Consider the following 72,089-nt stretch of genomic DNA (forward strand, 5'->3'; position numbering starts at 1 on the left):
TTTCCCTTCTCCAGGGGATCTTCCGAACCCGAGGATGGAACCCAGGTCTCCTGCATTGCAGGCGATTCTTTAGCAGGTGAGCCACAAGGAAAGCCCACTCAATTTTGGAAACTCTTGAACATGGTCCCCTTGGCAGTGATTTTTTGAACCTGGCTGTGCATTAGTGTCACCTTGAAATTTTCCTAGACTTTGGATTCCTGGGACCCACCTGAATCTGAAAGTAGAATCTTTGAGATGAGGCTGCTCTATTCTAAAGTTCTTCAGACGATGCTGCTGGAGCTAGTCTACCACTGTTGTTTGGAATCAACCGTCCTGAGGGCACATTGTATGTGGAATAAAGTGTCACAGAGCCAAATTTATTTAAAGTGCAGAATGTTTTTGCTCTTACAACTTGGTTTTAGGAACATGCAGGTTGGTGCTACCTCTGTGTACCTCTGAAACTTAAATAGGCTTAGCATGGCTAGAGTTTACTCCACTACTAAATCCAAAGATACAGAACCAAAGAAGTTTATTAACTAAAAACTACTTAAATGCGGAAAATTCTTCAAGAGATGGGAAGACCACCTCACCTGCCTCCTGAGACACCTGTATGCAGGTCAAGAAACAACAGTTAGAACCGGACCTGGAACAATAGCCTGGTTCCAAATTGGGAAAGGAGTACGTCAAGGCTGTATACTGTCACCCTGCTTATTTAACTTATATGCAGAGTACATCATGAGAAATACTGGGCTGGATGAAGCACAAACTGGAATCGAGATTGCCAGGAGAAATATCAATAACCTCAGATATGCAGATGACACCACCCTTATGGCAGAAAGTGAAGAAGAACTAAAGAGCCTCTTGATGAAGGTGAAAAATGAGAGTGAGAAAGCTGACTTAAAACTCAGCATTCAAAAAGCTAAGATTATGGCATCTGGTCCCATCACTTCATGGCAAATAGATGGGGAAACAATGAAAACAGTGAGAGACTTTATTTTGGGGGGCTCCAAAATCACTGCAGATGGTGACTGCAGCCATGAAATTAAAAGACACTTGCTCCTTGGAAAAAAAGTTATGACCAATCTAGACAGCATATTAAAAAGCAGAAACATTGCTTTGGCAACAAAGGTCCATCTAGTTAAAGCTATGGACATGAGTTTGAGTAAGCGCTGGCAGTTGTTGATGGACAGGGAGGCCTGGCTTGCTGCAGTTCATGGGGTTGCAAAGAGTCAGACACGACTGAGCGACTGAACTGAACTGAACTGAATTTAAATGGCCATCAATAGACTTTGGTTAAAAATCACAGTAAATCCAAGCATTGAAATTCTATACAATCACTTAAAAAGAATGAGGTATTTCTCTATGTGCTGATACTCCAGATATATCATGTGCAGAAGGCAGGCTTACTTTTAGCAAAGAGCAGATTCTGATGCAGGTAGTCTGGAGTTCATCTCAGAGACACTGCATTAGTGAATCATAGAGTAATAGTTGTGCTTCAAGGCTATGAATTGGGTTCAGTGATTTTCATTTTTAAGAGGTTGCTCAGATAATTTTGCTACAAACCCAAAGTTTGAAATCACTAACATGAGTATCTCCCCAGGAACCCTCAAATCAGTCTCCTAGTTCTCTCCTAGGTCTGTAGACAGTCCAGATCTTCCTTTGTGTTCACCTGGCCCTGTGTGAATGCTTTCAGTCTATAACACAGAGATAGTTGCCTTCTGGATTGTTTCTATGAACAAATGAAAATATGACTTAAAGTAAATTTACAAGACAGCCTTCAAACAGGACCTTTAGACAGGCTCTTGCAAAACCTTTTCCCAGTATGTGGTGGGGCTTCCCCGATTTACCCAAGTGTGTACAGTAATCTGATGACTGTGGAGCTGTAGTGAGCCTCAAGGTCACGTAGAGTTTGGTTGTCCTAGCAGCACATGTCTCTGTAAGACAGAACAGAAAGTGCAACAAGGAAACAAAGAGCCGAGGGAGCAAGAGGTGAAAGCACCGAGAAGCAAAGCATCACAAAAGGCTGATTTGAGTGTGTGCTGCTTTAAAGGTGGTCTTCCCTGGTGGCTCAGACAGTAAAGAATCTCAGATGGTAAAGGTTCTAACCCTGAGTTGGGAAGATCCCCTGGAGAAGGGAATGGCTACCTGCTCCAGTATTCTTGCCTGGAGAGTTTCATGGACAGTAGAGACTGATGGGCTACAGTCCATGGGGTCGCAAAGAGTTGGACATGACTGAGTGACTAACACTTGCTGCTTTGTTTCCCAAAGGCTTGGGTTCTGGGAGATTGTCCCTTGTTTAATTTTCAGTTCAGTTCAGTTCAGTTGCTCAGTTGTGTCCGACTCTTTGCAATCCTATGAATTGCAGCACGCCAGGCCTCCCTGTCCATCACCAACTCCTGGAGTTCTCTCAAACTCACGTCTATCGAGTCAGTGATGCCATCCAGCCAGCTCATCCTCTGTCGTCCCCTTCTCCTCCTGCCCCCAATCCCTCCCAGCATCAGAGTCTTTTCCAATGAGTCAACTCTTCACATGAGGTGGCCAAAGTACTGGAGTTTCAGCTTTAGCATCATTCCTTCCAAAGAAATCCCAGGGCTGATCTCTGTCAGAATGGACTGGTTGGATCTCCTTGCAGTCCAAGGGACCCTCAAGAGTCTTCTCCAACACCACTGTTCAAAAGCATCAATTCTTTGGCATTCAGCTTTCTTCACAGTCCAACTCTCACATCCATACATGACCACTGGAAAAACCATAGCCTTGACTAGACGGACCTTTGTTGGCAAAGTAATGTGTCTGCTTTTCAATTAGTAGCATCTGTAAGCAGTAATCCATGAGTCCACAGTGTTCTCCTACGAAGTTGCCTTTCTAACCTGTCTAGTGTCAGGTTGGTGAAATGAAACAGCCTCTTACAGGGAAGGTCCCTCAGTTGGGCTCACATGTTTTATAACAAGAAGTGGGAGATTGGAGGGATTGATGAAGATGAAGAATATGGTGTGAAAGCCTCCTTGGACTCCCAAGCCTCCCAGCAGCCAATGAAAATGAGCCTTTGGTCTGACTCTCCAACACATGGTCTCACAGAGATTATTATATAGTTTTTGAAAATATTTATTTGACTGTACTGGATTTTAGTTGCAGTATGTGGGATCTTTAGTTGTAGCATGCAAACTCTGAGTTGCAAAATGTGGGATCTAGTTCACTGGCTGGGGATTGAACCCATGCCTTCTGTCTTGGGAGCACAGAATCTCAGCCAACTAGACCACCATGGACATCCCATTATATAGTTTTGTGTAAGTGAGGAGCCTCCATTATTTTAGTTCACTCTTGGTTGTTCACCTATCACTTACTCAAAGCATGTGAGAGTAAGCTGTGAATCAGTTTTTGTATATATTTCTTTTTCAAAATAGTATTTATGGTCTTTCTGATTATAAAAGAAAATAATTCCAGACATAAACTTACAAAGAATATAGAAAAATGTAAAGAAAAAAATCACTTAGAGATGCATCACATTTTCCCTTCCAGTCCTTAGTTTCTAAATATATATTCATATACATTTATAGGAAACTATAATTACAGTATTACATTCTGGCGAAGGTCATGGCAGCCTACTCCAGTATTCTTGCCTAGAGAATCCCATGGACAGAGGAGCCTGGTGAACTAAAGTCCATGGGGTCAGATAGAGTTGGACACAACTGAAGCAGCTTAACACTCATGCACAGTATTACATTTTATGTTCTGTTTGGTACCCTCTTCTATTAAACCAATATGTCATTTCACCGCGCTACTAATATTTTGCGGTGGTGTGGTTTAGTCACTAAGTTATATTCAACTCTGGTGACCCCATGGCTCCTCTGTCTTCATTATATATCTCTATCACAATTTGTTCAGTCTACTATTGATTGATATTAAGTGTTTTCTCAGTTTTTCTCCATTATAAACTCTTGGTTATTTTTTAAAAATTAAATCTTGACTGCCACTGACATTTTGCCATTACTCATAATATTAGCTGTTTTGAAATAGCTATTCTTTATCATAGTTAGGAGTATATTCTTTCCTGATATTCTGTGTTTACTAATAATTTGAAAATCAGAAAATGGATGTTGAGTGTTCAAAGATGACAATCTGTAGTCTTCCAGTGTCTCAGTCCAAATTTAAAATCATTTGTTCCCCTTTTCTTTCTTTTAAAACCTCCTATCCAAATCATCAGTAAATCTCATCAGCTCAGGCAGCATCATGCACACACAGGATCCAACCACTTCTCGCCATACCCCTCATCTAGATTATTAATCAGCCTCCAGACCTTACCCTGCTTCCACCTTTACCGTTCCACCTTTACTGTTCTCTGCCACCATAGCCAGAGTCATCCTTTTAAGGTGTCAGGTCATGCACTTTTTGTTCACAATGATCAGTTGGATTTCCATCTCACTCCTTCGTTTACAGGCTTGGTCTTCTATTCCTCCAGTGCTTGAGCTTAATCTCCTACCATGCCCCCTTGCACATCCACTCAAACCCCATTGGCTTTCCTGCTCTTCTCAGTACACCAGGCAGAGTGCTGCCTCGGGGCCTTTACACTTGCTATAAATTCTGCCCGGAACTCTTCTCTCCTTTAGGTCCACGTGGCTAGCTCCCTTACCTTCTTCAGGACTCTGCCCAAATGTTATCTCCATTCAGCCTTTTCTGACCATCCTATTTAAAATACCAATTTCTGTCACTTTTCTCTACTTAATTTTTTCCACAGCATTCAGCACCAACTAACGTATTCTATTATTCTTTTTTTGTTTACTGTCTCACTCCCGTTAAATATAAGCTCGAGAAAGGCATCTCCAGCATTTTTAGCAGTATCTGGCACACAGTAAACAATCAACTGAAGGGATTCAGCTCAACTCAAATATTTGTTGAATGAATTAAAAAAATTTTTTAATAAGAGAGGAACTTCTGATGTGCTGTGTTACAGGACCTGTGATATATTATAAGACTGGATTTGCTAATATTCTGGGATAAATTCTTTTGATCATACTGAATGACTCTTTGAAAGTACTTTTACACTTAAATTTGCTTCGATTTTTTTCACTTTTGTTCATAAATGATGTTTATCTTATGGTTTTCTTATTTTTCTCTGTATTTTTTAAGGGTTTGGTATTAAGGCCATCTTAGCTTCATAAAATGAAAGGAACAGCTTTCCATCTTTCCCACTATTTCCAAAACTGCGTGTATCATACCAATTATCTATTTGTCAAAAGTTTGAAAGGACATAACAGTAAAGCCATATGGCCCTGAGGATTTTTTGAGAGGTAATTGGAAAATAATATTTTCCAGCTTCTTTTATGGTTAGTGATAAATTCAAGTTTTAAGATTTTTCAGGAGTTGTATGTTTTCAGAGAAGACTACTTCATAAAAGTGTTCTACTTTTGTAATCCTAAAATAGTTTATCTTATATTTTGAATGTCTGTTTATGTGGTTATAATTATTTTCATTACCAGTTTACCATAGATTTCTTATTCTTTCTTTGTCTCTGTGAGATCTTTTGAAGGCTTCTCTTATTATTTTAAATTAAAAAATTGTCAAATTAAACTTATTTCAGATCTATTACTAATTTATTAACATAACAATGGTAATAATATTTTTTAAATAAAATAAATTTTTTTCTCTTTTTATAATTAAAATTTTTTTAAACCTATTATATTTTTTCTACATTTATTCCTTTGTTTGCCTTTCCTACTGTTCTTTTCCCCTTGCAATTAATCTTTAATTTATATAAATCCTCTTCATCTACCTCTATTTAACTTTGCATATCTATTCTTCCTTTCTTTTCTTTCTTTCCTTTCCTCTCAACATTTTGTTAGTTTTGTTTTCATTGCTTTATTCCCCAGTTGGCACCCTGCTTTAGTTTTGTTTTTGAGTTTGTGCTTTAGTTAGTTTTGTTCTTAACTGGTAAATATAATTTTTGATTTCCTTTGTTCACCAGGTCAGTCTACTGTACTTTATTTTTATTGGATTGCTTTTACTTTGCTCATGGGTGTATATGTATATGTGTATATTCCATTATTTTAATTATTATTTGCATTATTTTGTACCTGCCATTTGTCTGGGGTTCATCTTTGGCTTCTCACTTTTGGATATTTGTTTTAGTCTCACTTAATGCCATAACAAACCACTTGTGGAATCTTTGTTCCTTACCAGAGATCAAGCCCAAGTCTTTGGAGTGGGGGCACTGACTCCAAGACCCTAGACTACGAGAGAATTAACCCTAGGGAGTATCAAATAGTGAGAACTCACACAAAGGAAACCACCTGAATACAAGACTTGGCATCACCCAACCACCAGCAGTACCCTGTGCAGAACGCCTCACCTAACAACAAGCAAAACAAAAATACAAAGCCAGTCATCAGCAGACAGGATTACCACCTCACTCAGCCTTGCCCATCAGAGGAAAAACAAACAAATAAAGAAAAAGTCAGCACAAATCTCACCCTATACAAAGCTTACACAAACCACTGGACCAACCTTAGGAGGGCAGAAACCAAAAGGAAGAAAGATTCAACCTTGAAGCCTGGGAAAAGGAGACCTCAAACACAATAAGTTAAAAAAAAAATAGTGAAAAGGCAGAGAAATACTACACAAACGAAGGAATAAACTGGAAACACAGAAGTCCAAATAAATGAAGAGGAAATAGGCAAACTACCTGAAAAAGAATTCCGAATAATGATAGTAAAGATGATCAAAAACCTTGAAAACAAAATGGAGAAAATTCAAGAATACATTAACAAAGGCCTAGAAGAATTAAAGAATAAACATACAGAGACAAACAATTATTGAAATTAAAAATACTCTAGAAGGAATCAAGAGCAGAATATCTGAAGCAAAAGAACAAATCAGTGAGCTGGAATATAAAATGGTGGAAATAACTTCTGAAGAGCAGAATAAAGTAAAAAGAATGAAAAGAACTAAGGATCATCTCAGAGACTTCTGGGACAATATCAAACACACCAACATTTGAATTATAGGGGTCCCATAAGAAGAGAGAAAAAGAAAGGGTATGAGAAAAATTTTGAAGAGATTATAGTTGAAAATTTCCCCAACATGGAAATGGAAATAGTTGATCAAGTCCAAGAGGCACAAAAAGTCCCATACAGGATAAACCCAAGGAGAAACATGCCAAGACACATACTAATCAAACTAACAAAGACTAAACACAAAGAAGAAAAGCATCAAGGGAGAAGCAACAAGTAACATACAAGGGAAACACCATACGCTTAACAGCTGATCTTTCAGCAGAAACTCTGCAGGCCAGAAGGAAATATGGCAGGATATATTTAAAGTACTGAAAGGGAAAACTACAACCAAGATTACTATACCCAGCAAGGATCTCCTTCAAAATTGATCGAGAAATAAAAAGCTTTTCAGACAAGCAAAAGTTAAGAGAATTCAGTACCACCAAACCAGCTTTACAACAAATGTTAAAGGGACTTTTTTAGTCAAGAAATACAAAAGAAGAAAAAAGATCTACAAAATCAACCCCATTTAAGAAAATGGCAATAGGAACATATATCTCAATAATTATTTTAAATGTAAATGGATTAAGTGCTCCAACCAAAAGACACAGACTGGCTGAATGGATACAGAAGCAAGACCCATATATGCTGTCTACAAAAAACCCACTTTAGACCTCAAGACACATATAGACTGAAAGTGAGAGGATGGAAAACTATATTCCATGCAAATGGGAAGTAAAAGAAAGCTGGAGTAACAATCTTCATATCAGACAAAATAGAGCTTAAAATAAAGATTTCAAGAGATAAGGAAGTACACTACATAATGATCAAGGGATCAATCCAAGAGGAAGACATAACAATTGTAAATACCTATGTACACAACAGAGGAGCACCTCAATACATAAGACAAACACTAACAGACATAAAAGGAGAAATTGACAGTAACATAATAATAGTAGGAGACTTTAACACCCCACTCACACCAATGGACAGATCATCAAAACAGAAAAGTAATAAGGAAACACAAGTCTTAAATGATACATTAGATGACATGGATCTCACTGATATCTTCAGGACATTCCATCCAAATGCAGAAGGATACACCTCCTTCTGAAGCACACATGGAACATTCTCCAGGATAGACCATATCTATCCTGGGTCACACATCAAATGTCAGTAAATGTAAGAAAATTGAAATCATATCAAGCATCTTCTCTGACCACAGTGCCATGAGACTAGATATCAGTTACAAGAAAAAAAGTGTAATAAACACAAACACATGGAGATTTAACAACACGTTTCTAAATAACCAACAGGTTACTGAAGAAATCAAAAGGGAAATCAAAAAATTTCTAGAAACAAATGACAATGAAAACACAACAACTCAAAACCTGTGGGATGAAGCAAAAGCAGTTCTAAGAGGGAAGTTTATATAGTAATACAATCCTACCTCAAGAAACAAGAAAAACATCAAATAGATAACCTAACTTGACACAAAACAACTGGAAAAAGAAGAACAAAAAATTCCCAAAATTAGTAGAAGGAAGGAAATCATAAAGATCCAAGCAGAAATAAATGAAAAAGAAATGAAAGAAACAATAGTAAAGATTAATAAAACTAAAAGCTGGTTCTTTGAGAAGATAAACAAAATTGACAAGCCTTTAGCCAGACTCATAAAGAAAAAGAGAGAGTAGAATCAAATCAACAAAATTAGAAATGAAAAAGGAGAGGTTACAACAGACAATACAGAAATACTAAGGATTTAAAGAGACTATTATGAACAACTATATGGCAATAAAATAGATAACCTGGAAGAAATGGACAGATTCTTAGAAAGGTTCAGTCTCCCAAGACTGAACCAGGAAGAAATACAAATTATGAACAACCCAATCACAAGCACTGAAACTGAAGCTGTGATCAAAAATCTCCCCAAAAAACAAAGCCCAGGACCAGATGACTTCACAGGAGAATTCTGTCAAACATTTAGAGAAGAGTTAATGTCTATCTTTCTAAAACTCTTTCAAAAAATTGCAGAGGAAGGAACACTCCCAAACTCATTCTACAAGGCCACCATCACCCTGCTACCAAAACCAGACAAAAACAACACAAAGAAAGAAAACTACAAGCCAAAATCACTGATGAGCATAGATGCAAAAATACTTAACAAAAATTTAGCAAACAGAATTTTGAAACACATCAAAAAGTTCATACACCATGATCAAGTTGGGTTTATTCCAGGGATGCAAGAATTCTTCAATATATGCAAATCAATCAGTGTGATACACCATATTAACAAACTGAAAGATAAAAACCATATGATCATCTCAATAGATGCAGAAAAAGTCTTTGACAAAATTCAGCACCCATTTATGATTAAAACTCTTCAAAAAATGGGCATAGAAGGGATCTACTTCAACATAGTAAAGGCCATATATGATAAGCCTATGGCAAACATTATTCTCAGTGGTGAAAAACTGAAAGCATTCCCCCTAAGATGAGGAACAAGACAAAGGTGTCTACTTTCATCACTATTATTCAATATAGTTCTGGAAATCCTAGCTACTGCAATCAGAGAAGAAAAGAAATAAAAGGAATCCAGATCAGAAAAGAAGAAGTAAAGCTCACACTGTTTTCAGAAGACATGATACTGTACATAGACAACCCTAAAGATAGTGTCAGAAAATTACTAGAGCTAATCAGTGAATTTAGCAAAGTTGCAGGATACAAAATCAATACACAGAAATCACTTATATTTCTATATACTAAGAATGAAAAATCAGAAAGAGAAATTAAGGAATCAATCCCCTTCACCATTGCAGCAAAAGGAATTAAATATCTATGAATAAACTTACCTAAGGAGACAAAAGAACTGTACACAGAAAATTATAAGACACTAATGAAAAAAATAAAAGATGACATAAACAGATAGAAAGTTATTCCATGTTTTTGGGTGGGAAGAATCAATACTGTGAAAATGACTTTACTACCAAATGTAATCTACAGATTCAATGTGATCCCTATCAAATTACCAATGACATTTTTCACAGAACTAGAACAAAAACTTTTACAATTCATATAGAAACACAAAAGACCCAGAATAGTCAAAGCAGTCTTGAGAAAGAAGAATGGAGCTGGAGGAATCAACCTTCCTGACTTCAGATTATACTACAAAGCTACAGTCATCAAGACACTATGGTGCTGGCACAAAAACAGAAATACAGATTAATGAAACAAGAGAGAAAACCCAGAAATAAACCCATGCACCCATGGGTACCTTATTTTTGAAAGGCAAGAATATACAATGGGGCAAAGACAGCCTCTTCAATAAATGGTGCTGGGAAAACTGGACAGCTACATGTAAAAGAATGAAATTAGAACACTTCCTAACACCACACACAAAGATAAACTCAAAATGGATAAAAGACCCAAATGTAAGACCAGAAACTATAAAACTCTTAGAGGGAAGCATAGGCAGAACACTTGATGACATAAATCAAAGCAGGATCCTCTATGACGCACCTCCTAGAGTAACAGAAATAAAAACAAAAGTAAACAAGTGGGACTTGATTAAACTTAAAATCTTTTGCACAGCAAAGGAAACTATAATCGAGGTAAAAAGACAACCCTCAGAAGGGGAGAAAATAATAGCAAATGAAACAACTGACAAAGAATTAATTTCCAAAATATACAAGCATCTCATACAACTCAGTGCCAGAAAAAGAAACAACCCAATCAAATAGTGGGAAAAAGACCTAAACAGACATTTCTCCAAAGAAGACATACAGGTGACTAACAAACACATGAAAAGATGCTCAACATCACTCATTATCAGAGAAATGAAAATCAAAACTGCAGTGAGATATCACCTCACACCTGTCAGAATGGCCCTCATCAAAAGGACTACAAACAATAAGTGCTGGAGAGGGTATGGAGAAATGGGAACGCTCTTGCACTGTTGGTGGGAATGTAAATTGATACAGCCACTATGGAAAACAATATGGAGACTCCTTAAAAAACTAGGAATAAAACCACCATATGACCCAGCAATCCCACTGGCATATACCTTGAGTAAACCAAAATTGAAAAAGACGCATGTATCCCATTTTTCATTTTTCATTGCAGCACTATTTATAATAGCTAGAACATGGAAGCAACCTAGATGTCCATCAACAGATGAATGGATAGAGAAGTTGTGGTACATATACACGATGGAATATTACCCAGCCATAAAAAGGAATGCATTTGAGTCAGTTTTGATGATCTGGATGAACCTAGAACCTATTATACAGAGTGAAGTCAGAAAGGGAAAGATAAATATCCTATTCTAAAGCATGTATATGGAATCTAGAAAAATGATGCTGAAGAATTTATTTACAGGGCAACAGTGGAGAAACAGACATAGAGAATAGACTTATGGACGTGGGGAGAGGGGAGGAGAGGATGAGATGTATGGAAAGAGTAACATGGAACTGACGTTATGATATGTTAAAGAGATAGCCAATAGGAATTTGCTATATGGCTTAGGAAACTCAAACAGGGGCTCTGTATCAATCTAGTGGGGTGGGATGGGGAGGGAGATGGGAGGGAGGTTCAAAGGGAGGGGACATATGTATACCTATGGCTGATTCATGTTGAGGTTTGACAGAAAACAAAAAATTCTGTAAAGCAATTATCCTTCAATAAAAAATAAATTTTTTTAAAAGTTCTAAAAAACAAAAAAGGGAGGGGATATATATGTACCTATGGCTGATTCATGTTGAGGTTTGACAGAAGACAACATAATTCTGTAAAGCAATTATCCCTCATAAAAAAATAAATTGATAAAAAAAATCAAATACAGTTGACCCTTAAACAATGTGGAGTTATGGGGAACTGACCTCCTTACAGTTGAAAATCCCTGTATAACTTTATGGTTGGCCCTTGGTATCTGTGGTTCCTCATTCTCAAATTCAACTAACCCTGTGTCATGTAGTGTTGTATTTATTGATAAAAATCCATGTATAAGTGGACCTTCACAGTTCAAACCCGTGTTGCTCAAGAGTCACTGGTATAGCAGTAGCCATATTTCTAAACAGGGAGTGTATCTGCTATTCTAAACGCTCTCTATGACTTTACAAAGTATTATTCTTTTAGCAAAACAGAATTACCTTTCAGCTCTTCTTGTCCTTACTAGCTAAAGTCTAGACCATATAAGTTATGGTAGATTTACTTGCAGTTATTGGCTAAATCCCCTCACCATTTTTACTTTGTCCTTATCTGGGTTTCTGGCCCTGAGATTTTATTGGAGTTTTGTTTTCCTTTCTTTCCGAATTTCCTCATTAAGTTTTTTCTAAGCCTTTATTCCTCCCTCTTCTTTATCTGTTCCCAGCTCCCCTTTCCATGACTTTCATACAGACCCAGCTGTTTCTTCTCCTTTTCCTTTGGGCCAGCTAATACAATATCTTAATGCCAATGATTCTAGGTATCAATATCTTGACCTGCAGGGTTCATCTTGTTAGATGTTGCTTTTGAAATGCAGGCTTCATAGTGTCTTAAAAACTAATGCATCTCGAGTGCCTGATTGAGTGTGTGTCCTAAAGACTGAATGAGGGGACCAGGTTGCTTCTTAGGGATTACAGTGATCGCTCTTTGGTTGTCCCTACAGCCTGCCTTGGGATTTCTTTGGAAGGAATGATGCTGAAGCTGAAACTCCAGTACTTGGGCCACCTCATGCGAAGAGTTGACTCATTGGAAAAGACTCTGATGCTGGGAGGGATTGGGGGCAGGAGGAGAAGAGGATGACAGAGGATGAGATGGCTGGATGGCATCACTGACTCGATGGACTTGAGTCTGAGTGAATTCCGGGAGTTGGTGATGGACAGGGAGGCCTGGCGTGCTGTGATTCACCGAGTCACAAAGAGTCGGACACGACTGAGCAACTGAGCTGAACTGACAGCCTGCCTTCTGCCTTCCAACTCTCCCTACCCCGTCCCATCACCACTACTTCCCTGTCCTATTGTTGGAATGATCTTTCTTTAGCTCTAAAATATATATAGTATCATTTAAGGCATTCAATGGTCAGGTCCTCATTTGTCCACTGGAACTATCAACAGCCCCTCTGCATGTGTCATACCTCAAGGAGGATGGATTTTACTCATGTTTGCTCTTTCCTTCAGCGAGAGTTCATCTTTTTCCACAGAACTCCTTTAATTACTTTTTTTTTTTTCTATGATTGAACTTAGCACATTCTACTTTGTATCTTGTATGCCTGTCTTCCTGACTAAATTACAATCTTGATAAGAGCCAGGAACATCTCTTTTCTTTCTTTTGATCCCCATGGAGTTTTGTAAAATGTGGTCATTCAGTAAGTGTTCTTCAATTGAGCTGAATGTCATCCCAAACAGGATCAGGAATCTTGACTGGTTGTAGTTGCCAAGAGCAGTTTAATTAGGGCTAACAAATCAAAGTAGATATTTACAAGCTGAGAAATCTGATGCAGTGAGGTTGGAGGGAGTAGCAAGTGTAAAAATAAATTCCAGAGCCTGCAGTGATCTTTTCTTTTTGGGCACAAGGTGGCAGACGGTACCCATTTCAGTAGTTGCATGGAAAGCACCTTGGTGAGGTTGAAATTTTCTGCCCTATTTTTGAAATCTATGTTTACTTAAAAACAGAAAAAAAAAATGAAGGTAGTGCAGCTTGGTGGCTGAAACCTGGATTTGGATGAAGCAGAGATCCACTGCCTGACTGCAGGCGGTTCTCCCAAAGCTCTGGTCCTTCTGTTTTGGACTCATCGCTCCAGTCTGCATCATCTCTGAGCAGTGCATCATGGATGCTGACACATTTAGTGTTTCCCTTAAATGGATGAGGAAAATCAAACATTTTCAGTGTTTTGAATAAATATGCATGAATACTGAGGCTGGGACAGAGGAACTAAAATCTGACGAGAGAATTGAAATGCAGTTTCCCCAGTAGGTAGCAGACTAGGACAGACGACCTTTGGAAGATCTCATCTGTAATCACCCAAAGAAAACCTTTGTTCTCTCTGTTAGCTCATTGTTTTTCCTTTACAGCACCAAGTGTTTTTCATGTGATCAGACCAGACCATGTAAAGGTCTGATATAATCTGGGATAAAGCTAGCAGGTCAATTTCAACTTACTTATCTGCAACTTAAATGTTAGTACAGGTTTCTGTGTGCTTTCCTGGTGACTTAGTGGTAAAGAATCTGCCTGCCAATGTAGGTTCTATCCCCAGAGGAAGTAAATGGCAGATGAAAATAGTTCTGTTTTTCTATTATCGCATGCCTTTCCTCCTGGCCACAAAATGGCTGCTGCACCTCCAGGCATCATGTTGATGTTAAACAACGAACAGGGTAAGAAAAGAGGAAGGATGGTACTAACTGTACACACTCTTACCAAGAAGAGCAAAAGCCTTCCAGAATTCTGCTTCCGTTTCTGATCAGGAGGCTTAGGGCTAATTTCCAGAATGGTATCACAGGCCATTAGCTGGGAAAGCATCTACACTAAAGACCAGAAAAAAGAAATAGGCTTGAGATGATTGGAATCAGCCAATGAATAATATTTGCCAAAGTAAGTTTTTATCTTGGTTTTTCATTTGTGTGTCTCCTTCTTAAATTCTCCCTCTTTCCCTCCAGCAAACCCATTCCCCTCTTTGTTTAGAAAGAGGTAGAACTGAGAAAAGTGGTAACATGAACAGTTGTGTCAGGAAGTAAAATTTGTTCTAGAAGAAATTATAAAAGTGCAACAGAGAAAAGAGCACAGAAGGACATGAAGCAGGATATCTTTATTAGAGCAGAGGAGGTCAGAGAAAAAAGGAAATACTGGCTTGAGCAGAGTGGGATGAAGGGAGGCTTTCAAGCTTTAGTCAGTGGATTAATTTCATAGTAGTGCCTTTGCCAGAGGCAGAACTCATCTTGTTGAGTCTTAAAGGAAGCACCACAGACAGTAGACTTTCTTATAGGTCATTTAATTACAGATTATCATATAAGACATATTGTTTTTCATGTCTACAGAGCAAACAACAAGGGGTTTTGTGATACAACCTATTTTTAAATGATATCTATTCAAATATTACCTATTCCATGAATCCTTAATGATTTTTTTTTCCTTAAAAAAGCATCATAACTTTGAATAAAATTTCATAAAGCATCATGAGGATTTCATACTACGACCATTAAGATAGCAATAGTTCTCCCCAGGAGGCCAGGTCTCTTGGCTTATTCAGTTCCTGACTCTGTCCTTCATCTGATCTGCTATCAAGTGGGCCCCCTTGGTACTGTTAAGTCACTGATGACTAAGTGTTCAAATCTTTATCCTGCTGGGATTTTCTAGTCACCATCACTCTCGCTGGAACTGCCACTGTCAGATGACTCACTACTGTCATGCTTTTTAGGGGGGCGAAACCTCCTATTGGAATGGGAGTTCCTGTAACCCCAGGTGCCTTTGCTTTGTGACCCACCCTTGTTCCATGCATAGTTATTTTGTCGGTGGGGCACATAATGATTTTTCCTGCTGTGTGTTGTTATGGTTCCCTCATTATTGGGACCGTTATGGGAACCTATTTCATGTTTAATTTCATTATCAAGACCACGAGGAGGAATGAGCTGGCCCTGACCTTCGCTCTTACTGGGAAATCTTTGTTTCTCCTTTGAGGGCTCTTGATATCTAGCAGAATGCTGTGTGCCTTTTCTGCTGCTACCTTTGCCATTTGGGGGAATTTCATTATAGTTAGTACCTTCAGCTCCATCTCTACTGCCGTCTTTCCTTTGGTCTTTTGAGGGTACGTGCGGGTAGTGAAACTCTATTTCCCCTTGATGAGCATCTTGGCTGCCGCCATCCACTCTGTTTCCTTCTTGCCCAGGGAGTTTCTTAAAATCGGTGCCACCTATGATGTCATTGCTGCCCTCCACTAGGCTTACATCAGTATTTGCCTCTTGGGCTGTTTTACCCCTGGTTCCAGTAGTTTTTCTGCCATTCCTTTCTTTCTCTGGGATCTCATTATAACCTGGTCCTTTTGCATCAGGACTGGTGGTCTCAGTTTCACTTGGGCTGGAAAGCTCTGTTTGAATATCTGTACCTTCTCGGTCAGGATCAATAGCATCTCCTTTACCAGAAATGTCCTTGAAAGGTGGACCATCTCCACTGAAAGGAGAGAGATCATTATCTCCTCTTCCTTGAAGATCAGGGTAACCACTGCCCTCAAAATCACTGGGGATTTTCTTTACTTTGGGGAGCTGTTTTAGATAGTCCATGTTGTGTTGGGTGAGGTGGGTAGATTTGCTTTTTACCGGAATATTCTGGGCTTGGGAATCTCTTTGGTGATTCTTAAGTTGTGAGGGGGCTTTAGCGTAGTTGGCATCTGCTGGAATTTTGCCTAGGACATTCCTCGGTTTGTTCTCTTTGTTTTCTCCCGCCAAGAGTTCAGTCACAGTTCTGGGCTCCATTCCGTGGTACATGCTATTTCTGATGAGAGCTGCGCCATATCCTTCTTGGCTGTGTAGTTTGCGGATAGCACTGTCTCTGTCCTCAGCCCTGTGCTTCCCCTTCGATTCAGGATAAATGGACATCTTTAGGTCACTGTGGGCATTTTCTTTGCTACTGATAATGTAGTCTTCATTCATTGACTGTTTATTTCCCGAAAGACTTTGAGATTTTGTGCTTTTGTTATTTTCATTGGTTCTAGGAAGGAACAAGTCTTCCTCTTTTTTCAGGACGATGTTTTCTTTAGGTGCTGGCTCTTGACTTCTCTTGCCAGAATGGGGAAGAGCAATACCTTTGTTTTTTTCTTCCTGCTAAAGTATAATTTTCAATATAAAGTGATTATTTTATGTTAAGCTTTTAAAATTTAATAATTCTTAGGCAATAATGTTTAAAATCCCACCAGATACTTAATAAAAAGAATCTTTTAACTCAAAAGAGATTTGTTGGTAGAGATAATTTTGAAATGGCCAAAGCAGGTTTCACAGAAAAAGAAGAATGAACAAGGCTTTAAGAGTGGGTGAGATTCAAATACATGAAAAGAAAATGGTGAAACTGTCCTAAGATTAAGTAGCATATTCAAATGTTTGGAAACAGGAAACATTTGAAAGATAATATGAATAAAACTATAAGGCTGGAGTAGAGAAAGCCAAAGGGAATGATAAAAAGGAGAATCCTAAGGGAAGAGAAGTAAATTTTGAAATATAGATTAGGGCCTGATTTTAAAGGAGGATCTGAATTTAAGGAAGACAGAGCATGGTCCTCACCTTGTGACCTTGAGACATTTCAAGTGAAATGGAGTTCATCTTTCAAACGTGATTATTCTCTCTCTCTCCCCCTCCCCACACCCCTATTCTCTCTCTTTGTTTTGGTCCTGGCCTTCAAAGGTATAAATATTTTCCTCTCTTCTTTTTCCTTTTTTTTTTTTTTTTTTTACAGAGGATATACAAATAGAAGTTGTAGGTAATACTGAGCTTCTGACATTCAAACAAAGGATCTTGCAACAACTGTTAGTGACCCTAGTTATTGTCTGAAAAGGTAATCATTATCTTTATTTTCTTCCTCTTTTGTCATGTAATAATCCAAATTAGATAGTCTAGATCAATAGTTTTCAAATTTAGCACTTATCAGAACTATTTGGAAGGCTTACTAGAACAAAGATTGTTGGACCCAATGGCCAGAGTTTGTGATTCTGTAGGCTTGGGGTGAGGCTCTAGAATCTGCATTTATGACAAGTTCCCAGCTGATGTTGGTGCTGCTGGCTTGTAACCACCCTTTGAGAACTACTCTTCTAGATCATAAGTTTAAGTAGTGAAGGCCCAGATAAGAAAAGCCCCTGAGAGAATAATGGGATGAAAAAAGAGAGTGGAGACGAAGAGTGTTTATGCTTGTGCCTCAGTTTTTCCTTTTCGGGAAGAAGGTCTGTAAGGATGCAGCTTCATAGACAGCACCTTACCAACCTGAGGTACAGCCAAGGTGCAAGAAGCTTGAACAACGTGGTCAGGAAGAAAAGGGACTGAGATTGATTTTGCCCACTCACTCTTTCTCTGTGGCACAGGCTAGACATGGAAGCATCTGAGAGTTTTCAGGAGCTTACCAGAGGGAGTGAAGTGGCTCTAAAAGGAGCAATGTATTTAGATGGAGCATATATACTAGGAATAATGTGAGACAAATGCAGACAAAGAGGGATCTACCTTGTCCATGAGATCCAGGAGAGGCTGAATCCCCACTGTCCCCTCCATCACCCTAAGACTGTACTGTTTGGTCCTAAGCCATTGTAGCCAGTGACTTGGCAGGGCAAGCAGTATTGTCCCTTCCGTGTCTGAGGATGCCATGACTTCCCCTCCACTAGTGTATAAGCCACGTGTGTACATTTGGTGTATGGTATGTAGTGGATTAGAGAAGGAAATGGCAACCCACTCCAGTATTCTTGCCTGGAAAATCCTATGGACTGAGCAGCCTGGAGGGCTACAGTCCATGAGGTCGCAAAGGATTGGACATGACCGAGTAACCTGGGCACATGTAGTGGATGGTGTCAAGCCATACCTGACTCCCTCGTATGCACGCTTGCCATCTTAGGGGGAGATGGCAGAAGTGAGCATCTGAGCATTTTTATCCAAAAGAGACTGAAGTCTTAAAGATTAGATAAACTTAATTTAAATAGGTTGAATTTAAATTAATTTCTGCATACTCCCTCCCCATTTATTAACACACGGGTAAGAGCTCTTGAGCAACAGAACAATTATAGACAGAATAAATAGCATACTTTCCCTCCACCCCAAGCTTGTAAGGTGAGCTAAAATTTACAACACTACTACATAAACCTTTGAACTGGTGGATAACATGAAATCAAAATAAGAGATATTTATTGAGGGACTGAGACATATAAGAAGTTGGGCTGGTGTTTTGTGTTCCAGGCAGTACCTGATGACTTATTAAATGGCAGAGGTAGTGGTCCTACAGGGTTTATGAAGTGTGGGGGTGATGTGGTGGGGCAGAGACCTCACATTCAGTCAGGGTTTGCACAGACATACAGAGTGTCAGAATTTCAGGCAGAAGAATTTGGTTTTATTTTATAGAGGATGGAGAAGCAGTGATGGTGTATGAGCAAGAGAGTAACAAGGAGGAATCAAGCTAAGAAAGAACAGGTAGGAGTCTGCTGCAGTGTCTAAGAGTGAGATGTAATCACGTGGATTAGGAATATGCCAAAGAAAAAAGTTATGAAGAAAAACCTTCTACTGGTGCCCAAATAGAAGAAGGGGAAATGGCAATCCACTCCAGTACTCTTGCCTGGAAAATCCCATGGATGGAGGAGCCTGATAAGCTACAGTCCATGGGGTTGCAAAGAGTCAGACATGACTGAGCGGCTTCTCTTTCTTTCTTTTCTTTAATAACTAGAATGTTGACATGCAATAGTGAAAGCAAGAAAAAAGATAACTTTTATATTAGATATATTGCTGTTGAGAGACTATAGAATCTGAGCTCCAAATGCAACATTCAGTTAGAGACAGAGTTTGGTGTCCCAGCCTCCCAGCCCACGTCCTTCACACATATGACCTATGGTCAGCTGGTCCATCCTGGAACATTTTATCAGCTAATTGCTTGTTACTTTTCATGTCAGATAATTTCACTTAAGGATATTCTAATTTTTTTTCTTTTTTTTTTTTAACTTGCAACCAGTAACTAGTATCCCTTTTTTCCTGATGAAACAGTCATTAAGGTTATTTCCTCTTTCATGTACAACCCTTCTAGGAAAGGAAAGGTTTCCTCCATATTCACTGAATGCTTTGTCTTCACCAGGTTGACATGTGCAGGTCGTTGTTATTAGGTCACTAGATACAGATCCATCCTCAAATAGGAGTACTGTTCTACTTGGAAGTCTGCCTGCTTTTATACATAAATCTTATTAACGTTGGAGGCAGAGGGTAATTGTCAAGATAAAAATGATTTATGGGGGTGTCTTCTATTCTCTGAGCCACCGTCTGCCTGCAATGTGGGAGACCTGGGTTTGATCCCTGGGTCAGGAAGATCCCCTGGAGAAGGAAATGGCAACCCACTCCAGTACTCTTGCCTGGAAAATTCCATGGCTGGAGGGGCCTGGTGGGCTACAGTCCATGGGGTTGCAAAGAGTCGGACACAACTGAGTGACTTCACTTCACTTCACTTCTTCTATTCTTACGAAGCTGGCTAATATGAAGTACACAAACATTTCAATGTGTAGTATTTTAAAGATATAATTTGAAATGACTTATTTTGGGGAGTTATTATTTACTAATCTTTTATAGTGGCAGGTACATTCTGAAAATAAGTGAGGTTTTCTGATGAGGGAAAATAAAATACAAAAGCTTTATAATGAGTTATTTCAGAATAAAAAGTATTTTAAACATTTGACTTAAGACATTGCATCTGGGAAAGTTTTACCTGGACGTCTATACTTTCCTTTGCAACCAAGTTCATTAGCTCACTGCTAATAGAAACTTTTGAGTTAAACAGGTACTCTATAATAATCCCTTCTTAATTTTTCCCCCTTCCTATTCTGAAGGGGGAAGGTTTGTTTTATATTTGATGCTTTTATTGCTTTTGAAACAGTAACATGCATACTAATAACTGTGTAAATTTATTTAAAAATCAAACAGAATTCTTTTATAAAAAAAGTTAAACAACTTCTAAATTGTGGTATATGATGGTCAGTCATTTTGTGTTTGCTTACGCCAGTTGACTTCTGATTGCATTGTTGATTGTATGATGGTTGAACAGTGAACACATCCATTGGCCAATCTTCTTTCCTATATCCTGCTTTCCTATCTCCATGCCTTGGCTCACGTTATTCCTTTCATGGAGAATAGTCTCTCCCACACAAATGTTTGCTCAAATCCTACTCATCCTCTAGCTCAATTATTTCAAATATATAGCTTTCCGTGAGCACCAGTTTAGGAACTGATCTTTTCTACTCCAAGCCCTAAAGCATGACTTTTGGGGGTACCACTCAGATAGCACTTTCTTTTTCAGGTTATAATCATTTTTGTAAGAACCTTTTCTTCTTTTCTAACTCTGAAATCCTGGGAAGAGTTAAGTTTTCTCAATCATTTATCTCACATAATATCTTGCACAATAGGAAGCACTCAACATATATTTGTTACAACCAATAAGTTTAAAAGACACTGAGTCTTAGAGATGTTAAGTCTTAGAGATGCATTTAAAGAATATTGAGCAGAACAAAATAACATTCTGAAGGGAAACTGCTACTTTTATGGGGAATGAAGCCAGATTTGGGAAAAAAGTAAATAGTCATTTTGCTGATGGCATTTTAAACTGTTTCTAGCTCTTTGGCCAATGAATTTACAAAACGGGACTGAGTAAAAAGAAGTATTGTTTTATTCCAGTGACAGAGCGCTTATTCTTTCTCTTCTAAGCATCCTGACACAGATAGTGTCATCTGTAGAATTAATTTAAGGGACATTAAAATGTGTCACTTTTTCCTAAAAAAGGTCAAAATTATTTCCTTTTAATCCCTTCCCCCATAAGAGCATATGATACATTATGTCCAAAAACCTCCTTATAAAGGATCAAACTTCTCAGTGTGATGAAAAGCAGAGAGATTACACTGCTGACAAAGGTCTGTATAGTCAAGGCTGTATATGTGTCTTCCCAGCGGTCATGTACTTTTGAGAGAGCCGGACTGTAAAGTAGGCAGAACGCCAAAGAATTGATGCCTTTGAATTGTGGAGAAACTTTACTTTACTCAGAAGCAATAACATGAAAGCAATAACAGAAGCAATAACATGAAAAACTCATGGGTGTCTGGGGCCCACCAGCATCACATGTGCTATGGCAGGTCTTGAAGCAGGGCAGGGTTTAGGCCAGGGCACGAGGTGGCCTGTCTGTATCAGGAAGACTCTGGGACACAGAGGTCCATAGCAGAGATGCTCCAGGAGCCTGGGACCAGGGGAAAAGGACAAAAGCACCAGCGAGAGACAGAAACTCCAGACCAGACGAAAGTAAACTGTCTGCCTTACAGTTTCTCCTGGTGTTGATCCAGAGCTGGCTCAGGATAAGGATCACTGGGATTCGGCTTACCTTCATATCAGTTTGGTTTTTCCTTCCAGACGAGGTGGAAACATACTTAAACATATAATACCCATGTTTCTCATGGTGACCCTTGTACGTTATCTACAAAAACACAACATTGTATTAATGTGGGTTTATCTCTTATTTAGAAGTTTTCTGGCTCTCTTCTTAATAGTACAAGATATTTTTAACTCCAATGAAGTCTACTTATGCATCTAACAGATGGTAGTACTTCTGATAACCACAGGAGGGCGTATGTCAGCCAGTTCCCGAAGAGAGCAGCTTGTTTCGTCTGTCTCTAAATCGGTTTTCCTTGATGATGAGTATCAAACAGCTCTCTCCCCCCAGAGTGTATCAATTTTACTATCAAATTTAAATTCAAATGGAGAATTGGTAATATTTTCAGGTAGGAGAAGGCAGGGGGATGAGGAGAAAGGCAGATTTTACAGAATTCATGCTGATGTCAAAATTGGCAAAACTCACAGCATAAACATTCAGGCTCTTAAGCTTGTAGTTTTTGCCTTTGTAATTTTAAGCTAAGATAGAGAACAGAAGATTGTTAGTTTTTAGAACAGAATTTTCTGAGACTGCCAGAAGAAACCCTGCTAAGCAGAAGTAAACTGCAATTTGGTGACATGAAATACTGAGAGTTCTTGTTTAACTTTCTGGTTGCATGTGAAAACTAACTCCATGTACACAGAATTCCTCATAAAGACTTGTTAACTCACTTCCCTTTGTTTTCTCCCTCATTTATTACTTTGTTATCATGTACATGCATGGGAAAATATTGTTTGCTAATAGCAACATCCTAGAGTTTTATCCCTCTGAAGGAAGAAATCACATGAAGAGAAACAAGTTCCCATTCAGAAGGCTTTTTTCTTTTGTATCACACATTGTGTGAATTAAAGTGCCAAAATTATGTTGTGTAATTTTCCATTTCCATTCTAGGTACACAGGAATATTTTGGCAGTTAAAAATTTCCCCGTATTGACTTTTCTCTTTATAGAGTTGGAAGAGGTGTATTTAAGAAGAATAATTCTGTTTACCCTCTGTTCTTCCACATAGTCTTGCTTCTTTTTCTCAGCCTGTGGTTGCAATGTCTGAAAGGAAACAAGAAATAAAACATCACCAAATATTTCTTCTTTCATTCATTTCTTCAAACAATAAATGTCTCCTTTATTTTTCTCTCACTCAGTGCTCAGTGCTCAGCCACTCAGTCGTGTCCAACTCTTCGTGACCCCATGGACTGTAGCCCACCAGGCTCCTCTGTCCATGGAATTTTCCAGGCCAGAATACTAGAGTGGGTTGCTATTTCCTCCTCCAGGGGATCTTCCCAACCCAGGGACCAAACCCAAGTCTCCTGCGTTGGCAGGAAGATTCTTCAGCGTGCCACCTGAGAAACCCTTTTCTCTCACTGGGTTATTCAATGTAGAAAATCATTCTGACCAGAAGAAGATGGGCACATACATCACATTTGTTTCTTCATTGAAGGAGGGTGCTGACCTTCCTTCCTAGAGGAAGGCAGTGCTGTCTCTACTACAGAACCTCGTGCAGTGCGGGAGAACAGCTGAGTTGGGAGGGGTGGCCCTCCAAGTGAAAAAGCTTAAATGTCATTTGTATCCACTGAAAAATTTTCCCTGGCACACTGGAAGTGTTTGGTATCAGTGAACTAAAATCAGAGTTGAGTGAGGTGTGGATTGTGTGTGCATTGATTGTATAAGTTCAGTCATTGCTCTTAGAATTAGGATATGATGCTCCTGATGGTCCATCAAGAGTGAAGCCATGGCCCTGCACCAAAGGGGAAGGAATACACTGGAGAGGGGACTTTAGTGTTGCCAGTCACCTGGGCAGTTTTTTCTTTCAGGGAAAGGGAAAATGACATTTTGAAAGATTGTATTGTATAGAATGTGAGTTATAGAATGACACTATGAACCATTAAGCTTTCTGTTACTTCCACTATCAAAAATCCAGAATTTTACCTAACAAAAAAAAAAAAAAAAGAAAATTACTTTTTTTTTCAATTTTATAGTAATTTTTACCCCCTAAGGCATATTTTATAATTCTACCCTTTATTGCCCCCTCCTTTTGTTGGTTCTTATGCAATCATGTGCATATAAATTTAGAACATTGTATTATTCCTCAGAAATATCAAAAGAGCTTAAATAGTTCTGGAAATAGTGCTATAGGAAAGAAAAAATATTAAAAAATGATATAGGTACCTATTAAGCAAAAGAAAGAAATGATAGTTTGGGGTATTCAGTATCTTCTTACAGAACACACATGCAACGTGTTAAAAACTTACATGATAGTATAGAGCACCTAAATATAGTTCACAATAATAAATCATGAACTTGTAACAAAGTAACCTATAACAAAGTCTTTATGGTCTAATTACATATTGATGATTATTAATTGAATTGCATGGCCCAACAATCATATTTTACTTTTTCCACTTAAAATTTTGTTTTTGAAGGAAACAAGAATGTTACCCCTAAATATGCCTTTTAAAAATGTGAACCACTGAAAAAGTCTTCTTTGAAATTGTTACAATATTGTTTCTGTTTTATGTTTTAGTTTTTGGCCACAAAGCTTGTGGGCTCTTAACTCCCTGACTAGTGATCGGACCTGTACCCCCTGCATTGGGAAGCGAAGTCTTAACCACTGGACTGCCAGGGAAGTCCCCTAAATATGTGTTTTTGACATAATTATTTTGAGCTGAAGGCAATTAAGAAATAGAACATGTAGAAAAAATTTCCCTTTTTCTGCCTAAAGGTAGGGAATAAATTCTTCTTTTACTAGAGACAATCTCTTATCAGTCTAGAGATGGCACAGAGGGATATGCAAACAAATCTTGTTAAACTAATCTTAGTCCTAATTACGGAAGATAAGAATTATCTAATCCTATCCTGTTTGTCCTGTCAGTTCTTCACAATATCTTATTACTTTGTCTAAATGGTATTAAAAACCTCCTGCCCTCGCCATGTCTTTCAATCCTCATTCTTTTGTAAAGGCTTCCATGTACAGGTCAAATTATTAAAAAAAATTTGTGTTCTCTTCTCCTGTTAATCTGTCTTTGTTGGTTTCATTTTCAGATCCAGCCAGAGACCCAAAGAAGATTGAGGAAAACCTTTTCCTCTCCTAGAGTTTGAATTTGGATTATATTTCCAGAACATAAGTAAGTGGCTCAGTATACACTGATTTCTGATATGCCTAATCTGTAATTAAATAATTTAGATAATTACCCAAATAGAATCCATATCTGAAAGAAAACATCACATATAGCTATTTGTAATTCCAAATTTGTCTTTGTATCCTTGCCAAACCTCTTTCACTTGAAATCTGCACCCCTCCTCCTCCCGCACCCCCTCCCCACCCACTTGGCAGTTCTGCCCTTGAACGTGGCTCTGAAATGGAGATGGCCTTGTTTCCTTCAGAGGAAGAAGACTGGCATCCTCTCTTGACCAGTGGTCAGTGGATTGGTGTTGACTTAGCACATTTACTGGAAAATGGTCAGAGATACCACTCCAGCTGTTCTTTGGAATGTGTTGCTCAAAATAGACCCATCCTCGGCGGGTGGGATTGAGCTGGGTCAGCAGGACCCACTCCATCCTTCTCATGCCTAAGCACGTACCCCTGTGGCCCTGACTGAGCAAAGTCAGTTGTGTGTATTGGGCCTGGCAGATGTCTATTTTAAGCCATATGCACTCCCACAGGTCTGTTGGAGCATGCGTGCTGAGAGGGGATCTGTTTTCTCAACTCCTACTCTCCTCTGTGGCTGGCATGGCTCATGCTTGTCAGTGGTCGCTTACCCACTCTCTCAGGACCTGTATGTAAGTTTTTCTCTGACAACAGAATGACCACTTGCTTCCACGCTTCTCCAACTGAAAAGGTTACCCTGAGAAGTTAGGATGTTTTTCAGACATTATTTTATGAGTACTGTGTCTCCTTGGCAGAAAATATCTGTAACACTCAGCATTTTCATAAGACGATTTAGTCACATCCTGTTCATCTGCATGAACCAAGGAGAAGAAAAGACACAGAAGGAAACTGGAGCTTGATTTGGGTTAAGCTATGGGGAACTTCTTTCCATCTTTAGCCTTGCTGATGAAGAGAAAATCACTACCAGGATCTCACAGTGTTGGAATGTTGCAAGAATTACAGAAAAGCTCTGGTTCCTTTGTGTAGTATTGCAGTTATACAGTCTAGTTGCTTAGCCTTAGAGCATCCAAGTCAAACCCTTTCAGATTTTGGTAAAATACTGAGAAGTTCTTTTGACATGTTACAATTTGAGTATATTTGCTCATTGGCATTAGCTGATTGAAACACTGTGGCTGGCTATTGGTTTTCTTGAAAATGTTCTTTCTGGTGCTTCTCCAAAGGCAACATGTGGACATCTTATAATTCTTCTTGCATGTTCATTCAGGGCCTCCTTGGTGACAGACATTTGTGCCAAATGTTGAATACTTCCTCTGTGTTTGGTATTTTATTGTAACTGAACTAGCTAAGTGCTACTAGTTTACAAAGATGTTGCTTAAAGGAAAAATAGATAAAGAGAGCAAGAGATTATATGATGTGCAACTGAATTTGTAAATGCTTACTGGTGCTGCCAGGGTCAGGCTGAAAAGGAGCAGTTCCAAACAGAAGATTCGCATCTTTGAGGATCTCTGTAAAAAGACAAAAATATTTTACCCTAAAGTATTGCTGGTTATGGACGGTAGCCATAAAAATAAATAAAATACGAAAGTCTATACAAACAATCATCCCCTTAGCAGTCCATTAGTCGATTTTCTTTTGTTTAAAAAAAAAAAAAACTGTATATAATTTAAATCTAAGTGTAGAAACTTTAAGAGCTTTCTTATGTTTAATCATTCCAATGTGAATGTGAAAATTGTCCAACATTATTAAAACAATATAGAAATGAATTTATAGATATTTATTTACTCTATTGTCAGCCCAAACTTTTCCCTTTTGTCTTTAGAGAGAAAATTTAATTGAATTATTTATATAATTCAGAATAATATTAAGCAAAGAGTTAGTAAACTTGAAGATAGATTAATAGAAATGTAATTTGAACAAGAGAGGGAAAAAAGATTTTTAAATGACCATTTTCTTTTAGCCCTTTGTAAGTGTATTCAGCTTACTCAGGGACCTGTGTGATGATAGCAATGATCAACCCAGAATTCTATATCTTAGAGAGGAAGTATAGCAAAATTAAGAACTGGGGTTTTAAAGTGAGATTTGTGTTTGTGTTCTTGGCTCTGTTATTTAATAGCCAAGGGACCCTGAACAAGTCATTTACCTCATTTGTAAGATGTGAGTAGTATTTGTAGTTACATCTGATGAAAAAACTCGTAGATAGCTCTTTACACAAAGCCTGGCACATAGTAAGTACTCAATAAAGGTTAGCTATTGTCGTTATTGGAGAAGGAAATGGCAACCCAGTATTCTCCAGTATTCTTGCCTGGAGAATCCCAGGGACAGGGGAGCCTGCTGGGCTGCAGTCTATGGGGTCGCACAGAGTTGGACACGACTGAAGCAACTTAGCATTGTCGTTAAAATAAACAAACAGTTAAAAAATAACATTAAGTTAGTGTAGCAACTCATAACAGACTAAATGAATCTGCCAGGATAGCAAGCTCCACTGTGAGGAATGAAATCTTGTTTGCTATCAGCCTGGTGCCCAAATATATATCCTCATACTCATTAGAAAAGTATATGAAGTGGGAGCCACCTGTGACCTGGAGACCAAGACAATTTATATAATACCTATTTTAATAGCTAACATTTACTGAAAACTAAAACGAGCCAAACACTGTTCTAAAAATTTGACATGTATTCAATTATTTAAGCTAACAATAACCCTGTGGAGTGAGGTAGCATTACCAGTCCTGTTTTATAGATTAGGAAATAGACACAAGTTCAAATGATTTGTCTCAGAATTCCTAGGTGTTCAGGGGCAGAACCAGGATTAGCAGCCAGGCAATGTAGCTCTAGAGCCAGAGTCTATACCACCTTGAATAAGTTTCTATTCTTTTATCTTATTGCAGAACAATCTACACGGAGTTGATATGAACGCTAATCATAGTATGATATTGGGCTCAACAAAATGATGTTTAAAAGACTAACATTTTATTATGGATAAAGGTACATGTTTATACTTTGGTAAGTGTGTTAAGAGAATCCAGTGTTTAAGTCTAGAAAGCCAATGGATTGAAAAGGAAAATTGGCATAACTTTGGATGACCCATCTGTTGGTTTTTATACTAAATATTTTACTAACCACCACACAGACATATTACAATCAATATGAAAATTTAAAATTTACACCATTCTTTGGTGGTACTTAAGAGAAAAATACTTCTAATAGGAAAAATAAGCTGAATACTGTTGTAATTTTCAATCATTTCAAAGTAAAAGCTTTGGTGAAATAAAACTATTAAATATATTCTAAAATCCTGGGCTATTATCCTCTAAATTAATGCAATTTTAAGAACCTTAATCCTAGTCATGATTTAGCTTCTAAGCATTCTAGCGATCAGGACAGTATAAGCCATGTATCTAATGACTTACGCTGATCAGTAGAAATATCAGCACAGATGAGGTTTGACAGCATAACTCTGATCATATTATCCTTATTCTGTCTTATAAGCAAAAGTATAGAGTAAAATTGAAGTCTTCAAGTCATTGTGGACATTGATAATATTGGTAGTCAAACCAGAGAGAAAACTGCTACCAAGCCCCAAATTTTAGTTGTTCATTTCTAGAGCTTAGTAACACACTTTCTTTTTATAAAACAAAGCACTAAATATTACATAGTTATGCCCACTGGAGAATACTTTCAATACGCATTTCTCTTCAAAAGCAATATTCCTACCCGAATGGCATGCATCTTAAAAATGTAAACTATGTTATAAGGCTATTTGCTATCAAGAGAATCGTTACCTGGGGATCTTTGACCTTCAGAATACCTGGTTTCTTCTGCAGGATTAGCAGTCTTTGGGTATTTTGCTGAAATTTAAAGTTTGTTAGAGTACCCAATGGCCAATCAGCACTGGCTCACTTAGCACTAGAAAACAATTTGCTACCAGTGCCCACAGATAACCATAGGGGGCAGAGTAATTTTAATCTAAAAATGTTTTTGTGGTAAAAAGCTGCTATCAAATGTTCCAGAAAATGGGATAAACAGAAAATATAAATACCTCAGCTTGGTATATTATGTTGTCAAATAATTAAAAGTGATTTCAGAACTATTAGTTCTTGCTGAGTAACTCGCAAGTTTATAAATAGAAAACATTGTAGCTATTCTTTTGTGTAGAAAGTTTGTAATTTCAATTGTGCCTGAATTAAATTCAGCAATATTTAAGAAAAATGCATTTGAGTGTCTATTATGTGACAGGCATTAGGGAAATAGCAGCAGCAGTGAGCTGAAACAGGAAAAAGAATCCCGGTCTTCACGGAGTTTATAAGCCGGTGGGGAGACAAGCAATAAACAACATAAATAAGTAAAATACATTATGTTGGGTAGTGACACAGGCTCAGTCTAAGAAGAAAAAGTGTTGCTAGGAGATGACAAAAACAAGCACTGTGAGTGGGAACATTAGGTGAAATTTTAGATTAAGAGGCCCAGGAAGGCCTTGTTGAGAAGGTGACTTTCCAGTAAAGACCTGTAGACATATGACTTTGTAGTGGAAGAACATTCTAGGCAAAAGAAAGAGAAGAGGAGACTTCTCGGGGACAAGAGCCTGCTGGCTTATTTCAAGACAGGAAAGAGGTCACTTTGGCTGGATGGACTGCAAAGGGGAATAGCAGGAAATGAGGCCAGAGGGGTATTAGATGGCAGGTGATGTCGTGCCCCTGGGTCATCAGGAAACTCCTGACTTCACTTGAGTGAGAAGGAAGCCCTTAGAGGTCTTGGGCAAAGGAGGAATTGAAGGAGGGACTGAGTAGGAAAAGGCAGAGTCTGGCAAGCAAGCTCTTGCAGTAATCCGGTCATGAGACATTTGACACTTGAACCAGAAGAGATGGTGAGAAGTGGTCACATTCTAGATTTATTTTGAAAGTAAAGCCAATAGGAATGACTGGTATACTGGATGTGGCTATGAGAGAAAATCAAGAATCAAGGATGGCACCACGGTTTTCCCTTTGAGCGACTGGAAGAATAAAGTTACACTATGGTATTGTTATGGGGGAAGGAAACATTGAGAGTTTGGGTTTGTACGTGAATGTTATAAAATGGTCAACTTAGGACACTGACTTTTTCAATGAAACAAGTAGCACATGCTACTGGAATAAGCATTTTTAGGGCAGTTTTTTGGTCCAGTCTGCCTGCCAAAATCATGATTGCAAGAGTTCAGGAGGTTCCATTTAGTTTAAAATATTATACTACCTGGAAGGATAATTTATGTTAGAATTTTATGTGAAACATCAATAAAAGGTAGTGTAAGAATTTTGAACTCATGCCAAACAATGAAAACTACCTATGAAGTGGAGTGAAGTGAAAGTTACTCAGTCGTATCCGACTCTTTGTGACCCCATGGACTATACAGCCCATGGAATTCTCGAGGCCAGAATACTGGAGTGGGTAGTCTTTCCCTTCTGCAGGGGATGTTCTCAACCCAGGGATGGAACCCAGGTCTCCTGCATTGCAGGTGAATTCTTTACCAGCTGAGCCACAAGGAAAGCCCAAGAACTACCTATAGCTTAACACAATTTCAGTTCAGTTCAGTCGCTCAATCCTGTCCGGCTTTTTGCGACCCCATGAATCACAGCACGCCAGACCTCCCTGTCCATCACCAACTCCTGGAGTTCACTCAGACTCACGTCCATCAAGTCAGTGATGCCATCCAGCCATCTATCTCATCCTCTGTCATCCCCTTCTCCTCTTGCCCCCAATCCCTCCCAGCATCAGAGTCTTTTCCAATGAGTCAACTCTTCACATGAGGTGGCCAAAGTACTGGAGTTGCAGCTTTAGCATCATTCCTTCCAAAGAAATCCCAGGGCTGATCTCCTTCAGAATGGACTGGTTGGATCTCCTTGCAGTCCAAGGGACTCTCAAGAGTCTTCTTCAACACCACAGTTCAAAACCATCAATTCTTCGGCGCTCAGCTTTCTTCACAGTCCAACTCTCACATCCATACATGACCACTGGAAAAACCATAGCCTTGACTAGATGGACCTTTGTTGGCTAAGTAATGTCTCTGCTTTTGAATATGCTATCTAGGTTGGTCATAACTTTTCTTCCAAGGAATACGCATCTTTTAATTTCATGGCTGCAGTCACCATCTGCAGTGATTTTGGAGCCCCCCAAAAATAAAGTCTGACACTGTTTCCACTGTTTCCCCATCTATTTGCCATGAAGTGATGGGACCAGATGCCATGATCTTCATTTTCTGAATGTTGAGTTTTAAGCCAACTTTTTCTCTCTCCTCTTTCACCTTCATCAAGAGGCTTTTTAGTTCCTCTTCACTTTCTGCCATAAGGGTGGTGTCATCTGTATATCTGAGGTTATTGATATTTTTCCCGGCAATCTTGATTCCACCTTGTGCTTCTTCCAGCCCAGCATTTCTCATGATGTACTCTGCATGTATCATACTATAAATGGTATGTAATGAGATTTCAATGTAAGCTCCCAATTTATTCTAACTTTCAAAACACAAAAAGTAAAAGAAAACAAGCACAACAGCCCTTGGGTGGCTTTAGCTGAGAGAGTGATTTATTTTCTAGTTCAGGCTGAATCCCTATTTTTGCTTTCCCAAATTCTGCAGATCCTCTTTTGAGTGTCTGAAGCTGGTTCTTACAACACTTGCCAGGATTAGAGTTTTAGCTCTTGGGCTGGGCTGCCTGTTGATTCACAACCATTTAACAAAGAAGTTTAGAGTATTTGAACATTGTCATTGACAGTGGAGATATTTAACTGGTAGCTTTGGAGTCAAACAGACCTGAGTTCAGATACTGACTCTTACCTCTTGTTTGCTGTGGTCAGTTTCTTAAGCAACTAAACTGAACTTCTGTAAGCCTCAATTTCTCCATCTGAGAATGGACAGCTTGATAATAAGCTAAACTTTCATTGAGTGATTACTAAGATCCAAGTATTATTCTTAGTGTGGTCTTTAACTCACTTAATGTTTACAAAAACTCTATATTGTAGATACTGTTACTGTCATTCTGATTTCAGTGATAAGACATAAGCAATTATGTGAAGTGACTTGCTTAAGGTCATATATCCAGCTAATATAAACAGCCAGAATTTACAATTTGGCAATCTGACTCCAAAGTGAGGTTTGAAAACCACTAAACTGTACTATCTCATAAAGTCAGCATACACATTAAATTGACAAATGTTCATAATTCTAAACTAAATGATAAGTATGTGATAGCTACTCATCCCACCCATTCTCCCATCATTATATAGTAATCCTGTATTCAGATGACATCCTTCTGTATCTCTTTTCTGTCCTCTGTTTTACTACCATGTTTCCTTTTATGACTCATTTGATAAGGGAAAAAAATAATCAATGAAATAGTGAAAGAAATAATAGAGTTGAAGTATAAGAGCATATGGTGGGCTATTTCCCTAGACATCGCAAATATTAATGACCACAATTTCATCAAAATGTAAAGGATTTGACTGATACAGAAAAAGGCTAACAAGGAAATGGAAGTAAAGGAAGGGAGAGGCCAGCCAATAGTGTTCAGTCAACTGTAAGACTGAACAGAAGCATACAGCTACATAACACATTCACAAATTTCTATAACAATTAGAAAGTCTGAAATGTTTTAAGGTTTTGTCCTCTTATTATAGAAGAGGACTAGAAAAGAAATTTCCTGAACTAGAAAAGAAATCATTCTCTCTCCTTTGCCTTTCCTTTTCAAAAAAATTTAGTATAAGAGATTTCCCCTTCATTTAAGTGTTGAGAAAGTGTTCAATTCTATCTAGATGAATCTGTGTTCTATGAGAGAAAATTCATAGACTATTAAGAGAAAAGTTAACTTAGCTACCGGCCCTACCAAGGAGTAAACTGGGAGTAGCTAAATATATATGCACTCCCAAAGCTAAAGTGAATTCAAAGCTCAAAAAATAAAAATGCAACTTGAGCTTTAAATTTGGAACCTACAATTGACTAAAGCAAAAAAAGAGAGAGAGAAAAAAAAATGAGCCTATTTTGGCTGAAAGTTTGCAGAGAAGAAACCATGGGGTAAAAACAGAGCATTTACTGAAGTTCTGTGAAATAGAGATGTTACATCTACTGTCTTAAAACTTGCCCCCTGATTGAGCTTGAGCTTCAAAAACTCAACATAAATTTCCTAAATGTTTATCTGTAATAAACAATTTTGCCGTAACATTTCTTAGGAACCAAAGATAAAGACCAGGGTTCAGTAAAAAATGTTATCTAGCCTCACACTATTTATATTTAATCAGAAAACAAAATAAAATAAAATTAGGAAAGAATAGAAAAGAACAGGAAATAGACATGAACGCTCTTCTGGTTCTTGGTCCATGGTTCAAAATGATGCATCTCGCTTGGCTTTCCTGGGCCAGCCTGACACAATGGAGTTGATCTTCAAAGAGATTTTTAGACAAAAATAGTCCACAAAACATGTTTCATCTTGTGCTGATTTTTTAAATTTCTTATTCTTCACTTGATTGAGAACAATCATATAAAATATGAGCTGACTAATAACCTACAGTCTGTTCAGTTACTGGACCCTCATCTAGGAGTAAAGCTATGTGTTTTTGTTTTGTCTTGTGGTTTTTCCATCTATTTCTGGAACCTCCCACCTGTCTTCTCTGTATTTGTGCTCTAGGTCCAATTATTTTGATATACATTTTTAAAAACTTAAGATTGTAGGAACTCTTTTTATCTTGTGAGATTTTGGTTCCCAACACATTGTTAACACATTAGATAATACAGTTTTGTGTCTCATTGCAGGGCTTTAGAGGTATGTATATACTATACATATTTCTGACTAAAATAATGCTCTGTTTTCTAATTTATATACACAATAAATATAAAGAGTTTTCCCTCCTGAATCAGTGGCGGGGGCGGGGGGCTTCACAGTGTTGTGAATGAAAAAGGGGGACCCTTGTTGAGCATCTCCTCTTTACCATATGGACCCTTAAAGACTTGTCAAGGCTGAAGACTTGTCAAGGCTTTAAGCATTTCATAGAAGAATTATTCCCTATTGATTTCCAGAAGTGAGTCTGAAATGGGTCTGTTGAAGCTTGCTGTGTTTTTAACAGAGGGAAACACTTGTTTTAAATATGTTCACTCATGAGGATCAATATTCATCCTGAGTTTTAGAAAGGTCACTTTTTAAAACGTCACTTACAACTTTCTCATCTACCCCAAAATTATGTTTATTTTTGGTTTTATACTGTTTTTCTCTTGGTGTTTGGGAATTTCAACAGATGTACATACAAATTTTAGCCAGATATGGAACCACAAAGACTCATGGAACCACAAAGAGTCACAGACAGTGTGAAGCTAACCGTGTTCGTTGCTCTAGGCTATTTGTTTACAATTCAGCTATTACTAGCAAAGAAAGATATGTCAATATAATTTACTTTTATTTTTATATTAGAAAGATGTCTTGTTACACCTTAAAGTGTAACTCAGAGGGTGTGGTTCAAATGTAATTATAATGACACCAGACTTTTCCTTCAGGACATGGTGACATTACTGGAAGTAGCTGTAAAATTTTGTTGTGTGACCTCAAGGGGGAAATATCTTTCATTCCCAAATAGTCCTTACCATTTTGTTTTACAGGACCAAGCATCCTCTTAAGAGAGAGAACATGATGACGTACACCAGCTAGTTTTTCATTGTATTGGACACATGCTGTTTTCTTACCTGATTTGGGCATATCTAGTCTTTTCAGTTTTTAAACTTCATGTTAATCTGTATTGTGTTATCATTTTACTTTAGCTGTTTTCTTATGACTATCTTAATTTTCACGAACCCAGGTTGTCTCTGTGCTTGTTTGTTCTTGTTTCAGTTATCTATTGCCATGTAACAAACTACATCCAAATTTAGTGGTTTAAAGCACCCACTGATTATTTTCTCTCAAGTGACTATAGGGTGACTTGGCTCAGCTGTGTGGTCCTTACTAGATCTCTTATTTGGGACATTCAGACTGAGTGGGTGCAGGAGTTCTCTGAAGACTTAATTAGGCTACACCATCTAAGATGGTGCTTTGGTGCTTCTCCATATGACTTTCTCCAGTAGAACCAATTGAACTTCTTATATGGTGGATCAGGACTTAAAATAACTCCATGGGTTAAAAGCTCTTTAACTGGGGCTTCCCTGGTACTCAGTGGTAAAGAATCCACCTATCAGTGCAGGAGACATGGGTTTGATTCCTTATCTAGGAAGATCCTGCATGCTTCTTGCTAGCATGGGTCAGCAAACTTCTCTGTAAAGGACCAGATAGTAAATATTTTTGTTTTTGTGGGCCACGTGGAGCTCGTGTGCCACAACTATTGTGCCTGTGCTCTAGAGCCTGGGAATTACAAGTACTGAGCCCACATTCTGCAACCATAGAATTATACGGCATAAGTAATGGTTTATGTTATGCTGTTGATTTTCTATAACTGTCCTACAGCTAGAATCAAGATTAAGCTTTCCCTCAGCTTGCTAAGAGGTGAGCTGCTGCTGCTAAGTCGCTTCAGTCGTGTCCGACTCTGTGCGACCCCATAGACGAAAGCCCATCAGGCTCCCCTGTCCCTGGGATTCTCCAGGCAAGAACACTGGAGTGGGTTGCCATTTCCTTCTCCAATGCATGAAAGTGAAAAGTGAAAGTGAAGTTGCTCAGTCATGTCCAACTCTTCACGACCCCGTGGACTGCAGCCTACCAGGCTCCTCCATCCATGGGACTTTCCAGGCAAGAGTACTGGAGTGGATTGCCATTGCCTTCTTCCTAAAAGGTGAGACATGCCTGAAAATCTCTGTCATGAAATTTCAAAAGATAATTACGATAATAAAAATATTATCTTCAATATTGTTTATTAAAGATAAATAGCATTCTTGATGTGTTCAGGTTGGGGAAGTATCAGAAGCATTTTATTAAGTGGCTGCAAAAAAGAAATAACTCACAGATTGCTCTACCAAATACCAGAAATTTTACCACATGTTTTGTGAGTTCATTGATAGTTGGCTTGTATCCAAAGTGATTAACAACAGCTAAAATTTTAAATTGGGCTTCCCAGGTGGCCCAGTGATAATCTGCCTACCAATGCAGGCGACAGGGATTCAGTCCCTGGGTTGGGAAATATGCTAGAGAAGGAGATAGTAACCCACTCCAGTATTCTTGCCTGGAAAATCCCATGGACAAAGGAGCCTGCAGTCCATGGGGTCATAAAAGAGTCAGACACAAATTAGTAACTAAACAACAACAACAACAAAAATTTTAAATTAATCAATTCTTTATGGTTATGACTTTATACAGTCATCTAAAATGGGAGTTAGCAAACTCTGACCTGTGGGCCAAATCTGGCCCAACATTCGTTTTTGCATATAGAGAGAGTTTTATTGGAACACAGCCATGCATATTTGTTTACATTTTGTCTATGGCAGTTTTGCTACAGTGACAGATTTAAGGAGTTGTGACAGAAGCCATATGGCCTGCAAAGCCAAAAATATTCATTATCTGGTCCTTTACAGAGACAGTTTGCTGACCCATGACTAAAATAAAATAAAAAGGTTGAATTTGTATTTTTTTTAAAAGATAAGACATAGCACAGGGAACTCTATTCAATATTCTGTAATGGCATGTATGTGAAAATAATCTTTAAAAAAAAGAGTGGATATATGTACATGTTTAGCTGCTTCACTTTGCTGTACACCTAAAACTATTAAAATGTTGTGAATCAATTCTACTCCAATAAAAAAATTTTAGAAAAAGAGATAAGACAAATTCTGCACATATTGATGGAGGGCTTATCTTCCTGGATCCTGGGAGTTATGAAATACAGGAAGGAAAGCCTCCTGAAATAAAGCAGAATACGAAAGAATGAAATTTGTATGGAACTTTCATTGTTAGAACAACAAGTCAAGTTAATGAGTTTCTAACCCATTGAGGATTTTAAAGATATAGGGGAGAAAATATTTACAAGTACTTGTATTTGGATAAACAAAAGTGATTGTTTCATGGTTTCCTTTTGATCAACGTTGATTCTTTTTTTAAAGTGAAATTCACATTTCTCGACATTAGACTATCCTTTTCAGAAGAGTGTATTTGTATTTTTCTGCTTTTTTTTTGTATCTTTGTTATTTCTTCTCTTTATCATTCAGAGAGATTCACTTTACCTAGAGATGGATTGGGTTTTGTTTTGTTTTATCTTTTTTAATAAGGGGAATCCAAATGGAAAGAAAGTCAACATTTGGTTTTATAGTTCTGAAATAGGCTCTTGAAACTTTCAGCAGAAGCAGTCATTTGGAAAGCTGAAGCTTTAGTTTTGCAATGTGAAAATCTATTTAAGAGTGGAAGATCAGATCAGTCGCTCAGTGGTGTCCAACTCTTTGCGACCCCATGAATCGCAGCACGCCAGGCCTCCCTGTCCATCACCAACTCCCGGAGTTCACTCAGACTCATGTCCATCGAGTCAGTGATGCCATCCAGCCATCTCATCCTCTGTCGTCCCCTTCTCCTCCTGCCCCCAATCCCTCCCAGTATCAGAGTCTTTTCCAATGAGTCAACTCTTCACATGAGGTGGCCAAAGTACTGGAGTTGCAACTTTAGCATCATTCCTTCCAAAGAAATCCCAGGGCTGATCTCCTTCACAATGGACTGGTTGGATCTCCTTGCAGTCCAAGGGACTCTCAAGAGTCTTCTCCAACACCACTGTTCAAAAGCATCAATTCTTCGGCACTCAGCCTTCTTCACAGTCCAACTCTCACATCCATACATGACCACAGGAAAAACCATAGCCTTGACTAGACGAACCTTTGTTGGCAAAGTAATGTCTCTGCTTTTGAATATGCTATCTAGGTTAGTCATAACTTTCCTTCCAAGGAGTAAGCGTCTTTTAATTTCATGGCTGAAGTCACCATCTGCAGTGATTTTGAGTGGAAAGGGTGATAGAAAATCAACAGGGCCAGCCACGAAAGAGGGTATAGACTCTATGTTTCAATAATAAATTGAAAGGTCCAAGAGGGATATGGGAGAAGGCGATGGCACCCACTCCAGTGCTCTTGCCTGGAAAATCCCATGGACGGAGGAGCCTGGGAGGCTGTAGTCCATGGGGTTGTGAAGAGTCGGACACGACTGAGCAACTTCAGTTTCACTTTTCACTTTCACACATTGGAGAAGGAAATGGCAACCCTTTCCAGTGTTCTTGCCAGGAGAATCCCAGGGACGGCGGAGCCTGGTGGGCTGCCGTCTATGGGGTCGCACAGAGTCAGACACGATTGAAGTGACTTAGCAGCAGCAGCAGCCAAAAGGTCACACAGAGTCGGACACGACTGAAGTGACTTAGCAGCAGCAGCAGCCATATTAAATATGGCTTTTCCTAGCTGCCAGCTGGGGAGGATATTGGTTGAGGCATCATGATGGAGGAGGTAAGAGGGACTTGAAGTGAGGAGATAGGCCCTGGAGTGACCACAGGGAGAGGGGCAAAGTCATCTCTCAGAAGCAGTTATCTTGTGGCTATGCTAATATCCAGACCAACCACCCCTGAAGTGTGGCATGTGCTGGGAGGCCAATTAGCGTCTCATTGCCTGGGGAGGGCCCACGTGTTTCCATGAATTGTCTCGCAGAAATAGCCCTGTTTCATGCTCCAGGACCCTTCTTAGTCCATTCAAACTCCCTTTTCTTATGTGGCCAGCCTTCTTTAAATGGTCCGGGACACTCCTAAGCCTCCCAAACTTTAGTATTTAGAAGAGGCGTTTAGAGGAGTAGCTCTCTGACAACTTTGCACATCTCCATGTAAACCATATGGGCAAGAACTGACTGCAGTCCAGCATTAGTCTGTGATTTCTCCTGGAGCAAGAAGGGATGAGCAGCCAGCTGAGGAGATGCTCTAGGCAGACCCCTTCTCTGTCTTACAGGAGATAACCACAAGGTCATTTCTCATCCACCTCCCTAGTTTCAGTTGAGTATAGGACTTTCAATTTATCCCCACTTGCCTTGCCTTAGGGTTTAGTTGCAGACCTCAGCATAAGTCTTTCTGCTTGGCTGGGCTTTCCCAGTGGCTCAATGGTAAAGAACCCACCTGCCAAAGCAGGAGACACAGGTTCAGTCCCTGGGGTGGGAGGATCCCCTGGAGAGGGAGACAGCAACTCACTCCAGTATGCTTGCCCATGAACAGAGGAGCCTGGTGGGTTACAGTCCGTGGACTACAGTCTTTTGGGGTCCCAAAAGAGACATGACTTAGAAACTGAATAACAATCTCCTTGGCTAGAGGCGAGAGCTGGTCGCTTATCAACAGAACGACCCAGGACCCGTGCTGTCTGTCTGTCGTCTGGCCTCTCTGGTTCAGGGTCTCCCATGGGACCAGGGATGCAGGGAAAGGACCTCATGCTGACCCTGCTCTTGCTCTCGTGTGAACTACTTGACTCCACCAGAGCTCAGTCTCCCTACTGGCTGAATCTGTGGAATTTCAGTGACCAAACCCAATAGCTGCAGTTAGGTCTTCATGGCGCTGTTAGAATCACACTGCCATGTGGGCATGCTTGACTGCTCAAAAGGGACAAGGTATTGCCCTATTTTGGCAACAGCATAAAAGGAGATTTTCCTTGCTTAGTAGCAGTTGCTGTTCTCAAACAGATTTTTTTTTTGATCACCTGAGCATGACATGAAAGCTGTAAAGTTTTATCTTATTAACTCTGAAGAGCAAGGAGTAAAACATTGTCATGGTTGTTACACATGCTCTTATTGAAAGTTTCCTCTTCTGATTCCCAGATAGATTCACTTATCTTAACAGGGTATCCTTTCTGTATGAAGAAAGAAGCTCTGAGAGGTACCCAGGGCATGAACCCTGGACCAGTCTCCTTTCCTCCACTTACCAGTCCTATTGTCTTAGGCAAGTTACTAAAGATCTCTAACTCAGTGCGCTTACCTATGAAATGGAGTTGACTGTAAGAATTGAGTGAAGTAATATATGTAACATTCATCCTAAAGGAATATATGTAACAGTCCATATATAAATAATATACGTAACAGTCCATCCTAAAGGAGATCAGTCCTGGGTGTTCATTGGAGGGACTGATGTTGAAGCTGAAACTCCAGTACTTTGGCCACCTGATGCGAAGAGCTGACTCATTTGAAAAGACCCTGATGCTGGGAAAGATTGAGGATCGGAGGAGAAGGGGACGACAGAGGATGAGATGGTTGGATGGCATCACCAACTCGATGGACATGGGTTTGGGTGGACGCCGGGAGTTGGTGATGGACAGGGAGGCCTGGTATGCTTCAGTTCATGGGGTTGCAAAGAGTTGAACATGACTGAGTGACTGAACTGAACTGAACTGAATATATGTAACATACTTAGAAACCAACTGAAACTTAACAAGTGTCTAATAAATGCTACTGATTATATTAATGAAAATTGTGTTTCTTAAATCTTAAGGTGCATGAGAATCACCTTCCCACCTCCACCACCCCCGTTTCTGATTTAATAGATCTTGAATGGAGTTCCAGACTTTGTACTTCTAACACGTTTTCTCATGATACTGATACTGCTGTTCTGATGGCTACACTTTCAGAACTACTGGGTTAGGATGTAACTTTCAGAAAAAAAATTATAGAAACCCATTAGTAAAGTGGGTTAAAAAAAAATAGAAGTTAATTTCTAGGGGTTGGCTGTCCAGGACTGGTATCATGCTCCTTAAAGCCAGACCTTTTCTACCTTGTGATCTTGTCATCCAAAGACTGTCACAGATGGCTCACCACCATGGTTGAATTCCAGCCATGAGGGAGAAATGGGAGGAAGAGAAAGAGGATAACATCTATCTTGAGGGAGACAATCAAGAGCTTGTACACATTTAACCGCGCCAGAACTTAAATCAAATGGACACATCTAGCTCCAAGGGAAGTGGAAGAAATTAGAATTTATTCTGTAACCACTGGCTTGGCTAAAACCCCCCAGATTTCAGAGAAATAAGGGTGAACAGATACTGACTGGCACCTAGGATCTCAGTCACAGCCACAGACTGCTTTCTACCATTAAACAAGGATTAAATAATTTTCTATGTGTAGGAGAGTATAAATATCCAACTTTATTACCACCACCACCCCATATAAGCATAACTTATTTCACTTTTTATCTTTTCTCCATTCAAAGGAGTCATTTGATTCACTCTTGGGGGAAGGATTATCTTTCTCTGGGAAAAGTTAAAATGTTCCTCTTCTTTTTTTAATAATTTGGATCAAGTTTCTTCCAGGTGAGCCTTCAATAGATACTATGAGGAATTACAGAAAATAGAGCTTCTGGTAGGGAAGATCAAAGGGAATTTGGAGCAAGAGGCCAGGGAGGCTTAATGGCAGGAAGAGATTGGAACTCTGACATGGAAGTAGGAAAAGTATTTCAAGAGGGTTCTTCCATGCAGAAGATACTACATGATACAGAGAAGAGAGCGGCTATGAAGGGCATCATTAGGGTTTGCTGTGGTGATTTAGTCACTAAGTTATGTCTGACTCTTTCGACCCCATGGACTGTAGCCCACCAGCCTCCTCTGTCCGTGGGATTCCCCAGGCAAGAACATTGGAGTGGGTTGCCATTTCCTTCTCCAGGGGATCTTTCCAACCCAGGGATCAAACCCAGGTCTCCTCCTGCATTGCAGGAAGATTCTTTACTGACTGAGCCACTAGGAAAGCCTACAAGTGTGCAGGGACTGTGTTAAATCATAGCCCTCACCCCCACCTCCTAGTCTTTATCCAAGAACTTCATCTCCATGGACCCTGGGTAGCTGATGGTACACAGGCCTTACTATCTGATTACCCATTTGTGCTAGTTTCTGGACTCAGTTTTAATCTTTCCTCTGCTACCACTGCACACTCCAAGTGAAGGCCTTGCCACAGTGCTCCTTTAAAAATTATGGTGCAAGCCTGAAGGGGATTCCTAGATGCTTGAGCAATGGTGGAGAACAGTCACCATTCTGCACTCAGGAACTGAAGTGTACTAACTTGAATCCTTGAGATAGAATAGTGAACACCCATATTACACGTCAAAAGCAAAGCAAACAAACAAACTTAAAAGAAAAGATTAACCGATTTTTGTATATAGCAATGGACTAGACTGCATGGACTGTGTTAGTTGCTCAGTCATGTCCGACTCTTTGAGACCCCATAGACTATAGCCCGCCAGGCTTCTATGTCCATGGAATTTTCCAGGCAAGAATACTGGAGTGGATTATCATTCCCTTCTCCAGAGGAACTTCCCAACCCAGGGATCAAGCCCTGGTCTCCTGCCTTGCAGGCAGAGTCTTTTAAGATTTGAGCTACAGGGAAGTCTTATATAATAATGAATAACTTCAAAATAATAATAAAGTTCAGAGATTTCAGCAATCCTTTCCAAATCTAAGATTTTATGATTCTATGATATATTGAGTTAGTTTATGACAATGTCACAAATAAATAGGAAAAATTACCTATATCACCTAATAAATATTTATCACACTATTCCCAAGGCGTCCATCTAATCAAAAGTTTTTGCTTACAAAGATTCATTAGGACAAGAAAAAAAAGTTCTATGAATTCTCAAAAGGCAATTTTTATGGTCAGGTAATTCTATTACAATCAGACACATCTAAGTGTTAAGATACAGAAAAGAAAGGACTGGAAAGGAGAGAGGTTATGATGATCTGGGTATCTCACAATGTTTTGGATTCTGAATAGCAATCCAGTGTACACAGCAAACAGTGTACTCAGCAGAGTACACTCCATATGTAGGTGAGGGAACAAGGACTAAGGAAGGAAGCTCTGGATATCTCCATCATTCAAGCCCACTAATTCTAGGTTTCATGCATTTTGCACAATACCAAACAGCCTATATAGAAAGGTATACCAAAAATATCAGAGGATCCTTGTTTTGGAAATATTCTTTAGGGCTCAAGTCATAAAATATAGCTGGTTCTAAGAAATTTGTTCAACAAGTCCTCATCATTAAAGATTTTCTGACCACTCATGGCTTAACATCCATTCCTAATGAATACATACTAATGAATATAGCATTCCTGATGAACATAGGCTAATGGTTAAGAAACAGGTCCTAAAGCTAGGCTACCTATGTCTTAACTTCAGTTTTGCCATAATGATCTGGTGCAAGCTGCTTAACCTCTTTGTTCCTCAGCCCCTTTGTCAATAATATTGGCAATGACAATAAAACCTACCTGATAAAGTTTTGTGAGGATTTACTGAGTTAGCAATAAGTGATATTATGGGAATCATTGGGAAAATTTGAATATGGACTGTGTATTAGAAAATATTAGCATACCTATGTTAAATTTCTTGAGAATGAGAATGATATGGCAGCTATATAGGAGAATTCCTTGTTCTAATACTAAATGCTGAAGTATTTAAGGGTGAAGCATTATGATTCCATGATGTCTACAATCACTCTTTAATGGTTTGGCAAAGTATATATGTATGTATGTGTGTATATGTATATCTCTCTTGGTAAAGGACAGGGAAGCCTGGCATGCTGCAGTCCATGGGGTCGCAAATAGTCGAACAAGACTGAATGACTGAACAACAACAAACATATGTACACATATGAAGATAGGCACACAGAAATAGAGATAAATGTGGCAAAATGTTAACCATTGGTGAATCTAGGTGCTCATGTACTAGTTACCCAACCTTTCTGAAGGCTTGGTTTTTTTCATAATAAAAAGTTAGGAGATGATGGGTTGACATATGTGTAAGAGTTTTCTACCTCATCCCACCCCTATCCTACCTAAAATCAAATCAAATAGGTATGGGGTTGCCAGATATAACACAGGACATTCAATTAAACTTAAATTTCAAATAATAAATCATTCATTTAGTACAAATATGTCCCAAATAGTTCACAAAGGCCAAATATTGCATGACACATCCTCATACTAATGAGTTACTCATTATTTATCTGAGATTCAAATTTAGGTATCCTACATTTGTATGCATAAAATCTGGCAAGTCTAATAAAAGCTGTTTACCTTGATATACATGGCCGACCCTGCCCACAAACATGTCAAAAATCTTAGTCAAGTTCATTTATCCATGAGAAAATGTCTATAGTCTTTCTGAGTTTTAAACCATAGTAGAAATAAACTTTTGTCCTTTAGCTGAATTGTCCTCCCTCTGGTCTCACCTTTTTCCATCCTGAATCTCTCATTTTTCTTCATAATTATAACACATCTGAAGGGTTGCATTTTTATTTGTGATAAAATCCATAGATACAATATACATACAGGTCACATAAAAATACATGACAGTGATAATTAAACCTAATATACAGTGACAGTATATTTAATCACTTTAAATCACACTTTAATCACACACTAAAGATTAAAGAACTGCACATTTATTGTATACAGTGTCACTAATGTTAGTGAATCTAATCTCTTCTAAGAAGCAGCTATTGCACAGAATATGTTTTAGCAGTTAGTGGAAACACATTAAAATTACTATTTATAGGACTACAACCTCAAAATACTCAATCACATACTATCTCATGCATTGGTTTACCACTTGATGAATGGCCCTGATTTACGACCTTTCAATAACATAGTAGGGAAAAGCAATAAGAAGCCCATTACTTGAAGAAGCAATTATAGAAAACCACTTTGGAACAGTAGCACCATTCCACATTATAAAATGCACATTTGTTATGTTGCACCTTCCTGAGTTGAACTTTGAAAACGGTAGCCACACAAAATCCCAGAACGGGTGAATTCATCCCAGTCTGGGCCTTCACTGGTGGCTGTAGTAATCTTGACCATCATAGCTGTCATAGCCACGCCCTTTATAGTAGCTATACTCATCCTCATAGGCTCGATAATTGTCCCCACGAGGATCTCCGTTCTCACTTTCATAGATTTCATACCCATTGTCATACTCATTGGTGCCTGTTTGTTCATACTCCCCAGGGGTGGTGGTTTTCCCAAACGGTGGTGGGGTAGTCCCATAGACCTCCTGGTGTGGGATTGTAGGTTTAAACCCACCATTTGGAGAAGTAGTGGTCTCTCCAGCCACAGTGATTCCTTCTGTATTGGCTTCAGTGACACTTTCTTCTTTGCCCTCTTCCTCTCCATTATCCCCACCACTGCTGCCATGGCCATTGTCTACCTCTGTGCTGTTGCTGCTGGTGCCATTTATGCCTTGCTCATTATCATCCACCTCTGCCTCATTTTCTTCCTCTTCTTCTTCCTCTTCTTCTTCATCACTCTCATCCTCTTTTGTAGCCTTCTTTCCTGTAGCCCCAGCCTATAAGGAAAAGTTTGAAAGAATTCAAATCTAGGTGTGAAAAACATAAAATTTAAGGCCATTGTTTCATCCAACACAAGCTTTCTGTGCTGACATCTTTGTACTACATGTAATTTTGAATTGAAACCAGTTTAACTTACAAAAGAACTGGTGGAGGTTTTAAATTCAGAATTAGAACTTTTGTCATTAGGTGCTGATGGAGAAAAAGCCACTTGATAAATAAGTCTTTTCTGTGGGAGATGCTTTCTATAACTTCGCTACCCGCTTTCTCTGCCTTGGAAACACAATGGTATCTCTCAGCACTTTTTATCCATTGTTAAGATGCTTGGCCTTAGTCTTCTGTGATAATGTTGAAAAGTCAGTGTAAGAACATGGGAAGACATCTTGCCTGGGAAAAGATCTCTCCTTATTTATTTGTAAACAGGGATATTGTACCCGCTCTTACTTTTTCATCAAGTTAATGAAGAGAATATAAAATACTGTATGTATAGTGTCAGGATAACCTCGAACTTCAGTAAAAAAGGAAAGCAGATTGAACATTTTGGAGGAATTATTACCTTCCTGGGAAGCCAGATGGCAGCTAGACCTATGTCTCCAGTTCCAGGTGTAATCTCTCCATAGCCAAGTGTGGTAGTGGAAAGGGTGGTGTTCTCAGCCTCTGATTCTTCGTCTTCGTTTTCGTCAGAATCCTCATTCCCTCCATTGTTTCCTTCTTCATTTGAAGTCTCCTGTTGAAAATGTCCAGAGCAAGAAAAAATTATTTTAGCTGAAAGATAACTCAAGATTTGTTGGAGTCATGAACCATTATTAGGAAAATAACAATGGCTGATGGTTTCCCTCAGCCGTCTGGTCGCCCAGTGTTGACACTTCTGCTTCCTCTTATGCCAGTTGCAGTTCTCACTTCTTGGAATTCAAAGTATTTTCACCCTGTTTACCTCACTATGGTGTGTTTTAGATATTCTGTATTCTACTTAATCAATTCAAAAATATTTATATAATAATTTCAGCACATCTGACTCTATGGTATCATACTATATATAGCTTAGGCTCTTGAAGTCTTATTAATAACTACTATGATTCAAAAGCAGAGACATTGCTTTGCCAACAAAGGTCCGTCTAGTCAAGGCTATGGTTTTTCCTGTGGTCATGTATGGATGTGAGAGTCAGACTGTGAAGAAAGCTGAGTGCTGAAGAATTGATGCTTTTGAACTGTGGTATTAGAGAAGACTCTTGAGAGTCCCTTGAACTGCAAGGAGATCCAACCAGTCCATTCTGAAGGAGATCAGCCCTGGGATTTCTTTGGAAGCAACGATGCTAAAGCTGAAACTCCAGTACTTTGGTCACCTCATGTGAAGAGTTGACTCATTGGAAAAGACTCTGATGCTGGGAGGGATTGGGAGCAGGAAGAGAAGGGGATGACAGAGGATAGATGGCTGGATGGCATCACCGACTCGATGGACGTGAGTTTGAGTAAATTCCAGGAGTTGGTGATGGACAGGGAGGCCTGGCGTGCTGCAATTCACAGGGTCTCAAAGAGTCGGACACGATTGAGCGACTGAACTGAACTGAACTGATGACATAATAGTACATTAATTATTGTATTTGATGACAAATAAGCTGAGAAATTTAGACTTATTTTCTTATTCCCTAGAGTAGCCTTGTAAGGTAAGATTATTACTTACACTCTTTAGAAAAGGAAAGTGAGCTTGGATAAATTAAATAATTAACTAAATTCTTATGGTGAATGATGAAACTGTATCTTTCTAACTAAAAAAAAAATTGAGCCCTTTTATTGTACCATGATGATTTTTGATGAGGAGGAGGATTTATGTGAATTGCTGACACTAAATCTAGGATGTTTTTATTTTAAGGATTTTTTTTTTATATAGAACCCCTTCTCTTCAAACAAGTTAATTGCATGTCTTATGTACTATAAAAAAAAAAGAAGTGAATGTATTTCATTTACTTTCAAGAGTATTTAAAGGAAAAGAAATATATTAAATTCAAACTCCATCTGCTAACTCCAATAAATTCTTACTAATGTATTATGTTATTGTAGGAAGATGTTTTCTAAAAATTACTACTTCTCTATGAATATTTTTATCATCTTCAGTATTTTACTGTTTTGTCTTTACTCCATGTTGTTAGGCAATAAACTGTAGACTGAGTTAATCTCCCAAAGTAATTCATAGCTAGTATTGAAAGTCAGGAATTCATACACAGAGAATTTATTTAGTTTAAATGAGTACTAGAAAAGTGAATTTATTTCAATGCATTTTTAAAGAGATTGTATGTTAGGATAACTTTTAACTAGGCATCTTATATTTTAAGACTTCAAAACAAACAAACAAAAGCCACATTTAGCTTTTCTTATTACTAAAAAAACTATGTCTGTTTCATAGATATGTAAATTTTACTGTTTCAGTGAATGCTTGGGACTACTAGAGTCCACCTTAAAACAGTCTCCAAGCTAACTTTGTCAAATATTCCACAAACATCATACTGTTTATTTACTTTTTCATGTTTATATGCTTTAGTCCAACAGACTAAACCTTTTAGGGGAGAAAGAGGAAAGCTTTTTTGGGTAGGAAAATACACAGATTGGGTCCTTCACACTTGTTTCACAAGTGAAAATCTGAGGTCCAGTGGGACAAATGACTACATGAGGTCAAAGACATGGCAGCTCATTAGCAGCAGGGTCGTGACCACAGACCCAGACTCCCAATTCGTAGGATTCTCTATTTTCTCCTACGACACCCTTTCTTTTTCTGGTACTTATTTAAGGTTGTCCTGCTGCAATGACTTAAAAAGGAAAGTAGGTCAAACTTTTGATGGATGTGTGTGTGTTAGTCGCTCTGTCATGTTCAACTCCTTGCATCCCCATGGACTATAGGCTACCAGGCTCCTCTGTCCATGGAATTCTCCAGGCAAGAATGTTGGAGTAGATAGCCATTCCCTTCTCCAGAGGATCTTCCTGACCCAGGGATCAAACCCAGGTCTCCTGCATTGCAGGTGAATTCTTTGCCATCGGAGCCACCAGGGAAGCCCTGGGCCTCAAATATCTTTTTGAATAGAAAAATTAGCAGTCATTTGTACTTGAGTGTATTATTAACCCACTAGAAAGACTAAAATGACTGAAAGAAACATGTGTGGATGAGAATGTAGAGTTGATGGAATGCTCCTATAGGGATAGTGGGAGTTTATATTAGTATCTCGGCTGTGGGAAGCTATTGGTGACATCTCCTCAGGATGAATATATGCAGACCTTTCAACATACACATTTCATGTCTAGGTAAAGTGGCCTCCAGAAATGAATGCATATGTTCACCAGAAGGAGTACTAGAACATTCACAGCAGCACTCTTTGGTCACAGGCCAAATCTGAAAACTCCTTAACTGCCCATCAACAGGAGGTTAGCACATTGTGATACACAGACGTGATGAAATACTGATATTGAGAACAAATGATTTGCAACTACAGAATCATATGGGTCAGTCTCTGAAGCTAAGAGTGAAAGAGGCTACATGTACAAGAGTATATGCTGCATGATTCCATACATATATGTGTGTATATGAATGAAACACTGAGCCAAAAACAATCTTTCTGATAGGAGTCATCATAGCATTTGCCCTTGGTGGGGGTTGGTTAATGAATGGAATGGAGCACAAGGCATGTGCTGCTTTTTCTATAGGTTCTGAGTAATACTTAAGGTGTTCAATTTCTGAAATTTCAATCATCAACAAACTTATGATAATTGTGTTATGTATATTGAAAGTGAAAGTCGCTCAGTTGTGTCTGACTCTGTGACCCCATGGACTAGTCCATGGAATTCTCCAGGCCAGAATAGTGGAGTGGGTAGCCTTTCCCTTCTCCAGGGGATCTTCTCAACCCAGGGATTGAACCCAAGTCTCCCACATTGCAGTCTGATTCTTTACCAGCTGAGCCACAACAGAAGCCAATGTGTCAATAAAACTTTAAAAGATGAGACTGGATAATTTAGGAGAGGGGAAAAAAAATGTGTAATCATGAAGTAGAAAATATGCCTAAGCACCTGATCCTGGAACTACAATTCCTGGGGACTCTGTATTTAACCTAAATTGCCAGTGAAATTTTAGAGAAGAGATGGGGAAAAAAGAAGTTCTAAATTATCTTCAGGATGGAAGACTACAAGTTTTATTCACACCGTTTTCCATTAACACTTTGGATGAATGGTCTTTGGAGCATTTATTCCTCTGAAGTTCTAAAACCAAACCACCAAATATTGACTTGGCACTAAATACGTATAAGAAACTGAGCTGGGCAGCGTGAAGAGATGCAAAAGAGATTACAACACTGTTCATCCTCAAAGCAGGGGATATAACCTGTGGTCTCAAGTGTCCTGGTTCATGGGGAGTTTGCAGATAAGTTCTGAGAGGACTAGAAATGTTCACAGACTGTTGGGAAAATATTGAGTAGGTGAGATTTCATCAGAGTCCTGAAGGACTCTTAATCTTCCTCCATCCCCAACCACCATTACAACAAATGAAGAACCATTGCCAAAAGGTATGCAATCCAATTGGGAAGTCTAGCTGGTAAGGCAATTTTACAGTCACTGTACAGCAAACAGCTGTAGTTAAATGGATTACCCTAACTTAGTTCTTGTGTAAGATTAGTATGTGGAACTCCAGGCAGTAGGTGGCATTTTTCCTGGTACTGGCTTGACATTCTTGTAAGGTCTTCCTTTAAAAGCTATTGGGTTAAATTATGGTACTGAAAATGTTATTTTATGGTTCAAAAAATTAAACTAATTATTTGTCACTTTTAAAGTTCCCACACCACTTTGTTTTCAGGATAGCAGAATTTATCCATGATCCATTTTGGACTGTCATTGTGCCTTCATAAATAGCACCTAAGAATACCTGAATTTAGAAGGTTCTCAAACCAGTGGATAGCTGTAATTGACTATCCAGGAAAATGTACCTAAATAGTAGTTTGCATGGGCAAGGATATCAGCTGTAAACATGTTAGTACAATTTCCAGGTTATGTAGATGAATTTTAGCCATGAACTACACTAATTTGTAGTACTTTATAGGAAGATATTTCTACATCTTGGCATTTCTGCAAGGACATGAATTTTATTATTAGACAAAAAGACATATGAAATTCCAATTAAAAAGAACAACCCTACTGTGTGAGTCAAGAAGGGCAGATGAGGCACTTCCCTGGTCCAGTGATTAAGAATCTGCCTGCCAATTCAGGGAACACGGGTTCGATCCCTGGTCTGGGAGGATCCCACGTGCCACAGGGCAACTAAGCCCATGGACCACAACTACTGGGCCTGCTCACCGCGACAAGAGAAGCCACCACAATGAGAAACCCGAGCGCTGCAACTGGAGTAGCCCCACTCACAACTAGAGAAAGCCTGCACACAACAACAAAGATCCAGCACAACCATAAATAAATTAACATTAAAAAAAAAGAAAGGCAGATGAATCACAGTAACACTGTAGAGAATCTAAGACTTTCTTATACTACGCACTCATCAAATTGAATTTTTAAAGTTCAGTCCTTATTAACTAGTGCAATACATAAAACAAGTATTGCACTAACTTTAGGATCATTATGTATTTATCTTTTATCATACACTCTGTCCATCTATAAATGTAAATAATGCTTTCTTCCTTTTTTTCAGAATCAACCTTTCTTCCACTTAAAATAGAGATACTTTTGTATTCATGTACCACTTACAGGTAACTTTAACCCCAAATTGTAATAGTGTTTTAAACAGGTCGTTTTAGTTAATTTTAATTTAAATAATATCCCCCTTCTCCAAAATAGAAGACTGGGGGCAATTGGTAAGCTGGAAATGGCTATTTGCTGAGTCTAAGCTACAGGAAACCAGTTTTCTATTTATTTTGTGCTGCCTGGTTTGTTATGGAAAAAAAAAAAGACTGAAGAAATTCCTTACCTCTTCTTCCTCTTCCTCTTCTGAGCTATCACCATTTCCATTTTCTTCAGATGAGTCACTACTGCTCTAAAAAATATGTATACATGAATTCATACACATATGAATATAGGTACATATATATTTATTTACTTAGAACAGTTCTCAGCTACTGTGAGAAAGATATGAGGAGACTAGACATATATGAAATGAGGTTAGAGAAAAACGGGAATTTTACAGTGACCAGGATATGCTTTGAAATACTCCATTTTTAACTTCGAAAGTATTGACAATATATTGAAACATTTTGTATGTAAAAACTAAGCAATGAATGGCAGAATGACTTAGCTCTGAGAGAATGAGAGGATTATCTGGTCCAATTTTTTTATTTTACAGAAAAGGAATCTGAAGCTCACAATGGCTGAATTCTCCAATCCGTTCAAGGCAAATCTTAAGCTATAACATAGGTATCATTGTTTCATTTTCTTTATAAAATATGAATGAAATGATAATTAGACTTATTACAAAATATAAGTTTTTGTGTGCTAAGTCTCTTCAGTCTTGTCTGACTCTGTGCGACCCTATGGACTGTAGCCCGCCAGGTTCCTCTGTCCATGGGATTCTCCAGGCAAGAATACTGGAGCGGGTAGCCACACCGTCCTTCAGGAGCTCTTCCCAACCTGGGTATCTAACCTGTGTCTCCTTTTCTCCTGCACTGCAGGCAGGTTCTTTATCAGTAGCACCACCTGGATGATTTTCTTAAATGATGAGTTCTCCTGGTGAATTTAAATTAGACTTTGACTTGAAATTAAATTTGCATATAATTTTAGTACCTTTTAATCTAATTAAAGCCATTCCTAAATTGAAGTGTGTGTGTGTCTATAAAACTTTATGAGAGAAAAATTCATATGAGAGATATGTTATATAAGAAGAGAAATTAATTTACCTATTTAGGAAATTTATGAGTACTATTTCTCTAGAAAGCTCAATATTGAATGAGAATAAATGAAACCAAGGAGTCTATATAAAAATAAAAGTTAATGAGCTTTGCTATGTTTTTTAAAATATTTATTTTTGTATTTATGTATTTATTTATACATAAATATTTATGTATATTTACAGTTCTTAGTTGTGGCATGTAGGGCCACAATCCCTGACCAGAGATTGAACACAGGCCTCCTGCATTGGGAGTTTAGAGTCTTAGCCACTGGGCCACCAGAGAAGTCCCAACTTTGCTATTTTTTAAAAGGAAATGGTAATCCCAATTGAATTTTCCTTCTTTTTCTGCAACCACTATTTCTCCTTGGTATAAGTAAAAGCCCAACATAAGATTCTATCATTTTCTGCCCTGAAAATTTATCTTTGATTCTGGTGACTTGTGAAGTACGGTGGGTCTTAGAAAACATAGCTATAGAAGAACCTTAGGGTGAGAGATCGGTTGAGGGAATATTTATGTCCCAGTACTGCTCAGGTCTCTGCCTATTGGGCTCATTCTTCAGGTGGCCACACCATATACCAAAGGAAAGGAATGCTTCTCCCCTTGAGCCAGGAATAACCTTGGGTGGAAAAGAGAACAATTAGACTGACTCTTCCACTGCCATGACCTTAATGGCTGTGCCTTCCCTAGCCAGAGGTGAAAAAAGCATAAGGTTCTATTGAAACTATTTCTATTTGTTAGTTAAATTATATATAGAGAGAACAGCTTATTTGTGTACCATATTTTGTCTCAGCAGGAGTGGTTTTTTAAATGTAATTAAGATTTATTCAGTTTTCATACAACAGCAGGATAAAAATTCTATTCAAGTTCCCGTAGACTATAAACCAGGAAACTCTGGAACTTATCCAGGGACATAAAACAAGTTACAAAAATTTCATGGTCTAAAGGTGTTGAAATCATACTCAGTGGGAGTGTTTTAATCATTTTACAAGCTTCCTTACCCCTAGCTTTCATTCTACTTCAACCACATCACTCTTCAATTAGTATCTACGTAAGGACAATTTAAAAACTGCTTGAAATGCCTTGAAGCCTCAGCATTTTTTTTATTTTCCTTTCTTTCAATTAGGCCTTATTACCAAGTTGTTACTAAGTCCTACGGATCCTTCTGGAAGTCTTTCATATACTCCTTCCAACCTCTATCCTTACTGGATTTATTCACTTCCAGAAGACACATTCCAGGTGTTGTACTGATAATCAGAATCATAGCAAGAGAAGAAGTTGGAAATATGGGCAGTTTTTCCACATCAAGTACTGTAATAACTGAGATGAGTCTGATAAAAGAAATATAAGATAAAGTCCTTGCTGTCTAAGAGTTCACACACTAATCAAATGTTTTAATCATAAAAAAAAAGTTTCCTTTTTTTAAGGAATTAAAAATTAAATTAGGGTATTAACCTTATTTACGGAGAAGGCAATGGCACCCCACTCCAGTACTCTTGCCTGGAAAATCCCGTGGGCGGAGGAGCCTGGTAGGCTGCAGTCCATGGGGTCACTAAGAGTCAGACACGACTGAGCAACTTCACTTTCACTTTTCACTTTCATGCACTGGAGAAGGAAATGGCAAGCCACTCCAGTGTTCTTGCCTGGAGAATCTCAGGGATGGGGGAGCCTGGTGGGCTGCCGTCTATGGGGTTGCACAGAGTTGGACACGACTGAAGTGACGTAGCAATAGCAAAAAAACCCTTATTTATACTTCCATTTCTATAGCCAAGCAGATAAACTGCAATAGGTTGACAGCCTGGCAATCAATATATTTCATGCATATTGGTATTTTGGAAATGATTGTATATAAACAAAGATTCCATCTGAATATAACATGAATGTCAAAGCCAACGAAGCTTAATGATTTTGGGGGTGATAATCTGGGTACTAAATACTTAATAGACTTAAGAAAATGAGTAATTAAGAGCTATGGAAGCATATAAATAGACATGCAAGGAGAAACATCTTGGAAATCAAACTTTGTAAAGTGGAACAGTAGATCATCAGTACTAGCTCAGACTGTTAGATTGCAAGATATATTCATTGGATTCTATTTTACTTATTTAATTAATTTAGTTTTTCTTTTTTAAAAAAAATTTTGTTGGAGTATAGTTGATTTACAATGTTGTGTTATGAATTCTATTTTAAAACAACTCTCTTATTTACAAATTCTGCATTGCTTGAGATAGACCTATCTGCATATAGTCTGTAGCAATTTTGAATATTAAAGATCCGCTTAAAAATCTATGAAGTTTGGGTCTATCAATAAGGAAAAATATAACCTTTCCTAATATCTTTTCAGTGTGGACATTTGAATTGGACCGCATGTATATATCTGTAAAATTTTCTAGATAGGAATATCTCTATGTGATATTTTAGAAAAGTTGAGGAAGTGGTCCAAAATTTGAATGTATTATCATTTAGTTTAAGAAAGACAACGAAATTTCAAATGAGCACTGTTATATTTATGGGCAAACCAAAGAATGGAAGGCAATTCTGAAAACCCACAATGCTTGTATCAACCATGCTCATATTTCTGCGGCTACACACATTCCCCATAATTATTATGGTGCTAGAAATACTTTAAAATGATCATTTCCTATCATTGTATGAGTTAGAAATGGGTTAGCTCAACATATGGCAGGATGTTATGCCAAGCCACTGTGCTGAGGCATAGTTTTCGGCGTCCTGACTGCTTTTAGTGTCTCAGAAGTCCTGGGTCAGATGGTGCATAATTGGTGCCCTGAACCCAAACTGTACAGTAATAAAAATAGCACAATGCTGGTTTGTTGTCTATTTAAAATCAGCACCACACCCTCTAGTTTTCAGAACCCTCTTCACAGGTAGTAACCCAGTATAAACAGAAACTCTTATTTTTAGTGGTTAGTTATTTTTTGTTTGTTTACAAATTTTAAGAATGTTTTGTTTTTCTCACAAGTTTTTTAGTTCGCTTCATGAATTTGTCTTTCCTTTGCATTCTTGAGCCATTCTTATTCTAGTGAATTACACAGGTCAAAGGTTAAGAAAATCTTGAGCAAACCACAGATTATCAGGAATTTTGTAATGGTCTTTGTTGTTTATGAATTCATTTCCCTGTAAATTAAAGGACTCTACGTTATTGGATATAAAACAGCTATATGACAGTATTGAATCTACCTAAAATGGCAGTTCGTGGCTGCATCACTGACTTAAATGTCAACAGCTGACAAAATTGTCCACTTTGTCAGTGAATTAGTCAAAACACCTGAACTCGATCTTCCATGGCGTGTGCTTTCATTATATCATTCTAGACTGGGCCCAAATGAGTTTATTCTCTGTGTGTGTATAGCTCTGCTTTATAAGAAACCTTGGGAAGAAACTTTATTATATTAAAAACAGACTGCTTTAGCAAGTGGTCTTTCTGGCTGAATTTCAGTGAGAGTTGAATTTTCAGTGTTTTGAGTTAAATTCAATCCCTTTTCAATTATAAGGAGTGAGAAAAAATTAACTTTTATACTTACTTGAACTGCAAATCGTTTTAGAGCAGGATAAAAGTAGCCATGCTTATAAACATAGTATTGGGGCCTGTACTTAAATACCTGCATGAACACAATAAATGATATATTCATATTTCATGTACAATAAATCTAGAGTAAGTGTAGTCAAACCAAGGAATTATGCTAAAATTAATTACCCCATTTTCTTCAGAATCCTCTAATTTGGCTCTTCGATTCAAATTTTTCATCTGTTTAAAAGAGCAATCAATTATTATATATTCTCTCTTTAATATCAAAAGACAAAAAATGGAAGTAGCTATAGGTTTTTAGTAAAGAACTTACTGAAAGAGCACAGGCCATTCCCAAAATGCTGAGCAAAATTAAAACCGTCTTCATTTCGGTGATTGCTACTGGAATTAATGAAGTGGTAAAGTTAATGAGTAAAACTAAGAATGTACCTTTTCTTCACATACTTCACATACTAGGAGATGTATTTAATTTGTTTTCATTTTTTGTCCAATTAAAGTTTTGACTAACTAAGACCAAATTTCTGCTTTTGTTTTAAAATTTTCCTTCTATGTATGTGGTAGAAGATAGACTTTATCCATCTATTTGAATAATCATGAGTTCCATATTTGGTTTTGACCTATCTCATCTGATTTGTAAATGAATATCCATTGCATCACTGCCAGAGTTTGAATGCTTAGTGTGTTTCACATTGGGGTAAGGAGGCCTTATAATACCATTGACATGGAATACCAACTGGTGTAGTTATGTGACCTGTTTGTATTGTTTATAATTAAAAACTAAGGAAAAATTTGAATACATTTGAATGATTACTTTTATGCCAGTTATCCTACAGGCTCTTTCCAGCATCTATATAGCTTTTAAACTAAAAGTTTGTTTGTACTATGAAGACTAAGAGCATTTTTCCATGGGTATCTTAGAATACTTGAATTTTTATGTGTGTGAAAAATCCATGATATGTGAAATATTATTCTCACAACGTATAGCACCCTAACATCCATATTTAAGGAAGAATCTATGAGAAAAGTTATCCGAGTTCATCTTGGGTATCAGAGGCAAATTTCCTCAAATTACATTGTTCTCCAGTTCCATTTAAGCTTATAATCACTGGTGTGGGAGATTGTTATGGAATGGACGTGGGCCTTTCCAGGGTCAGGGTAATAGTCAAGTCAATTCTATGGAGGAATAGAAGATGCAACTCTCTTGCATAGAAGATCCTACTCAGAATAGGAGTAGTTTGTAAGCAGTCATGGGGTTTCAGCCTTGCAAAGATCTCAGTTCCACATAGATTTCTCACAGGTAAAGGAAAGCAATGGTGAAATCCTATCCTAATTTTATTTTGTTTGATAAAAATCCTAATTTAATAAAAGTTGAACAAACTTTGCTGAAAGCCACCAATACACTTAACTGAGAGAGTTCTCCTCCAGAGTGACAGCTTTGGCAATGCTTAAGAGCAGTATGTAATGGTGATCAGAATTTCCCCATAAATACACTGGGAGAAGTAATATTTAAAATGTATGAAATCCATGTCATATACTATATCTGAAAATAGACTCTGCATTTTATCATCACTGGTCATGATTTATCACATCCTTATTGAGTATCTGAAGCTAAAATGAACATTACACAGGGGAAGGGTTAGAGGCCTGGAAAAGCTGTCTTGGATCCTCTGTCGCCTGTCTTTGTGGTAGAGTGGGTCTTTGATTTTGTTGCTTGTTAACTTGCTCACAGTCCTGTCTACTTTAGTTCTTGATGGCCACATGGGAATAAAGAGGCTTTCCCCTGAAGGGGACTTGTCTGTTTGAGAAGCTTTCATTGCTATTGAGGTTCTCTGAATAATACTTTGAATTTGGCCGTTCTTGATGGAGCCCACCAACAAACAGGAAGATTACTGCTCTGTAGCTGTATGAAAAGAGTTGGAATAATTACAGTATCTTAAAGAGCTAAAAATGTAAATACATAAAACTGTAGAAAGATTTTGGAGTATAAAATTTCTCATAACAAACCTTAAAAACAACTAGATGAAAATATAACAGGAATAATATAAAAAGAACCAAGTGACTCACCTAGGCAGCAATCGGCTGCCTACATAAATCTCATTTTATTTACTTTGTGATTCATCAAGAGCAAAAGACCTCTATAGTGCCCACTACTAACCCGGACAACAATTCCAAAAATTTTAAAGGACTGTTTTGATAATCTAATTGCAAGTTTTTATTGGGAAGAGTATGATAAACTAACAGCATCATTTATTTCCCTAGTACTATGCATTTTTTCATTCGGATTTTAGAGCTATAAGATGTTAACACTTTGAAACCAAATACATATTTTGGAAAATATTGTTTATAACTGAAGTACAGACTAGGGAACTGATGGAGAAATCAACATACATCAAGGCACATTTATAAATGCAAAATGGTATTCCAGTTAGGTTACCTTGAATGCATTAGAATGAGTAAAAACAGTTATCTGTCAGGTACAGAGATAGAAAGTAGAAAGCATAATTTTCTAGTTAATGTATATAATAATAAGAGCTTATTTACAAGCAGAGGTTAATAAACTTAGCTTTTTCAAAAGAATCTAAAACATGAGGTACTAGTTTAATGGTAAACAAGTGTTAGATTACATAGCAATTCTCTACAGTGTGTTAATATCTATATTTAAATAGAATGTTCAAAACCAAGTCCAGAGATGTGAAATGCAGAGTGCCTGATTTATAAGATAATGAAGTTGTTATATTAAACCTTACCTTTTGCAGTGCTGGAGTGAGAAGGCAGGCTCCCAGGAGTGAGTGACACAGATTGAATACTCTCTCTGCTCTCTCACTCACTCATTCACTTGCTCTTGTGGGCTATAAACTCTTTTTTGCCTTCCCACAGCCAATCACTGTCATGGCCAAAGTGATGTCAGAATGTGGATTCTCACCAGAAAACTCCCGAACTTCCACACTTTCTCAACACACAAGCTCAGTTGAATAAACATGAACTGTGGTTCTGTGCCAAGAGGTTTGCATTGTGGAATTTAATTGAAGGTTAAGATGAAGATGAATAGTTTGAATTCTGAATATATATAAAAATATACTAGATTTGAATTAAAATAAATAGCAAGAGATTTAACTCTTTAAAATTTTCATAATTATACAAATTTTCACTATGTTTAAAGGAAGGAAAACTTACTGTAATCAGATACAATCTTACATTATTAGTTTAGTAAAAAAAGAAAAACTAAATAATAAAAGACAGGAGCTAATAAGCAATTAATACTTTAAAATCAATTATATTATTCAAATAGTGACTCATAAATTTGGTATAATTAATTTCCTGAGATATATTGCTGAGTATAAAATTTATACTAAGTTTTTGAGAATCCTGCTACTGAGAAGCAGGTTGCACTTTTTGCTTTGTAAAATAAACTACTTTAGACTATCTACTTATATGGTCTTTTTCCGTTGTGCAAGAAATGTCACCTCAGTGTATTTTCTTGGGCTTCCGTATACCTCTTTTCGGTTCATTTTCACATTTAATTTTTTTCCCATGGTTATAGAAAACAATGATTAGAGCTGGCAAGGGTGAGCTGTTGTTATAGAAATGATTCAGGGAAACCAGACACACAAGAAACTGATTGATAAACTAAAGTACTGAATTTTTTAATTTGCAAAGAGAAACTTAGCTAAATAGCTTGCATATTCTGCTTGTCCAGTCATCAAACCTTCCTCTAACTGTGACGTCTACCTGAGAAACCAAAAATCAATAAATACTAGTTTTAAGCGTATGTGCCAGTCACCCTGTTAGATGCTTTGGATAAATTGTCTTTGGTTTCAGAAAAGTTGTTTAAAAGATATAGACTCATAGTAAAGACAATTGGATAAGCTCTAAAAATTCAACTCAACCCCATCTTAGTTCAACTTGCCAAACTTTAAATTACTAAACTGTCCACTGACCCAGGACAATGGAAAGCAAATGTTCCAGGATGGAGAGCCAAAAACAAGACAGATCCTGTCTTCGTCTTTAAAAATTTTAGAATCCGCCTCCATTGCAGGAGACACAGGTTCAATCCCTGGGTCAGGAAGATCCCCTGGAGGAGGAAATGGCAACCCACTCCAGTATTCTTGCTTGGAAAATCCCATGGACATAGGAGCCTGGTGGGCTACAATCCACGGGGTCACAGAGTCAGACATGACTGAGCAACTGAGCATGCATGCATGTGTAGATGGATCTGGGGCAGAGCAGTCAAAATATAGACAAGGTTTAGAGGTGCTATGAATGTATGGTGTTTTAATTCTAAATGACAAATGAGCAATGGAGCCGGGCTGTGACATCAGAATAGGAATTTACTATCCATAGATAAGATGTTATCAAGAAGGAAGAGAAAAAACATTCTTGGGAATGAGTTTAAAGGATATGGAAGCATACGGAAAACATACCAACAGCATCTAGTATTCACTGAGTTCTCTCATGCTAGTTCTTCATTTGTGCAATTTTACTTATCCTTCCCACACAGAAAACAATTCTACGAGATTATTCCCATCTACAGGTGAGGCAAATGAGGCCCAGGGATGGTAAGTATGCCCTGGGTTAGATGGCTAATAAATGGGGGAATCTAAGGACTAAAGTCAAGTCCAGTTCTAGAGTCTACTTTTAATCGCTATGTATCCTTGCTGGCACATTGAAAAAACTTCAGTGATTCAATAGATTGGAATATAGTGAGTGGATGTAGGGACAGATGAGGTTGGTCAGATAGGCAAAGGCCAGATGAGGGAGGGGGCTTAGGCTGCGCTAAGGGGTACAGACTCCACCGTGGAAATGAGAGAATCCCAAAAGATTAAAGCAGAAAAACAATATATTTAGAATTGAAGTTTGGAAAAATCTTTTGTTGATAAGGAAGAGGTGGATCGAGGGAAGCGAGATTGTTGTGGAGGGGGGGAACTTCAAGAAGATATTTTAGTGGTCCAGAAAAGCAACAGTAAAAGTCTAAACTAAAGCAGTAGCAGTGGGGAATGGAAAGAATGGAGCAAAGAAAAGTGATGTTAAATAGATAAAAGTAATAGGACTCCGTAGAAGTAAGAGAAGTGGAGAAGATTGGGATGATTTCTGGACTTAGGGCTTGGGTAACTTTGAGAATTGGTGCAGCCACATCTCATGCAGTTCCTAGCAGAGTTAATTGGTACAATATAATCACTCAGTAAGTTGTTAATAGTATAAGATACAATAAAAGGGGTTGAGAACTGAGAATCAAAAGACTGAAAGTTTGTTCTACCAACATGTAAACCACTTAACCTCAAGAAGACTTCAATTTAAGCCATCTTTTAAAAATAAGGGAATCTTCACGCCAAAAAAGAACTAACCATCAGTCAGTTGGACCATCATTCCTCCGTCACCTGTGGAACATTCTTCCCAATAAGTAGGACTTGAACCTGATGAAATCTCTATACCTGGAGAAATTATAGGAAACAGATGACTATTTAAAATGACATCATTGGGATGCATTCAGCAAAGTTCAGAAAGTGGGAAAGTTTATCAAACATATTACCTGGCTTCTCTCTTATTAGCAGGAGAAATTGAAAAAAAGAGAGAGAAGGGAAAATATAGATTAAAAAGATTTCAGAGACAGTTCTAGAGAAATTATGAAACATAAATGTTGACAGCTAATTGCATATTTTGTGGTATTAAGAAATTATTGTTAAGTTTTATGTATAATGATATTATGTTTTTAGAAGAATTCTCATCTTTTAGAGATTCAATCTTAAAATATTTATGGATGAAACAGATACCACGGGGTGGGGAAAAAAGATGAAACAAGGTTGGCCATAAATTTATAATCATCAAATTGGTGATAAGTCAGTGGAGATTCATTATACTATGCTCTTCACTTTTGTATGTTTGTAGAGGTCTGTACATAGTTATTTTTTTAATGGAAATAATTGAACTAAGTGATCTTTAAGACTTTTCCTGTTTCTAATATTCTGTAATCTCTTATTTTCTATAAATTATTTAAGCTTGATATGTCCTTTCCAGGAACCCTCTAATCTAAATTGGCTGCATTTATTCATGCATGCTAGTTGGAACATTCTAAGGAGTGGTGCTAGAAAAAAAATCACAGATCCTTACTGCTTTTTTTTTTTTAAATCACGGCTGATCCAACAAAACTTTTTGTTGAAATCTCACTATCATAATGGTCTTTATTTAAACAGGTTGTTATGAACTGATTCTCTTAGATGCCACACGAATATACATTCATCTCATTGATGCCACAGCTAAGTTGCACTGTCTGATGAGTCGTTTCTGGAAAAACCCCACATTCATTGTGATGTACACTTCTTTCTTACCTGCCATGTTTACTCAGGTATCAAATCTTGTTAACGCTTCCTCCACAGTTTATTTGAAATCCACCCTCCCTCTTTTCTTATTGCTTCTGCCTTAGTTCAAGTTCTCATTACTTCTCGCCAGGTTATAGTAGTAATATTAGAATAGAATATTACTGTGGCCTATTTCTCCGTCCCCAGACTTCTGTGACCACAGGATTTAGAATCAAAGATTGAGCTGAAGTCCTGGTGTTGTCTCTTGCTAGTTTTTTACCTTGGGTTAAACTCTCTCAGTCTAAAAACTCTGCCCCTCAACTTTTCTTTCCAACATTGTTTATTACTTCTTGCCTGCTAGAATATAGAGTTCAAGATGCTCTGTATTGACTTATGAATAGCCAAGTCTAAGAAGTAGATGGCCACCTGATGCAAAGAGCTGACTCGTTGGAAAAGTCCTTAATGCTGGAAAAGATTGAGGGCAGAAGGAGAAGAGGGCAACAGAGGATGAGATGGTTGGATGGCATCACTGACTCAAGGGACATGAGTTTGAACAAGCTCCAGGAGATAATGAGGGACAGGGAAGCCTGGGGTGCTGCAGTTCATGGGGTCACAAAGAGTCGGATACAACATAGTGACTGAACAACAGCAACAACAAAGAAGAAGATAAATATTCTAAAACGTAGTTTCATGTGAAGTCTCTTTGCAGCTCTTAATTGAAATCTTAATAACCTAGAATTTTCTATTAGAAATGTCAAAGTTTTGTCTTCTCTATCAGAAAAATGCTAAAAATTCTGGGTGTGCCAACATTCTAGTTATTACTAAACCCTTCTACTGTTCCTTCCATGTCTCCCTCATCCACTCTTTCTCTCTGAAACCAAAGGTAGTATGTAGTTTGGACATCAACCCTCCCATCTACAGTGTTCTACTGAGCTATCTCACCATCAGCCTGGTTGCTCTTTGATACTTCATCATTGGACCCTTTTCTACCCAATCTAAGATATCATACCCCTTTAACCTTTTTATTTCCAGTATGCATTTTTGCCCTCCAACCAGGCTTACCTATTCAACTTTTGCCTAATTTTTCCGTCATTATTTCTCTGGACTTTTATGTAATCAATCAATTGCTATCACTTATTGAATTATAAGCTTGGGTGGTGGGAGCCACTAGAGATACATTTATTTTGATTAGCGTTTATAATCCAATCAAGTTCTCCCTCCCCTCTTCTCTCCCAGGCCTCTCCTGTTTATGTGAAAGTCAAGTATTGCTTTTCCTAACCACACTCAATTTCCCGGCAAAACTTTCACATATTCCATAGCCAGAAAAAAACAAATACCAAACTGTACCTAGTATAAATTCCTATTTAAGAACCATCATATTCTCTTGTGTGGTACTGTTGGTGGTGATGTGTGTCCATGTCATCTGTTTTTTATTGTGAGATTCTAGAGGGCAAGGACTATATCTATTTAAATTGCTATTTATAGAGTCAGGAAAACCACATCTATGGTTATTTACATGAGACTGGATGTTCTCATATCTTCTGACATCAGGTGAACAATAATGAGATGTATCAATGAATTCCTTGTCCTTTCTAAAGGAGAAGGCAAATATGTTAGCACACAATGCTATTAGCAGACGGTAAACTAGTTAAACCAAGAATACTTATATACTGTTCTCTATGTTGTGGTTCCTGTCTCCAAGGGAAAGTTTCTGAATTTGTCTCCTTCCAAATTTTGAATAAAAAAGATTTAGAAAAAGATAAATGAATGAAAGTTAAATCTGGTTGGATCTCTCTACAGCCTTCCCTGGGAGTTTATCTCTCTAGTTTACCATCTACTTCTCCCTATTGGCTCTCTTTCACTGGAATTTAATGTTTGAGTTTCTTTCATAAAACAAAGAAACAAAACCCCCCTTCATCCATAATATTCCCACCTAGCTAGCTACTCATATATTTTTCTCTTCCTCTTCACAGTCAAGTTTCTTAAGAGATACCAGTATTTAATGATATAACTGCTTCACCTTCAGCTCATTTCTCAGCCCACAGCAGTGTGGCCTCTGCCCCCATAATTCTGTAGAAACTTGGCATGTAAATATTACCAATGACTTCATTCTGGTTAACCAGTGAGTTCTTGCTGGTTAGTTGTAGTGAGCACTTTTCAGTCCCTCTCCTAGGTAGCATCTATAGCAATTGATGCTGCTCTTTCAAAAGTTCTTTTTTTTTTTTTAATTTTTTTTTATTTTTAAACTTTACAATATTGTATTGGTTTTGCCAAATATCAAAATGAATCCACCACAAGTATACATGTGTTCTCCAACCTGAACCCTCCTCCCTCCTCCCTCCCCATACCATCCCTCTGGGTCGTCCCAGTGCACCAGCCCCAAGCATCCAGTATCATGCATCGAACCTGGACTGGTGACTCGTTCCATGTATGATATTATACGTATTTCAATGCCATTCTCCCAAATCATCCCACCCTCTCCCTCTCCCACAGAGTCCAAAAGACTGTTCTATACATCAGTGTCTCTTTTGCTGTTTCGTACACAGGGTTATTGTTACCATCTTTCTAAATTCCATATATATGCGTTAGTATACTGTATTGGTGTTTTTCTTTCTGACTTACTTCACTCTGTATAATAGGCTCCAGTTTCATCCACCTCATTAGAACTGATTCAAATGTATTCTTTTTAATGGCTGAGTAGTACTCCATTGTGTATATGTACCACAGCTTTCTTATCCATTCATCTGTTGATGGACATCTAGGTTGCTTCCATGTCCTGGCTATTATAAACAGTGCTGTGATGAACATTGGGGTACACGTGTCTCTTTTAATTCTGGTTTCCTCAGTATGTATGCCCAGCAGTGGGATTGCTGGATCATAAGGCAGTTCTATTTCCAGTTTTTTAAGGAATCTCCACACTGTTCTCCATAGTGGCTGTACTAGTTTGCATTCCCACCAACAGTGTAAGAGGGTTCCCTTTTCTCCACACCCTCTCCAGCATTTATTGCTTGTAGACTTTTGGATAGCAGCCATTCTGACTGGCGTGAAATAGTACCTCATAGTGGTTTTGGTTTGCATTTCTCTGATAATGAGTGATGTTGAGCATCTTTTCATGTGTTTGTTAGCCATCTGTATGTCTTCTTTGGAGTTCTACCTCCCTCCCACATACATGGTACTGCATTCTCCCGTTTCCTCTTTCCTCCCACCTGCTATTTGTCAACTACTCTCATGCGCTCCTCCTTCTCTAGCTGTCTTTTAAATGTTATTTCCAGGTTTCTGTTCTTGTCCATCTCCTCTTCACATTCTCCAGAGTCTTTCTGGATGAGCTTTTTCATTCCCATAGTTTCACTTATCCATCTGCTGGGCTTTTTTTTTTTTAATTCAAATTTTCCTCTTGCCTTCAGGGTCATACATATCAAACTTATAATGGAAATATCCCCTTGGAAGTTCCCAGATTATCTCAAATTCCCAGATGCCCTTCTTTTTTTTTTTTTTTTTTCCAATTGCTCATACTAGAAATTTGATATCATCCTTGTCATGTATGTCCTTTACCCCTCCCCCCCCCACTGTGGTCCTGTTAATTCCACACCCCTTAAATCTTACTTCCATTCACCTTCACTACAACTGTTATCTTACTTGACTGTTATCTCACATGGGCTAGTATAAGAACCTCTTTATTTTTCAAACCGTGGCCAAAATAAACTTTCTAAAATGCATTTTCAGTAATATATTTTCAACATCTGCTTAAAATCCTCCATGACTCTAGGATCCTCAGGATAAAATTTAAACTTCTCAAAGTTGCATAGAAGACCCTTTGTGATTGATTTTTTACAAATGACTCCAGTCCCGTTCCTTTAATTTCCTGTCTCACACTAAGCTCAAGCCATGCTAAAGTATTTCATTTCCTTCCTTATATATCATGTCTCTTTCTCTAGGCTCTGACACATGCTGTCTTTGTCTGTCTAACTCTGACCAGTCATTCAGGGCTCAGTTCTGAAGTCACATCCTTTAGGAAACCTGTCCTGGTTCCTAGCCTCACTTTGGCTAAGTTGGCATCTCTTCTTTGTTTCCAAAGCACTCCTGTGATAGTAATGACCCTTCTTTATCAGGGCTGATTGCTTATCTCTCATGACCTCTGAATAGGTTAGGCGTTTTTTGAGAACAGGATCAAGGTCTTATTTACCATTATATCTCCAACCAGTCATCACAGTGCCTGATGTAGGACATTTATTTAATAAATATTCTTGAAATAATGGCTGACTAACTAAGAATGAAGACTGAAAGGCCATCTATCACAGTGTTTCTCAACCTATTTTTTCCATTATTGTCCAATAAGAAGAAAAAATTAATCTAATATAATATCTCCCTAAAAGTGTGTGCTCAGTTGCTTCAGCAGAGACTCACCCAGGCATCAAACCTGGGTCTCCTGCATCTCCTCCACTGCAGGCAGATTCTTTACCACTGAGCCACCAGGGAAGCCCATCTTCTTAAGGAGAGAAATTAAATACTAAGGAATAATAGAATTGAACTTTGAAAGGCTGTGAACCATTGTAATATCTAAGAGAATGGGGAAGGGAACCAATTATGATTTCCAGAGTGCTGTCCTGTCTATATCTATTTATATCAGGCATAGTAAGGAAAGAACACTCTTTTCTATATGTGAACAGACTGAAGGATTATTTTGATCTCACTTTTCAGTTAATAATTTTCTTGTACCTTCTTTGTGTTTTGAGCTGGAGGCAAATTTTTACTTACCAATGATAAGGTTTTGTGCTATTACTTGATTATTCCATTACTTCGTGAAAAACCTGAATGTTTACTTTGTGACGTTAAAACACCTAGTATATTTATCAAATCAGCACATTCTTCAGCAAAAATACCAAAATACTAGAAATACCAAATATGAAAACACCAAAATACGAGAAATGTGTTCTCAGAAATCATCATTTCAGGGATTGCACAATTGACAAATATAGTCTTAGTTACTAGCTAGGGTTATATTTTTGGTATTCCTTAGGTTTTCCACTGCCTTGGACCTTCTGAAATGACCTGCAATAATGACAGTTTGTGATTCCACAGAAAACAAATCACTGCCAGTCTTTAGTTGTGGTCTTGTGTTGTAATTTTGTATGATATGGCTCATTCCGTTGCATCAGCCGTAAAAGTTACAACACAGCTGAGGCCAGCTGTTCACATAGTGGACACTTATTGGATTTAGTTTGGTAGGTTCTGCTTGAATGTGTCCAGTGTAGATTCGTCGTGATACCCGTGGTCCAGTGCCTTCCAAGCAAGTTTCTCCATTTTGGAAGACTAATCTTTATGTGTAGGTCTCGTTTTCTTCCAGCTGATTTTTTATCCTTGTATCTGGGGTTTCATCCGGATCCTCTGCCCTAACGTTTTTTTAGTTTTAGGATTTTTTCTTCTCCTTTTGGTATTTTTGAGTTAATTCACTGTTTTTCTCTGCTCCCAAATAATTCTCTGTGTTGCTGTCATGGTACTACACCTATAGAAAGAGCTTATTAGATACAGGGTGACAAACTGAATGACTGATTTTCTCGTACTTATTACTATGGACAAAGTCTTCCTACTCTAACAGAATTTGGTATGTAAGTTCTTCCTACTCTTAATCCTAGGCACTACCCTAAAGAATAAATCATCAGCTATTTTTAATTAATTAATTTATTTTATTCCTTTATTATTACTATTATTCTGCTGCATCAAGTCTTAATTGCAGCATGTGGGCTCTTCATTGTAGCACATGGGCTTCTTTCTAGTTGTGGCGTATGGGCTTAGTTGCCCAGTGGCACGTGGGATCTTAGTTCTCTGATCAGGGTTTGAACCGTTTCCTGCATTAAATGACAGATTCTTAACCACTGGACCGCCAGGGAAGTCCCACAAAATATTAGTTATCTAGATTCAAAATTTTAATGCATAAGAAAAACATTTCTTAAAGAGATTTTAAACTCAAGATGGATATCTGTATCTTGTATTCTCCAGGTACAGCCATGCTCAGAGGCAAAGGATAAGGTGCCATGTCTCTCCTCAACTTTTAAAATCTAAAAAAATTAAACAACTCATAATAAAATCAGATGGAATAAAGTAATGACAAGTTGGGAGGGATTGGGGGCAGGAGGAGAAGGGGACGACAGAGGATGAGATGGCTGGATGGCATCACTGACTCGATGGACGTGAGTCTGAGTGAACTCCGGGAGTTGGTGATGGACAGGGAGGCCTGGCGTGCTGTGATTCATGGGGTCGCAAAGAGTCGGACACAACTGAGCGACTGAACTGAACTGAACTGAACTGAATGACAAGTTAACTGATAATAGGCCAAGTCAGAAATAAAATCAATCAGATTAAGCAAGAAATTCAACAACTCTGGAAAACATGATCTGTCATTGTCATCACTGTCACCATCAAAAATGTTGAAATGCCTATTTCACCTGATATCTGACAAAGTCTTTCTTTTGAAAAAATAACCTTTATATGCAAAAATGTTAGGGTTTTGGCATTTTTACATACAGGTATCTAAAAGCCTAGAAATAATTATATTTTGATAGAGATATAAAATTAAACAACATCTCCAAAAGGCTAAGTTCAGTATTCCCAATAGTAAAAGGAAAATAGTATAATTATGGGATGGTGGACCGGAGAGCCCATTAAATTCAAGTTTTTGTGATATAAATCCACCAAGTTAGAAAATCTTTTAAAACACATGGAACTTATTTTTCTTGAAATCTGATGAGCTGGCATCAGGAGATGATGTCCTCCCTTAGTCTTGTGGCTTTACGTGTAGGGTGGGGGTCAAGGGATTTGCCTACAATTTCAGGCTGATTCAAAACCAGAGTCAAGTCCTCCTTGTAATTATGTTTTCCTGTAATAGCTCAAGAGCTCCTACTCCACATTCAAGTTCATATTTTATTAAGGTAAATTGGCAGAGCCTTTCCTTCTGTTGGTGTTACTGTGTCAGTGAGAAGCTGCCACCCGTGAGAGACCAGGAATGGTCTCTGTGGTAGAAGAAGTGTTGGCCACCATGAGAGACAGAAGTTCCCCAGGGATTTGGATATTTTAAGTTTGGTGGTAGATTCTGTTCAGGAATGGAGAGGGGGTGCCTCATGAAAGAACATGTTATTTGAGAACAACCAAGTCTAAAGGGCTGCAAAGCAGGAAGCAGAGTGTATCAAATGAAGCATTGGATTGTAAAGGACCTCTGTCCAGTTCAGGGGCCCATGGAGAAGTTACAAGCATAATACCAATGGGAGCTGGGGTAGCAGGGGTGGGGGTAGGAGGTGGGAACAAAGATAGTGGCAGAAAAAGATGGATCTAATAGAGAAACTAAACACTTTACCATGCCTAATCATAAGAAAGGCACAGAAATTCAGAACTTCACAAAGCTCTTTCATGACACTGCTGGGAAAATCTTTTTTGTTTCATTTTTTTCCTAGAATAAAATTCATATTTCAAGAGAGAAATTGATTAACATAATCTAGACACTTGTCCAAAAATTTGAAGAGAGATGATAATTTTCTAAAACACACTGTTGCTAAGCAATAATATTCCATACACCCAAAGTCTGTAGACTTATTTGTCCACTTAATGACCGCAAAGGTACCCATGGAGGGAAGAGCCTTTCAATTTCAGTTTTTTTATGAGGTCCAAATTGATATAGATAAGTCAGTAGTAATAGAAGCTGTTTTTTTCTCTTGGTAAGTCTGTGATGTTGTCAGCCATTGACTCTCCAAAATTCTTATCCATCCATCCATCAATTCATCTATCCATCATTTTCAATACCTGCTAGGTACTAGGCACAATGACAAATGAATACTAGGGATACAAAAATATCCCAATAAGAAGATACAAAGTTGTCCCAATAAAATTTCAATTGTCCATAACTTCTTTGTGAAGAGTCTAAGGTAAGCTCACTAGTGGCATTTGGATATCTAAGTGTCTTCTAAGGTGACAAAAGAAGCCACCAGACAAAGCCTTCTATAATATTTCCGCATTTGACTTTTTTTTTCTTTCTCAAAGAACAGATAGCAAACTTAACTAAAGAAAAAAACACATTCTCAGGAAACTTCTTAAAGATTCCCATGTGGGGTAAGTGTAAACTTAGTTGAAGTGAGAGATTTTTTTCATTGCTTTAAATATATGAAAAATACTTAATTAGCTCCAACATACATGAATTAATTTCATTTCCAAGGGATTGGAAATCAATTTGCCTGCCTCTTACAACAGGGTTTCTTTTATTTCATTTTCACATTCACATTATTCTTTAGAACCATACCAAAGTTATAGGCTCTACAAATGGAATTACATTTTTAGCATGCACACTAAAGAAGAAACTTATGGACCCACTTGAAACTTTCAAACACCTTTATGTATATGGAGAACAGTAGTTACTGTAGTATCCAACTGTAAAAACAACCATGGTGCTATTTTCAGCTTAACTCTTTAGACGATCTAACTCAGAATGCCTTTTCATTTTCCTTGTTAATTGCACCATGCTTTGGCCAGTGGTCCTGTGATTGTGTCCATGTAAGGCAGAGTTGATGCAGTGAATTAAGCATACTTGCTTATATAACGGAGAAGGCAATGGCACCCGACTCCAGTACTCTTGCCTGGAAAATCCCATGAACGGAGCAGCCTGGTGGGCTGCAGTCCATGGGGTCGCTGAGGGTCGGACACGACTGAGCGACTTCACTTCCACTTTTCACTTTCATGCATTGGAGAAGGAAATGGCAACCCACTCCAGTGTTCTTGCCTGGAGAATCCCAGGGACGGGGAAGCCTGGTGGGCTGCCGTCTATGGGATCACACAGAGTCGGGCACTACTGAAGTGACTTAGCAGTAGCAGCTAGTATAAACTTAATATTTGTTTCAAAGCTGTTAAGGCTTAAAATAATATCAAACTCCAGTTCAACCTTGGGGCCTTTAACAAATTTGGTATTTAAAAAAACTAAAGTATAAATACAAATAGTAAACAACATAGATCTTAAGTGAACAGTTCATTGGGTCTTGATAATTGTTTATACCCAGGTCAACACAGAGCATTTGTCTTATTCTAAAAGTTCTCTCATATTCTTTCCTAGTCTGTTCCCTCTGTCTGCCAGTCAACCACAAGTCTGCTTTTCATCCCATAGATAACTTTTGTTATCTCTCTTTTTAAAAAATGTTTATTTATTTGTCTGCACCAGGACTTAGCTGTGGCATGTAGGATCTTTAGTTGTGGCATGTAGGTTTTTTTAGTTGTGGCATGTGGGATCTAGTTCCCTGACCAGGGATTGAACCCGAGTCTCCTGCTTTGGGATCATGGAGTCTTAGCCACTGGACCACCAGGGAAGTCCCTGCTATCTCTTGAAGTTTTAGAAATGAAATTGTACAGTAAGTCTTCTTTCATGTCTAACTTCTTCCTTTGAGTGTCATACTTTTTATATCCATTCAGTTTGATCATGTATCAGTAGTTCACTGTTTTGATGCAGAAAACTAAGATCATGGCATCTGGTCCCATCACTTCATGGGAAATGGATGGGGAAAGAGTGGAAACAGTGTCAGACTTTGTTTTTTGGGCTCCAAAATCACTGCAGATGGTGACTGCAGCCATGAAATTAAAAGACGCTTACTCTTTGGAAGGAAAGCTATGACCAACCTAGATAGCATATTCAAAAGCAGAGACATTACTTTGCCAACAAAGGTCCATCTAGTCAAGGCTATGGTTTTTCCTGTGGTCATGTATGGATGTGAGAGTTGGACTGTGAAGAAGGCTGAGTGCCGAAGAATTGATGCTTTTGAAATGTGGTATTGGAGAAGACTCTTGAGAGTCCCTTGGACTGCAAGGAGATCCAACCAGTCCATTCTGAAGGAGATCAGCCCTGGGATTTCTTTGGAGGGAATGATGCTAAAGCTGAAACTCCAGTACTTTGGCCACCTCATGCGAAGAGTTGACTCATTGGAAAAGACTCTGATGCTGGGAGAGATTGGGG

The 72,089-nt window shown here is 38.2% G+C and overlaps 2 protein-coding genes across 4 annotated transcripts; both read right to left on the reverse strand.

Annotated features, from left to right (window-relative positions):
- Positions 1–15,286: 15,286 nt before the first annotated feature.
- MEPE (matrix extracellular phosphoglycoprotein) lies at positions 15,287–26,659 on the reverse strand. 3 transcript variants are annotated; one of them, XM_005897795.2, is made up of 4 exons: positions 26,606–26,659; positions 23,054–23,107; positions 22,017–22,109; positions 15,287–16,750 (listed from the first exon to the last, which is right to left on the reverse strand). In XM_005897795.2, exons 1-4 carry the CDS (start codon positions 26,657–26,659, stop codon positions 15,290–15,292), a joined length of 1,662 nt encoding a protein of 553 aa, XP_005897857.1. In that variant the 3' UTR covers positions 15,287–15,289. The 3 variants fall into 3 exon arrangements, with proteins under 3 accessions (XP_005897857.1, XP_005897858.1, XP_005897859.1); XM_005897796.2 differs by having other exon boundaries at positions 15,287–16,753; XM_005897797.2 differs by lacking the exon at positions 22,017–22,109 and having other exon boundaries at positions 15,287–16,753.
- A 17,726-nt stretch (positions 26,660–44,385) lies between these two features.
- On the reverse strand, positions 44,386–58,688 carry IBSP (integrin binding sialoprotein). Its single transcript, XM_005897798.3, has 7 exons — positions 58,565–58,688; positions 56,131–56,198; positions 55,986–56,036; positions 55,813–55,890; positions 51,358–51,423; positions 45,967–46,137; positions 44,386–45,409 (listed from the first exon to the last, which is right to left on the reverse strand). Exons 2-7 carry the CDS (start codon positions 56,182–56,184, stop codon positions 44,897–44,899), a joined length of 933 nt encoding a protein of 310 aa, XP_005897860.2. The 5' UTR covers positions 56,185–56,198; positions 58,565–58,688; the 3' UTR covers positions 44,386–44,896.
- Positions 58,689–72,089: the final 13,401 nt, after the last annotated feature.

Source organism: Bos mutus, chromosome 6, assembly GCF_027580195.1.
Source record: "Bos mutus isolate GX-2022 chromosome 6, NWIPB_WYAK_1.1, whole genome shotgun sequence".
Lineage (NCBI taxonomy): Eukaryota > Metazoa > Chordata > Mammalia > Artiodactyla > Bovidae > Bos > Bos mutus.

Bases quoted from the DNA above. Each gene is read 5' to 3' on its own strand.
- MEPE (XM_005897796.2), bottom strand. From the start codon at position 26,659: ATGCGAATCTTCTGTTTGGAACTGCTCCTTTTCAGCCTGACCCTGGCA. The intron at 22,110-23,053 runs GTAAACAGAATT...GTGTTTTTGTAG, and splicing joins ACTATGTGGAAGAACAGAGG to ATAACGTACAAGGGTCACCA. The intron at 16,754-22,016 runs GTAAGCCGAATC...ATTATACTTTAG, and splicing joins AAAACCAAACTGATATGAAG to CAGGAAGAAAAAAACAAAGG.
- IBSP (XM_005897798.3), bottom strand. From the start codon at position 56,184: ATGAAGACGGTTTTAATTTTGCTCAGCATTTTGGGAATGGCCTGTGCT. The intron at 56,037-56,130 runs GTAAGTTCTTTA...TCTTTTAAACAG, and splicing joins GAATGGCCTGTGCTCTTTCA to ATGAAAAATTTGAATCGAAG. The intron at 51,424-55,812 runs GTAAGTATAAAA...CATATTTTTTAG, and splicing joins TAAAACGATTTGCAGTTCAA to AGCAGTAGTGACTCATCTGA.